We start from the raw sequence: 71,709 nt of genomic DNA on the forward strand, positions 1-71,709 counted from the left end.
TTAATTCCCTACCTTACTGGTGAATTTGACCTCATTTATGGAGGTGGTAGCACATTCCGCTGGCCTGATTGAACCTGTCAGGATGCACTACCCCTCTATCAGAGCAGCTTCATTCATTCAAAAAGATCAAGTACAACTGTTGCTTGCGCTAGTCAGATTTGGATTACGCTCTAAAGCTAAGCAGGCACAAGCCTGCTCTCTGCATGGATGGAAGACCCTTTGTGGAAAACTAGCTTACTGCTTTAGATACTTTTAGTCCAGCCAGCAGGGGTTGCTCATTCCCTGACATGTACTTTAGGTTCCAAAAGTCCAGATACACAAAAATGACTTCTGCGGTGTAAGGCTTTTGATGAAGCATTAAACCGCCCCATTTAACAAAGCAGATTCCGGGCCTTGAAAAGGAGCAATTGTTTTTATGAAACCTTAATCCGGCCCTTGTAAAAAGAAGCATCTTTCGGATGAGGCATTAAACTGGCCTCCTGACTTTCTGTGGTCATTAATTCCCTACCTTAATGGTGAATTTGACCTAATTTATGGAGGTGGTAGCGCATTCCGCCGACCTTATAGAGCCTGGCAGCATGCGCTACCTCTCTGAAAAACTAGTCTGGCCAGCAGGGGGGGCTCTTTCCCTGACATGTACCTATGGGATCAAACGTCCTAATACAACGAGGTGGATTCCAGGCCGTGAAAAGGAGCAAATGTTTTTATGAAACCTTAATCCGGCCCCTGTAAAAAGGAGTGTCCTTCGCATGAGGCATTAAACTGGCCTCCTGACCTTTAGTGGTCATTAATTCCCTACCTTAATGATGAATTTGACCTCATTTATGGAGGTGGTAGAGCATTCCGCCGACCTTATAGAGCTTGGCAGCATGCGCTACCTCTGTGAAGAACTAGTCTGGCCAGCAGGGGAGGCTCTTTCCCTGACATGTACCTATCTGATCAAACGTCCTAATACAATGAGGCGGATTCCAGGCCGTGAAAAGGAGCAAATGTTTTTATGAAACCTTAATCCGGCCCCTGTAAAAAGGAGTGTCCTTCGCATGAGGCAATAAACTGGCCTCCTGACCTTTAGTGGTCATTAATTCCCTACCTTAATGATGAATTTGACCTCATTTATGGAGGTGGTAGCGCATTCCGCTGACCTTATAGACCCTGGCAGCATATGCTACCTTTGTGAAAAATTAGTCTGGCCAGCAGGGGGGGCTCTTTCCCTGACATGTACCTATGGGATCAAATGTCCTAATACAACAAGGCAGATTCCAGGCCGTGAAAACGAGCAAATTTTTCTATGAAACCTTAATCCGGCCCCTGTAAAAAGGAGTGTCCTTCGCATGAGGCATTAAACTGGCCTCCTGACTTTCTGTGGTCATTAATTCCCTACCTTACTGGTGAATTTGACCTCATTTATGGAGGTGGTAGCACATTCCGCTGGCCTGTTTGAACCTGTCAGGATGCGCTACCCCTCTATCAGAGCAGCTTCATTCATCCAAAAAGCAAAATTTCAACTGTTGTTTGCAGTAGTCAGATTCTGGTTACTCTCTAAAGCTAAGCAGACCCAAGGCTGCTCTGTGCATGGATGGAAGACCCTTTGTGGAAAACTAGCTTACTGCTGGAGATATTTTAGTCCATCCAGCAGGAGTTGCTCATTCCCTGACATGTACTTTAGGATTCAAAAGTCCAGATAAACAAAAATGACTTCTGAGGTGTAAGGCTTTTGATGAAGCATTAAACCGCCCCATTTAACAAGGCAGATTCTGGGCCTTGAAAAGGAGCAAATGTTTTTATGAAACCTTAATCCCGCCCTTGTAAAAATAAGCATCTTTCGGATGAGGCAATAAACTGGCCTCCTGACCTTTAGTGGTCATTAATTCCCTACCTTAATGATGAATTTGACCTCATTTATGGAGGTGGTAGCGCATTCCGCCGACCTTATAGAGCCTGGCAGCATGCGCTACCTCTCTGAAAAACTAGTCTGGCCAGCAGGGGAGGCTCTTTCCCTGACATGTACCTATGGGATCAAACGTCCTAATACAACGAGGTGGATTCCAGGCCGTGAAAAGGAGCAAATGTTTTTATGAAACCTTAATCCCGCCCTTGTAAAAATAAGCATCTTTCGGATGAGGCAATAAACTGGCCTCCTGACCTTTAGTGGTCATTAATTCCCTACCTTAATGATGAATTTGACCTCATTTATGGAGGTGGTAGCGCATTCCGCCGACCTTATAGAGCCTGGCAGCATGCGCTACCTCTCTGAAAAATTAGTCTGGCCAGCAGGGGGGGCTCTTTCCCTGACATGTACCTATCTGATCAAACGTCCTAATACAATGAGGCGGATTCCAGGCTGTGAAAACGAGCAAATTTTTCTATGAAACCTTAATCCGGCCCCTGTAAAAAGGAGTGTCCTTCGCATGAGGCATTAAACTGGCCTCCTGACTTTCTGTGGTCATTAATTCCCTACCTTACTGGTGAATTTGACCTTTATGGAGGTGGTAGCACATTCCGCTGGCCTGATTGAACCTGTCAGGATGCACTACCCCTCTATCAGAGCAGCTTCATTCATTCAAAAAGATCAAGTACAACTGTTGCTTGCACTAGTCAGATTCGGATTACTCTCTAAAGCTAAGTAGGCACAAGCCTGCTCTGTGCATGGATGGAAGGCCCTTTGTGGAAAACTAGCTTACTGCTTTAGATAGTTTTAGTCCAGCCAGCAGGGGTTGCTCATTCCCTGACATGTACTTTAGGTTCCAAAAGTCCAGATACACAAAAATGACTTCTGCGGTGTAAGGCTTTTGATGAAGCATTAAACCGCCCCATTTAACAAAGCAGATTCCGGGCCTTGAAAAGGAGCAATTGTTTTTATGAAACCTTAATCCGGCCCTTGTAAAAAGAAGCATCTTTCGGATGAGGCAATAAACTGGCCTCCTGACCTTTAGTGGTCATTAATTCCCTACCTTAATGATGAATTTGACCTCATTTATGGAGGTGGTAGCGCATTCCGCTGACCTTATAGAGCCTGGCAGCATATGCTACCTTTGTGAAAAATTAGTCTGGCCAGCAGGGGGGGGGGCTCTTTCCCTGACATGTACTTATGGGATCAAACGTTCTAATACAACGAGGCGGATTCCAGGCCGTGAAAAGGAGCAAATGTTTTTATGAAACCTTAATCCGGCCCCTGTAAAAAGGAGTGTCCTTCGCATGAGGCATTAAATTGGCCTCCTGACTTTCTGTGGTCATTAATTCCCTACTTTAATGGTGAATTTACCCTAATTTATGGAGGTGGTAGCGCATTCCGCTGACCTTATAGAGCCTGGCAGCAAATGCTACCTTTGTGAAAAATTAGTCTGGCCAGCAGGGGGGGCTCTTTCCCTGACATGTACCTATCTGATCAAACGTCCTAATACAACGAGGCGGATTCCAGGCCGTGAAAACGAGCAAATTTTTCTATGAAACCTTTAGAAAAGTCGAAAGGCTCGGGCGGCCGTATGCTGAACGTAGCACTCGGTCCCGCTGCTCTTGACGCAGCAAACGCATTATCCCCGCTGTCCATTTCAGCTCGAGCTTTCTTCCCAGCTAGTCCGGGCTTTTGCAAGCTAACTTAAACTGCTGTCACGTTAAACTACAGCACTTCTGACACCATGTCGTGTCTTGTAAATAAAGACTCTGGATTCGAACTGTGTTTACGTGCTTTACTCAAAACTCCCAAAACCATATAACAGAACATGCATACCATTTGCTGGCCCATTCCTGTCGTTATCACTCCCTCTAGTGGCATCCTATAGCTAGAGCCAGCCTATAGTTACACAGCAATAACCCCACACTATCTTTCCCTGTGGTTGTATGAACTTATAAGTTCTGCAGTGATAATAAAATAAAATAAAGGCGACGGGTGCACAGAACACCCAATGGCATCACGACAACCCTACCTAGTACGTTGCCCTCCTTGTTTGCAATGTTTGCAATATCTGCACAAAGGAGACATCAATCAGCTGCTGGAAGATCACGTCTTTGGAGAAGACTTTTGATTTTACACTCGAAAGAATTAAGTATTACTTAGAAATTAAAGATGACCTCGGAATGCATTGCTAGACAACACCAACTCTTATGAACAATAATACTGATAAATGCTAACCACTAATTAATTATATTTTTAGTAAAATGAACTACATGCATTTTTTTAATACGCCATATGCATGACATATTCATGACTATGCAGTCAATGTGAATACATCTCAATTCTCAGTCAAGTAATGAATTAATGCTATATTTTATTAACTGACAACAAGAAACATGAATAAATTTGTAAAAGAATAAATAAAAGTAACCTTGATGTTAAATAAATACAAGTCAAAGACACATAAAACAAAGCTTTATTCAAAGTAATTGTTCTGACAATCATGTGTTCACAGCCTGTAAATAACAACTGCCATCAACAGCTGTGCCAATTCTGCAGCTTTATTCTGATGAAGCAGCTGACCACCGTGTCCACCTTCACCTGTCTCTGCCGTCCATCACGTCCTGTCCCTGTAACATCCAGAAAAGTTTCAAGTCACCGCTGTGATTCATGTGCTCAACACTGCATTTACACTCTCATTTGCGTTTATTTACATTCCATTCATATAAAGTAAACAGTGTTGACAACAGTGAATTCTACTGTAACAGCACACAACACTCAGATGTCTATTACGTGCTCATTTGCAATTCTTTTCGAACTTTTTCCTGTCACATATTAAATAGACATTTAATAATCATCTTTAAGATATATGTGGTTTATGTACATTCACTTTGGAGATATACGTGTTTACTGGATCTCCCCTGTTTGCTATACATATAAAACATGTTTTTACAGAACAATCACAAATATACTATACTGTTACACCTTAAGCGATTTAACAGTTTGTTCTACACGATTGTGACAAGGAACAGCGTAAGATTACTCACTTTTGAAAACACCCTTGTTGCTGTTCTCCATCACGTTCGATGATGACGTAGGCTATTGATCTCCCATGTGCTTTTGGGATAGAAAAGTAGAAAAGTATCCCTCTATCGGCACTTCGAAATCTGGGCGGGACGCAGTAGGCATCCGGGGATCTCTTGCTTACTCTTTTGTGGTTACTCTTCTCACGTACCCATTTCGCCTACTATATAGTAGGTAAGTAGGCATATTCGAACGATACTTAGGTATACGTACACCTGAATCTCGCGAGAAATGGTGCTTCATCCTGGTAAATCTCGCCTACTCTTTTGTGGTGTTTGAGATTTCATGCATACTTTTTCTTCGCCTACTGATTTTTGCCTACTAAATAGTATGGACGTATGCGATTTCGGATGCAGCCGTGGTTACAGTCCGGCCAGCAGGGGGTGAAATCCCCTTCCTCAATCATGAATTTGACCTAATTTATAGGGGTGGTAGCGCATTCTGCCGCCAGCATTGAGCCTGGCAGGATGTGCTACCCCTCTGTTAGATCAGATCAGCTTTCTTAAGGAATGCACAACAACTTCAACTGTTGCATGCAGTAGCCAGAGGCTGATTGCTTACTGAAAGTATGTGGATGGGAGACCCTTTGTGCATATATAGTTTGCTCCTGGAGGTGGTTTTAGTCCGGCCAGCAGGCAACGTTCATTCCCTGACATGTACTGTGTGGGTTCAAAATTTCCGACTGCAAAAAATTGTGATTTTTTTAATGAAGCCTTAAACTGGACCCTGTAAAAAGGAGCATCCTTTGGATCAGGCATTAACCTACCCTCCTGACCTGTATGGGTGCAAAATTGGAATGCGGAAAGAAGCAACTTTTTCATGAAGCCTTAAACCGACCCCTGTAAGCATCCTTCGGATGAGGCATTAAACTGGCCTCCTTACCTTATTTGGTCATTAATTCCTCACCTTAATTATGAATTAGTTACAACTGTCATTTCATTTTGTTTTAGAAGCCTCTTAAAATTACTGTAATAAAAGTATAGTACTAGTAATCAAAAAAGTTTCGGGAAAGTTACAGGAAAGTTTCTCATTTTTACAAGAAAGTCATTATTATAATGGTGGCAGACTGTTCTGCTTGAATTCATTTAACACAAAAGAAAAACAAAACACCACTGCATTTGCAAGTATCCTGTTTAATAAAGTAAAATTTTAATTATAATCTTATAATTCAAGATTTGTTTAAAAACAATTTAACTAGTGTACAGTGATTACTGGCTCTTGATCTTCAAAATATACAATTACAAAACAAAAACAACAAAAAAAAAAAAAAATATATATATATATATATTTGCACTTGTCTAGTTAGTGTTTCTGCTGATGTCAGAATTGTATAATTCTAAATTCAGTTAGCAGGGCAATGATAAGGAAAACAATGTAGAAGATCAGTAGAAAAATGCCATAGACTCGGTTCAGGTGAAAACACTGAACAGGAACCAGTATGAAGGAGAGGACGAGAGACAGACCCAGTGCTCCTGAGAGAACCCAGCACAGCATCCCTTCTGGTTCCAGCTGACCACACAACAGAACATACACAGCACACAGATTAGACTCCACTCATCTAAACTGGAATATTCAACTGACTGAAGCTTGCAACACATTCTCAAGTAAACATTTAAAAAAATGTACAGTATATAGCAGGGGTCACTAAAATCAGTGCTGGAGGGCTGGTGTCCTGCAGAGTTTAGCTCCAACTCAACACACTTGCCTGGAAGTTTCAAGTATCTACCTTTTTCTTAGTTATGAGGACACTGGTTTGTAGTGCAAACAGTTTTACTGTTTACTGCACACTGTTAATGCTGATAATGAATTAGAAGTCCATTATGGAAGTCACCCATAGGCTTACTTCCACACTTAAGAAAAAGGTGGATACCTAGTAAGACCTTGATAGCTTGTTCAGGTGTGTTTGATTAGGGTTGGAGCTAAACTCTACAGGACACCGGCCCTCCAAGTCCAAGACCAAGTTTGGTAAACCCCTGGTATATAGCATCAAGTTGTATATATGCTCTTTTCAAAGAAAGTTGAGACATTGTATATAATATATAGGGTGTGAGACATACCATCACAGCAGTTTGAGTCTGAAAGTATTGCAGCAGGCAGCCCAAACCCACACCAAACAGAATGTCTTAATGCAGTGTTAAAGGCATATGAACATCTCTATGTGGTTATGGTTTATGGTAATGTACCAGGATATTTACAATACTGTAAATAAATGGTATGCTTAAATCTGTTTATATATTTTTAAAGCACACACAAAAGAAGAAAAACTTTTTTAAAGCATATATTAAAAGATACTAAAGATAATGCCTCCGAAACAGGCAGAAATGGCCATCCGTGGATATCCCTGACGGGCTATAGTAATATCTGCGAAGAAATCTGTGAAAACACACAAATATTACACATGGTCTAAAACAGAACAGTGTATAATATCCCTCTGGTGTATGATTCTTTAAAATATTAAAAGCCATCTGGTGTTCAAAAACTAAAAAAGCTCTAATGCATTACATTAGTACTTAAAGGATTAGTTCACTTCCAGAATAAAAATTTCCTGATAATTTACTCACTGCAAGTCATTAAAAATGTTCATCTTCTTTCTTCAGTTGGAAAGAAAATGGGATTTTTGAGGAAAACATTCTAGGATTTTTCTCCATATAGTGGACTTCAATGGGGATCAACAGGTTGACAGTCCAAATTGCAGTTTTGATGCAGCTCTACACAATCCTAGCCAAAGATTAAGGGACTTATCTTTCTAAAAAAGTAATAATATAAATTTTAAGTCTTGCACTAGCTCGAACTTCACACATTAGTGAAATTAGTGACCCAGTGTTTACAAAGCAAATGTGCAAACAAAGTGAAACGCCCCTTACAAAATATGGTAAAACAATGATGTCAGACAATTTAGAAGGAGAAAATGAGATACCCTACATTTTTGAACTGAAGTACAGAGATAAAGAACTAACCGCACGTCTTTTTTCCAGCGTGATTATGTAATACGTGAAGACGCGCATGCACGTCGCATAGCTAGTGCAAGGCAAGCATTTGTGGTTAAAAACTATATACATTTTATTTTATTTATTTATTTATTTTTTTATTTTTTGCTAAATAAGAACCTTATTCCTCGGCTGGGATCGCGTAGAACCCTCTAAAGCTATAATGAAACACCACTGGCACCACTGAAGTCCAATATTTAGAGAAAAGTCCTTAAATGTTTTCCTTTCTTCAGTTGAAAAGAAATTGAGACATGAACATCTTGCATGACATGGGGTGAATAAATCATCAGGAATTTTTTATTCTGGAAGTGAACTAATCCTTATCCAGTGGCAACAAAAAAAAAAAAAAAAATACAATTTAGTAGTTGAATTTTTTTTTCCTTTCATTTCAAGTACTAGAATATTAGCTATGAGCAAAAATTAAAAAAATAATGGGAAGATAATGTGCTGTTTGTGTTTTTTAAGATTGTGAGTGAGTGTATACCTCCAATGCTGTTGCCCCAGGCTAACAAGGTGAGGCCCAGTACAGTGTTGCTGAGACTGAGAACAACCCCCAGCAGGTGCAGCACACTAACAATCTCAGAGGCCACAGTGCTGATCCACAGCGCACTGACCACAAAACCTAGCAGAGAATAGAGCTGCGAGCGGACAAACAAAGTGAAGAAAAAACAAAACAAAAAATAAAAATAATAAATTAACTGTTCCGCAAGGATGCACTGAATTGATTGAATTGATCACAAGAGACAGTAAAGGCATTTATAATGTCTACACAATTATTTCTATTTCAATTAAATTTGGTTCTTTTGAAAGTTCTACTCAAAAAAAATTCTTTAAAAAAAAAAGTAACTTTCTACAAAAAATATTAGGCAACAGTAATAATAATGGAGTAATGGCTGCTGACATCACAATAATACATTGAATTTTAAAATATATTAAAACAGAAAAACAGCTATTGGAGATTATAATATTTCACAATATGATTTTACTGTATTTAAGATCATCTAAAATTTAAAGAGACTTCTTTAGGAAACTGAAGATCCATACAAAGTGATATCTAGGAGGACGCTCATTTGTGGTAGTGAAGAACACTATGCCTGAGAGGAAGACTCCAATGCAGAGTATGAGCACCCACACTGGAAATTCTCCTCCAATGAGCATTAAGCCATCTTAATTGAAAGAGAAAGATAGTCTGTTTCAGTCACATGTATTTTACAGAACATAAAATGATTACACAATACCTGCATCAACAGCATTCATCTTTTCAAATACAAGAGGAATTTCAGTTCATCTGACAGATTGCAGCATGTTTATTAAAGCAACAAAACAATGTCAGAGATGACATAACTACTTTTTATGTGCAAGGGATTGCTGTTAAACAGGTTTGGTTTCATGGTTCAAATGATAATGCCAACTGACTTACACTTTCCTGACTGCAAGGTAAGCACACACACTAGAGGCCCAGTGATAATGTGCAAACAGTTCAGAGGGCGTTTCCAGTTATGATCCTCCTTATCTGTGTCCACCACAGGAACTGTCAACAATAAAAGCACTTCTACAGGCACCTAAGACAGTCAGACAGACCGACTTTTACACAGGCATTCATGTAAAGTTCAGAAAATTCACTAATTGGTCTATTTTAAACAACAGGTTACTTGAAGAATGAATACTCATTTATAACCAGGAAGTTATCATGCAAGTGAATTCATGCAAGAGTTTTCAACCTTGATCACTTTGAGAACTTTGGCACTCCAGTGCTGTCTCCTCCAGGTCCGGCTGTCCACTGGGTTAATAGCATTCAGGAAGATCTGAGCAGTGGATTGAGTGTAAGGCAGCAAAGGCTCATACTCTCCTTCATCTAAAACATACATTGATACAGATCAACACTTACAAATACCTACAGTGGTGGCCAAAATTATTAGAACACTAGTATTTTCACAAGCTAAAAAATGGTTTTAAGTTAGGCCTGTCACGATTATTAAATAACCATGTAATCACGATTATTTCATCTAACCGTGGTTAGAATGCACATAAAAATGTATGTCAAAGCCATAAAACAGACAATTAATCGCCATAATCGTCAATGCCCTAAACCAGACAATTAATCGTCATTTTTAAGTCGCTTATTTCTATTTTTTGCTTTGTTCATTTCGCCATTAATTGTAATAATCCAGTGAGATTTTTGTTTTTACAAGGAGTCTGACAACAGCCAGTGCTCCACACAGAGATCTGATCTCATCATCATCCACTCCGTCTGTCTGGAATGACATGAAGAAACAGAACAAACTGAGACAGACTAAATCCAGAAGAACTGTTTATTATTGTGTTATTTATGTTAATTAACTTCTATTAACTAAATTAAATCAACTTTTGGTGTGAGCATCCTTTGCGTTTAAAGCAGCTTTTGCCTTAGGTGCACTTGCACATAGTTTTTCAGGTAGCTTTAAATGTTTGGAAATGTAAACTGATATTTCCTTCTGACACACTACAGCAGAAGATAGAAATAACAGATTTTTTTAGCTGGTTAAAATACTAGGGTTCTAATTATTCTGGCCACCACTGTACATGTGAGAATTTAACGCAAACACAAGCCAGTAGTCTACACTGAGAAACTTCATTGAAAGGCAGTGAAGCACACAAACATAAAATATAACAACTTGGCACACAGCAATACAGTTACATCACATAGAACTTCCTTAAAGATGCACAACTCTCTCACTTTTACTGTTATCAATGCAGAGTGCAAAGTCCCATGATTATGAAAGTATGTGGTTTTGAAAACAAGCATACACACATAACCCATTAAAACTCCAGTGACTTACTTAGCCAACATAGATTTAAGTTAAGAGGAAGTGACCCACCGTGTGCTTGTATGCTGCCAGTGTCTCTATATGAATCAGACTGGAGAATCTCTTCTAAAAGTCAAAAACAGCAGTCATTAATCTCTGCCCAGTAATCAGACTAACAGTGCTGTTAGTCAAACAGCATTAGTTTTATTTCATAAACTTCAATAGCACTTTGTTTAAATAGAGAGAGCTTTGAGTTAGCATTTTTGTGAGCACTATATGTGAATGTGTGACAAAATGCCACTGTAACATAATTTCTTGAATATGTGGACATCAAAAATTGTAAACTCAAGGGTTTAAGCTTTTATTTTGATATTGTGATAAACAATTAGCATATTGAGAAAGATACTAATGTATTCTCCGGTGTTTGCGAAGGTTTATAAATGATTTCCTTACAAATCTCATAAAAAGGCGTTTCCAGATAAATGGCGTTACAATAAACCCAAACACACAACAATATGAGATGCCCCACACATTTAAATGATCAGTTTAAATGAAACAGTTTGTGCGGAGGAGCATTTACTGGAAAGACAGTGGCTCTGAGACATACATACGTAACCTACATGCATGTAAATAATTAAAGTGCATATATTAAACCTGCATCGCATATATTTATTTAATTGAATCATAGCGTTTGTCAATTTACAATAGCATTATGCTTTATTAAGACTTTTAAATGGGTTTAATATGTCATGCATGCTTTTTTTTAAATGGTCTAATAACAAGCCACTTCTGGTATTTTGTCGGTTACTTGATATGGGCAAAATGTAACAGAGGATTTTTTTAAATCGAGTACTCGAATTAAAATGGACAAATCGTGACAGCCCTATACACAAGCAAAACTCAGGCATCAAAGACAATAATTATGTGGGTTTACAAAATATTTAGACATGTTTACCATCAAAGAAAATATGTCACTCCATTCAGGAATTGTAATGTCGCAAAGATAGTAAAAAAGTGTGTAGTGTGTGATTTGTGAGTTCAGCACCAAGAAAGACCGCAGTCTCTTTACCTTGTTCTCTGCCTGAGGTAGGGGCCGATCTATTTAGTTGATGCTTCTGACGACTGTAAATATATGTACTAACAATCACAGTCACAACATATGCAATATACAGCCCCAGAAAACCTGTGGAGAACAGAAAATAATGATAAGAAGAATAAGATGATTTATCTCACAAATGAAAATGTGTGTATCCTTAAAGGATGAAAAGATGGTACAAACGTGATTAGGTGAATAACGGTTATCTTACCTATGGCTTCTCCAATGGAAATATGGCCTTTATATAGGATACTGAACGTCCAAAACACAGCCGCCATGTAGAAAATGACATCACGAAGGAATGGGCGGGAAGCCACAGTGAAAGGCTTAACCAGAGCAATGCTTCCAGCTACCACTGTTGTAACAAAGATTCCCGCCCCTAGGAAGAAAAAAAAGTTTTTTTTTTTTGTTTTTTTTTATATGATCAATGAATCTGTTCACAAGACTTAAAGGTAAAATGTGTAATTTCTGTGGCACCCAGTGGAGCTGATTCAAACATTCCCCCTATCTACTATTGTTCAGTTAAAACAAACAGTCCCAAGGTTATGGTCAAACCACTTGCATGATTCAAGCAACGGTTTACCTTAAAAACTCTAACACATGTCCTTGATGTGCATGTATGTGTGTAATAGAAGTTTGGTGAATGTTTAACATATCTCACCAAACAGTGCTCCAATGGCAAGACCAGCAGTCTGAGGGCGAGAAAAAGCAGCCATGGCACTGAACACATCTGGAGCCCCATTTCCAAGGGCCAGGAACGTTACTCCCTGATCCACCTCAGTCATGGAAAACAATGATGAAAAAACACATCCAACACAACATGGACCTTTTCCAGCAACCAAATTGCAAACTCATCACTAAAGATCACACTCAGTCACACATACAACACACCAACTCAGTCATGCATGTACTTTTGTGACACAAACACTTTAAAGACTCTTCTCACTCATGCACATAATCTTCAAGAACACAAACCGTGTTAGACTCCAAACAAACACTACAGAGAATAACAGTCTTGGTTTTTACCAGATCAGTCATTTGATATGTCTAGTTGTTTAGTATGTTGTGATATTCTCTTTACTCCTGTATTCATGCGTTTATCATTGCTGTGGTTGATAAGGACACAGAAGTTCACAGTGGGAGTAATCAACCTCATCAAGCTATGCAAAATGAGGACAAATTACAAAGATCAGCTGATGTGGACATAGCTGTTCTGTCACGTTTCAACCATTGAAAGGATACGGCCACATTATGAGTCAGTCTTAGTGTGGAAGAAATGGCTGAGAGATTTGGGCAGAAACTGCAAAAAAAAAATAAAAAATACATTATACAAATACATATCCATATGCATTTAAACTCAAATTTCTGTTCTTTATAGAACAAATTCATTCTAAATAAAATTTGCAACATAATGACGAGTTGACCCACCTTGACCCTTAAAAAGGAACTTTTTTAAAATAAAGAGACTCAATTCTAAATTTTCCACATAAATGAAAGACATTGTCTCTGTCACATGAGCAGATACAGAAGTGAAACCTAGGTCATGGCCAAAGACAGCTCTATTGATAGTGTTGTGAGATCACAAAGAAACATACATTCAAACCAAAATGTATTCAGACACCCTCCACATTTCTCACATTATCACAATTTATTCTCTGTAGTTTAGAAAATGGTAATAAAATATTACAAGAACCCATAGTTAAACTGTGTCAGAACAAATTCTTCTTGATAACGTGAGATAACTTTGATAGAAAGTTATGTAAGGGATTACAATCAACCAAAATGTCAGACAACTGTTAGTATGACAATATTTACACAACTATCAATACTTTGTTGACCAATTACCAAGCAATTGTCAAATAATGACAATAACGTGGTCAGATCAAAATGTCTGAATAATTTTTGGTCCCAAATATTTATCAATTTTACTGGTAGTCCACTGTATGAAGAATATTTGGACATATGTCACAGTTTACTTTATTTTGCTATTCTCCTGTACCCACTAGTAAAAAAAAAAAAAAAAAAATTATATATATATATCTGGTGTCCAAATAATTTTTGTTTGACCGTACATGTTTCTAAAATGCTCAAATTATTATTATATTTTTTTTTTTTATCAGTTACTAATATTACCTGCACAACAGTCCTAATGATCAATTTAACTGTGTAGTGCAAATGGAATACAATGGGAACCTACAAACACACCAAATCATACTCACTTTAAAAGTAAAGATTAAGGCCCGGTTTCACAGACAGGGCTTAGACTAAACCAGGATTAGCAGATAGTTCAATTAGAATATTTAAGTAATTTTTATAAACATGCTTAGAAAAAAACATTACTGGTGTGCATCTTGAGACAAAACAAAGACACCGATATATTTTAAGATCAGTCAGTGCAAGTTTCTTTCAGTTCAAACAGCTCAGACTTACATTTTAGTCTAGGACTAGTCTTAAGCCTTGTCTGTGAAACCGGGCCTATATGTTTTTACCGTTTAGATTACAACTAATTCAGTCAGACTCAGTTGTTACAATTTATTGATTATACAACAAGAATAGAGTTGATAATATGAGTAGACTGATGGATCATAAAAGAAGATATCTTGAAAAATGTCTCAGCATTTTGTTGTTGTTATCCATAAAATGAAAATCAATGATCACCAAAACTGTATGGTTATCAATTTTCTTCTTTTTTCTTCAATTTTTCTTTCTTTTGTATGTGTTAGGCACAAGAAAGTCAGTAATGCAGGTCTGAAACAACATGAGGTTGAGTAAATGATGACAGAATTTTTTCTTTTGGCATGAACTATGTCTTTAAGACAAAAGCAGAGCTGACCACCAAATAGCATGGTAAGCTGATTAATAACCCTCATAATTCTCTCAAATACACCACTTACAAGTCTGATGCAATCAACCCAAGAACAAGGAACAGAACAAACAGCCAGAGGACCTGACAAAAGACAGAAGGAAAGAGAAAACGTGAGAATGACTTTAACAACACACAAAACCAAAGAGTTAAAAAAATGTGCAACCAATATAAACTCACACTACACAGCCTGGATAATCCATTACTTCTAGTTTTAGTTGGATATGCAAACAGAATTGTTTGGCGCTTCACAAATACCCTTACACATCTCAATTTTCTGATATTCAAACAGTTTAAAAAGTAAACAATGACTTCAGTGATTAAGCCAAATGTGTCCTTACATAGAGTGTGATGGCTAGGGGCAGCAGATTAGGTGGGAACAGGCAAAAGGTGACCAAAGGGTATTTAATGAAGCCTTCATCTGAAGTACAGTCCGATGTATTCTTCACAAACTCACATCTCTGACTGGCAGAGAGGTTCATCACCACATCACACTGCAACAGATCAACAAATGCAGCTATGCAGGATTAATTGCCAATAGTCAATAGACAGACAGCACAACATAAATTTTATTTATGGCAAGGAAAAAGAGAGCAAAATGTATCTGTCACATTAATGACACATTATTGTGCACAGAGTGACATGAGTGTAGTGGTTTGATTTGAGTCATACGTGACCACGACTGACAGGTAATATAAACCAAAACAGCGTCTTTTTTTACGTATCATATATTTCAGAGAGGTTTTATCCAGCTCACCTCGTCTCCATTGCGGTTCGGTGTATTTTCTGAAGGTCTGTCTAAACGCCAGACATTCCTGTGAGGTACGAGGTGTGTGTTTGAGTCGTAAACAGATTGCTGGCAGATGACACGATCCCATTGCAGAGCAACGGTGCAAAACAACATTAAGACAAGAGCACGCATTTGTAGGCTGATGATACTGCTTCAACATTGCTTTCAATGTTCAACACTTGTAGTTGAATCGCGGTAGATCGACAGCGGCAACTTTCGAGGTTCCGTTGCGCTCTTTTCCCACGGTGTGATAAACTCCATGTATTTAGACGCTGTCAATCACAGTCTGTGGTTTGATCTTAAAATAACGTGGAATGACAGATTCCGTCACACGACAGAGTCTACTAAATAGGAAGTGTGCCTGTCAGCTCACTCCAATACTTCCTATACAAACAGCATGACGAGATTTCTTATCCGCCCTCTCTCCCTCTCTCTGTCCTGAGGTTAAAGAGACATTTCACTCTTTTCAACTTAAAGGGATAGTTCACCCAAAGTAGAACATTCCTACATACTCACTCTCATGTCGTTTTAAAACCAAAGTTAAAACCAAAGCGGTGTTTTTTGTTTGTTTTTTAGTTTTCTTGCAAAACTGTTGCATTCTTCTTAAAGGTCCCATATTGTCAAAATCGAAATTTCCTGGCTTTTTTCATGATAACTGAGGTCTAGGGGCTATGTAACTACCATATGAGTTTCAAAACAGTCAATCCACAGTAAACTGCACACAGCCTGCTTAAAGTAGCTGTTCATTTTCACGAGCCGCTGTGACTTCCGTAACGATGTGACGTCTGATCTACTCAGTCACCGCCTTCAGTCACCACCCCGAGCACCAATCACGTCCCACCAAGCGTGCCATAGGTGTCCTGAAAAGTGAAGCCAAAAGTTTTCGATCGCCCCCCGGTGGCTGGCTGCAGTATAGGTCATAAACCCCGCCCTCTCCATGTAATCTAATGGGACGTGAGCCAAACTAAATAATCGAATTACACGAATTAATTTTTTTCCAAAGGTGATTTCCATCGTGTGAGGTAGTTTTTATAATGCTGATTCATGCTCAGGTGTTCGTTTTTCTAATAAGTTTGCTTTTAAGTAGTTATTTGATGCTATAAAAACGGGGTGTGGTGTCATGATTGTGATCGTGCGATTGGGTCTGCGGGAGTTTGGGCGGGACTTTGACACCGCGGCTCCGCCTCACGACACTACTGCGCATGCTCTGGCTCCAAACGAACCTCTACTGCGCATGCTCTGGCTCCAAATGACGTAACTTCCCCCAAGATGGTAGCGGCCATATTGAGCTGTTTTGGCTTCACTTTTCTATAGTGGAAAGAAGCGGAAACGCGTTGTCCATCTTTTTTACAGTCTATGCGTCCCACCCTCCTTTTGTCAAACCCAGACAACATCACGTCCAAAACATTGCTAAGCAACAACAACACGGAAACTAATCTAGAAAACCCTGTTCAGTCTATAGATGTCGAAACTACATCATTGCACAATATAAGAGACCACTGGCACGTCAACTTCAGCCTCTTTCACACAGCCATTCCGGTAAATACACGGATAATGTTTCCCATGATTTGTTCCGGAATTGTTTAATTTGGTTCATTCACAGTTGTTTTCCGGAATCTGTGCGTGCTTTACACACAACCCATAAAGACATGTTACCTTTGGATGTGAGATGTAATGCGACGCTTACGTTTCACTAAACTGAAACTAACCTGAACAAACTGTGCTTCAGCGCTGATAGTGCGGAGCTGGCTCTGCCCGATCGCCGCTTCATTCCACTTTGCACGTATTTTTTTGTCGTGAAGAGTCGCAGGGTAACGTGCATCATTACTACAACACTGCCTTTATGGTTCTGGCTTTTGTTCACACAGCGCTCCTTCCTGTAATTTTCCAGAATCAGCGCGCATTGTGAAAGGGGCTTTACTAAAGCAACAGTTATGTAGCTTAATGCATTCGGTGTTTGAAAAAGAAAAAACATTAATGATCATTCTGAAATATCCTGTTGAGTATCAGCAGGCGAGGCTCTCTCTATGGCTCTGGGTTCGGCCAGAGCCATACAGAGAGAGAGTTGCGACAACGGAAGTCCAAAACGCTCGATAGTCACGTGATACACGCAGCCCTCAAATAGTTCCAGGAAGTTCATAGCGGGCCATTGGAATACATTGAGTTAGAGGGACAGAACAGCAATTTTTGGTATTTAGTTGACAAAAAATGATTTATTGACATTATTTATAAAATAATGTATACATGTATACGTAGTATATATATATGTAGTTGTAATAGTGTTGGTTTTAAAAGATAAAAACCGCTAATATTTGAGGATTGATGTGGTTAGCGATCCGTACCTGCCTTGTTAACATATTTAGGGCTGAAGTTACCATGGTAAAAGTCCGTGTTTGCTATATAAACAACATCGTGGTCTTTTACCAAGTAATTCAGCCTTTATATATAACGTTAAATACAATTATTTCTATATGTGCGTGTGTTCTTACAGCTTGTATGTTAATCAAGTGCAATCACATCTCAATGTTTATTGTCGTTTTACTAATCTCATTGTAAGTGTTAAGTTTGTTGTCTTTTTTAAATTAATTCCAAATAAGTAAAGATATTTTAAGATTAAGTGAAAATGAATCTTGATTAAGGTTTTTGATTCTTGTGCACCCCTCAATTATTAATATCTAAAAATGTATTTGTAGTATATTCAAATTGAAAAAAAAAAAACATTTTTACACATTAAATCATATATTTTATGTATGTTGAGTTTTGTTATGCACATATTTACAGAAATCAATTTAGACATTTATAATAAATTATAAACCAAGTTGTCCTTGAACAGTCTCCATTACAGTGGGAGTGCACCAGTTACATAAAGCAGAGTGAATGTATGGTTACTCTACTGATCTGGTGAGGAGAAAAAAAAATATGCATCAAGTTTTGTTCAATTTACATTTATTTGTATGGCACTTTTTAGTATACACATTGTTTCTAGCAGCTTTACAAATAAGAGCTCTGTTAACAGGCGTATCTGTTTTACTGTAATGTCCATATTGCAGAAATGTTCTGAAATTAAACTATACAAATCATGCAGTCAAGTAACGTCACGTAATCAGAAACAATGAACAGATTAAAGTATGATGTGATCATGTTGATTACAGTGCAAGGGCAATTTATCAGTTTTGTATGTTTATTTAGAGTCTGCTTTATCTGAAGTCCTCTCAAGTGTTGGCGTCATCTGTTCACAGGTGCTGGTCATCTGAAGTTTTCATAAAAAACTGGATATAGTCAGCAGGAGCAATCTATAGATTACATTGACAAAATGTTATGTAATCATACTTAGGAGCTGGCACTGTTTTACTTCAGGTGGTTCTTGTTCTGAAAGCAGGATAGAGAAGGAGAATAACAGGAGAAATGGTTTTGTGATGCTTCATCACAATTCAGTCCTGTGGCATCACTGATCCTTCACACAGTAGTTCTATAGTAGCTAAGACGTTTAAGTGTAAAAACAGTAATAACATACAGGTTTACAGTGATTACTGCTATAATACAGCAGTGGTATATATATATATATAGCCTATCATGATTCTGAAACGAAAATAGCTCGCCTATTTTAAAAATTTCATTCTCACTTAGGTCAATCAGCATTCATTGCAATAAATTCAGAACTATTAAGTAGCTCCCATCAGCAAAAATCCTGTTTACAAGCCTTAATTACACAATGATGGATGAAACTGCACGGACATAATGCATAACATCCCGTAAGTCTACTAATTAAGTGAGAAATAATGTAATAATAATCTGTTTTAATGCACAAGTTAAATTGATTAGCTGTGCTGATAGTATACAGTTTTGTTCTATAAATGTCTTACCGTTTAAAAGTTGATCACAGCGGTCTCTTCTGCTGCATCTCTACGGCGCTGATATTATTAGCGCGAACTTCCGGGAACTATTGAGCGTCTCCACGATCCGCCATTGCTGTAAAAAAATGGTCCATTGGCGTCAACGGAGTTGTCGCAACTCTCTCTCTGTATGGCTCTGGGTTCGGCTACACCGATACATGACCGTAGTTACTTGTGATTGGCCTGGCTGTGCGTCACTCAGAAAACAACAGGCCAATCAGAAGAGAGGCTCATGAATATTAATTAGATGGGCCAAAATCACCTGTTTTTGACAGAGTGTCATGATCTGGGCTGTGGGGTTTCCCTCAGCCACCTGAGGTCGCTGTTTTCCCTTCCCTGCACTGCACTCTGATTCATCACGTCTGTTTTGTCATTAACACTGATTCACACACAGCTGTTCACTATCTGGACTCTGTATAAGAACACTCACTCTTCATTCCGTTTTCAGGTCTGCATTGTCTTGTCTCTAGTTATGTGTATTTTATGTTCTTGGAAATCCCTGGCCTTTGAATTCTTGATTTTGTTTTGTAGTGTTTCAGTTTGTGCCGTGTTGGCCTTTTGGTTTATGTTTATTTTGTTTGTTTAATTAAAACCCTTACCCTGCATTTAGACCCAGATCTCCTTACTCCAACGTGACAGAATGCAGACCTCACTGATGGGTCCAGCGGGGAGATTTTTTTTTGAGGAGGTGGCGTCCACCTGTCTGGGGGCAGTGACCACCAGCTCTGTTCCCGACACGGCGGGGATGTCGTTTGAGGCGGCGTCGGCCAAGAGATTTGAATTCATCTACGCCTGCTTGGCGGCGATGGACATCCGCAGTCCTGACGCGGCGGTGACCGCTCTCGCTGTTCCTGACGCGGCGGTGACCGCTCTCGCTGTTCCTGACGCGGCGGTGACCGCTCTCGCTGTTCCGGACGCGGCGCTGACCGCTCTCTCTGTTCCGGACGCGGCGGTGACCGCTCTCTCTGTTCCGGACGCGACGGTGACCGTGCCCTCTGTTCCGGACGCGGCAGTGACCGCTCTCTCTGTTCCGGACGCGGCGGTGACCGTTATCTCTGTTCCGGACGCGGCGGTGACCGCTCTCTCTGTTCCGGACGCGGCGGTGACCGCGCTCTCTTTTCCGGACGCGGCGGTGACCGTTCTCTCTGTTCCTGACGCGGCGGTGACCGCTCTCTCTGTTCCGGACACGACGCTGACCGCTCTCCCTGTTCCGGACGCGGCGCTGACCGCTCTCCCTGTTCCGGACGCGGCGGTGACCGCTCTCTCTGTTCCGGACGCGGCGGTGACCGCGCTCTCTGTTCCGGACGCGGCGGTGACCGCTGTCTCTGTTCCGGACGCGGCGGTGACCGCTGTCTCTGTTCCGGACGCGGCGGTGACCGCTGTCTCTGTTCCGGACGCGGCGGTGACCGCTGTCTCTGTTCCGGACGCGGCGGTGACCGCGCTCTCTGTTCCGGACGCGGCGGTGACCGCTGTCTCTGTTCCGGACGCGGCGGTGACCGCTGTCTCTGTTCCGGACGCGGCGGTGACCGCTGTCTCTGTTCCGGACGCGGCGGTGACCGCTGTCTCTGTTCCGGACGCGGCGGTGACCGCTGTCTCTGTTCCGGACGCGGCGGTGACCGCTCTCTCTTTTCCGGACGCGGCGGTGACCGTGCCCTCTGTTCCGGACGCGGCGGTGACCGCTCTCTCTGTTCCGGACGCGGCGGTGACCGCTGTCTCTGTTCCGGACGCGGCGGTGACCGCTGTCTCTGTTCCGGACGCGGCGGTGACCGCTGTCTCTGTTCCGGACGCGGCGGTGACCGCTGTCTCTGTTCCGGACGCGGCGGTGACCGCTCTCTCTTTTCCGGACGCGGCGGTGACCGTGCCCTCTGTTCCGGACGCGGCGGTGACCGCTCTCTCTGTTCCGGACGCGGCGGTGACCGCTCTCTCTGTTCCGGACGCGGCGGTGACCGCTGTCTCTGTTCCGGACGCGGCGGTGACCGCTCTCCCTGTTCCGGACGCGGCGGTGACCGCTCTCTCTGTTCCGGACGCGGCGGTGACCGCTCTCTCTGTTCCTGACGCGCCGGTGACCGCGCTCTCTGTTCCTGTTCCCCTGGCTGCAGGGCCAGCTCGCATTCCTCTGGCTGCGGGGCCCGCGGACGTTCCACTGGCGGCGAGGTCAGCTCACGTTCCTCTGGCGGCAGTGTCCACCTACGTTCCTCCGCTGCACGGGCCTGGCCCGCCATCCCTCCCCCTGAGACACCTTCCACCGTTCCTCCTCCCTCCAGATTTTTTGTTTTTGTTTTGGGAACGTCTGGAAGCCGTTCCCTTGAGAGGGGGTAATGTCATGATCTGGGCTGTGGGGTTTCCCTCAGCCACCTGAGGTCGCTGTTTTCCCTTCCCTGCACTGCACTCTGATTCATCACGTCTGTTTTGTCATTAACACTGATTCACACACAGCTGTTCACTATCTGGACTCTGTATAAGAACACTCACTCTTCATTCCGTTTTCAGGTCTGCATTGTCTTGTCTCTAGTTATGTGTATTTTATGTTCTTGGAAATCCCTGGCCTTTGAATTCTTGATTTTGTTTTGTAGTGTTTCAGTTTGTGCCGTGTTGGCCTTTTGGTTTATGTTTATTTTGTTTAATTAAAAACCCTCTTCTGCACTTGGACCCAGACCTCATCATCTTTTACCGTGACACAGAGCTCCTAAAAAAGGAGCTGTAAAAATATATTGAGATGGATTTTGGCACTTATACCGCAAATATATATTCTTAAGGACATCAACAACTAAAATAAACCTCCAGAAATGTGTACAATATGGGACCTTTAACCGAGAAGTTTACGTTTACTGACCAAAAGAGGGAAGCACATCATCGTTAATTCAGTGGTAAGAAACGAATGTAATGTTATCATAGTTTAAGGCCCCAATCACACCGAACGCGTTTTTGCAGTTGGAGGCGCCTCTTTTGAATGGTTTTCTGTTGGCAGTGAGCGTTCTGTGCGCTGCTTATGCGCCCCAGGCGCCTCGCATTTTCGCCGCCTGCTGCGCCTTGCGTTTTTGCAGGATCGCTCTGAGCGCCTGGGCCCAGTTTTTCAAAAGTAATCCACTAGGATTTTGGATAACGGATTGGATCAAATCTTGAAAATGGGTTTTTCAAAAGAAAAAATGGATTACATAATCGGATTAGATCATGTAATCCAATCTTGGTTTTGATCCGGATCAAACCTTTAGTTTGGGTTTTTCAGAACTTTTTTGTAGGATTTGGATCACTTTGATCCAAAAAATCTGGATTAAACTGATCCCATCAGAAGGGTGGATTCAGCATGGATTTCATGCCCAAAATGTAATGAAAACTTTAAAAATGTATCAAATAATACTATATTTGGATCATGCAGTATCTTACAAGATATCCTATTTATTCATAAGGTTTTAATTTTATTTGTTCATCCGTCAGGCTACAGTGATTAGGTAGGCTTTAATGTATTCAGCCTTTCAGTATAGGCCTACAGCAAAGTAGAAAGAGTTTGGCCTCATAAAATAATCCCCCAAACAGCTGTCAAAATTGAACAAAAACAATAAATTTTATTCTGTCACTAATTGATATATATTTTCATCACAATCGAAAATATTTTTTGTTTTTAGAATATTTATTAGTGATGCATGCAATGATTACTAACCAAAAATATGCAAAGAATGGCAATCACTGATTTTTGAAATTATTATTTGACATTAAGTCTTTTTTTTTTATTCAATACATCTATATTTGAAACTTATAAATATCCTCACTGTACAGTGTTTGTGTTGTAGGTCTCAGATGAGCGGACTGCTGGAAGAGGATGGGGTGTTTTTTTTTTTTATTGTTTTTAGTTTTTTTTTTTAAATGTGTGTGTTTTCATTTCAAATAAAAATAAACTTATTTGACCCCACACTGGCTATTTTACTTGTTGCTCTTTACATATCTATAGTTCTACATTGTGATTTCCTATCCTGTTTGAGCACTTGTTATCCAGATTTGCTGATCCTGAAAAGTTCCTATCCGGATCAGATTGATCCAATCCGATGTTGCTTTGAAAAACTGGCTCAAAAGTAAGATGGATTACGTGATCACGGATCGCAAAAACAAGGATTACTAAATCCGGATCAATTTTATCCGGATTAAACCTTTTGAAAAACCGGGCCCTGAAGTTGAAAAAAAAAATCAACTCTGAGCGTTCTTTTCCATTGTCCAATCGAATGAATGGAGAGGCGTGCCTTCTGTTGTAGTGACGAAAGTTTACCGTTGCTTAAAAAGTCCGGAGACTGCAAGAAATGGAGGAGAAACCTTTGGTGTCTGTCGTGGGTAACCCGGAGCTGTATTTGTTAGGGTTTCTGCTAATATGACAGTTTACTTAACAGCAAAATACTAAGATTTTAGAGCGCTCACGCTATAATCCTTTGATTTGACTGACAGGACAGCTGTTTTGGTCGTTGCTTAGCAACATGAAAAAACCGCAGCACACTGCTCTTTTATTAAAAGTCACCAAAAAAGGCAGTGCTGTGCGCCTGGCATTTTTAAGAACTAAAAGACGCGTTCGGTGTGATCGGGGCCTTAGTCAAATAAAGGTTATTCGTTTTTAATGTCTGTAAAAATAAAATACACATTTTTAAAATCGAATATTTTGTTGAAGTCATGTTATTTGGTGCTTTAATAAACATAAAATCTGGGTTATTATATGGTTTGGTACTTCTACATCTTAGTATAGTATACGATAATTCAGTCTCATTTAATGCACCTTATGATGGTTAAATGTGTTCTGATTATCTGTAATGATTAATCAATAGTTTAAAACAAGACACGGCGTGTAGTAGTGATTATTGAGGTCCACATCCGTCTGCCCTTCGCTTACTCCGGAAAATGGACAGAACTAGTGCTGACGTACAGAAGCGTTATCGGAGTGAAGAGGTTAGGAGAACGTTCTGGGAACCTTCTAGGAACATAAATAGAACGCTCCTTACTGGTTAGCCAGTAAAGTTTTCTTTACGTAAATAGAACGTTCCCCTAACCTTCCGGGAACGTTCTCAGAACGTCAGGGGAACGTTCCCGGAACATTCTCTTTAGGTTAGGGGAACATTCCGGGAACGTTCCCGCAAACGTTCTGGGAACCAAAAGCTAATGTTCCCAGAAGGTTCTGGGAACCAAAGATTGTTAGCTGGGTAGCTGGTTTATGCTGGTCCTTTGCTGTTTCATGCTGGTCCAGCTGGTCATGTGCTGCTCAAGGACCAGCATAACCAGCAAAGGACCAGTTTAAACCAGCATCAAAACCTACCTAACCAGCACACGCAGTTTTTTTCAACAGGGATAGTTCACCCAAAAAATTAAAATTCTCTCATTACTCATACCCTCATGTCGTTCCAAACCAGACCTTCGTTTATCTTCGGAAAACAAATGAAGATATTTTTTTTATGAAATCCGAGAGCTCTCTGGCCCTCCATAGACGACAAGAGTCCTACCACGGTCACAGAAACGTAGTCGTTAAAATAGTCCATGTAACATCAGAGGTTCAATCTTACTTTTATAAAGCTACGAGAATACTTTTTGTGCGCAAAGAAAACAAAAGTAACTTTATTCAATGATTTCTTCTTTCTTCACAGTTCGGTACTCTCCCCGGTAGGTTTTGATGCTGGTTTAAGTTGGTCCTTTGCTGGTTAAAGCTAAGGACCAGCTTAAACCAACATCAAAACATACCCAGCATCCCAGCATCAAAACTACCCAGCATATGCTGTTTTTTCACCAGGGATTCCTTTATGTCGAGGGGTTAATAAATTTGATTGAACTGGTTGAATCGCTTCACAAAATTAGTCATAATTAAACAATAAACGATAAGTAAATGTTTATTCCTGTAGCTGTACTGATAACAACAGTGTGTATGCTTGTGAGTGTAAATGTAGTAATTGCTCCAGACCATCAGGTGGCAGTGTCGCATCAGCGCTCTTTCTAAGCCTGAGAACGCAGAGCCGTCCGCGGATGTTATTAAGTAGGCTGAGGGTTACCTAGCAGTGTAATTCAATCCACGTTTACCTGTATTTTACAATCAGGTAGAAATTACGCCAGCCTCAAAACCTAAGCCGCTATCGTTTTCGAAACATATATTTTCTTTGATCGAAACAAGCGATGTCAGGCAGCTGCGGGCGGAATCCTCCTCCTTTCCCTGATAATGAAGATCAGGAGGCTGAATTAGACAGTCGAGTGCTGGACAGCGACGAGGATGATGATGAAGGCGAGGACATATTCACCGGCGCGAGAGTGAGAAACCTGCAACAGAATAAATACATCGTTTTCAGTATCTGATTAAGTCATATGTGGGGAAATATTTAAGTTTCATTTGACAGAAGCTAGCTGATAGCTTATAGACACTGTCTGCAGCGGTTATAGTCTCATAATGTAATGGGTATCAGCTATTATTTTGCCATTGTGTTAATCTCTTTTTTGCAGAGTAAACCGATCACACCCACATCAGCTCCTGATGAAGGCGATATCTTCAGTGAGGAGGGCTCGTACATCAGGAGCGATGTCCATCACGCCACTAATGGCCTTCACTCTGATGAAGAGCTGGATCTGTTCACTGGTATTTCTCACCAGTCCCATTACTGCACCATTACTCATAATGAGCAATAAATACGTAATGACACTTGATTTGACATGCAGACCAGATGGCATGTTGGAGAACATAATGCATTCCGTCTTTGTTTTTAAAATAGTCTGGCAGACTGAAGCAATACAGTTAAAAAGGCCTTATCTAAGATGTATCAAATACTGAAAATTGTACTTAAGTTAAAGTATAATAACTGTCAAAATTGTGCTCAATAAAATGATGTAACTATCCAAAAAGTACTTAAGTGGAAGTAAAAAATGCATCCACATATAATTGAACTTGGGTATTTAAAACTAAAAGTAAAATTGGCTTTTGAAATTGACTTTTGAAAACAAGAGGCAGTAAAGATGTTACAATTTTAGTATTTATTATGCAAAAACTTTTTTAAAGAAAGTCAAATATATTATTTTCTCACTATTCTAACTATGTAATGATTTAGGTCCTGAAAGATGCTAAATGTTCTCAGCTACAATTATTAGCAGATGATTAAAAAACGGAATATATTGATTTTTAGTGGTTATTATAAAAACACTTTACTAGAGCATGAAGTACGTGACTTTAAGTGATAGTTTATATGTTTACATGATTGACTGGCTTGTTAGTCACATTTGGATATATATAATATTATATATAATTATAATATATATAATTGTAATGAAGAGGTTGTTATATTTATTTAAATTTACGTAAAGTTTTTGAACAGTAAGTTTTTTTGTTTTTTTAAAAAGTCTCTTCTGCTCAGCAAGCCTGTATTTATTTGGACCAAAGTACAGCAAAAACGTACAATTTTGAAATATTTTTACCAATTAAAATAACTGTTTTCTGTTTGAGTATATTTTAAAAAAGTAATTTATTCTTGTGATTTTAAAGATGAATTTTTAGCATCATTACTCCAGTCACATGATCCTTCAGAAATCATTAAAGGTCCACTGAAGTGCCTTGAAACATGCAGCGTTATTCTATGTGGTGACGTACTTTTAACTGAAACAAAAACATATTGCCCAGCCCCGCCCACTCAGTTTGAATAGGCAATAGCGTTCCATTAATATCTGCTCGGGCCAGAGCCGTTGAGCTCGGTAAAGCCGCATTTGTAAGCTTATGACAGCCACAGACTAATAAATTACCACACAGATTCAGTATGGAACTTGCTAAAACGAAATAGTGATCATAATCATGCTGAGGCTGTGTAATTTAATACATGCCGTCCATACATATGAGCGCATATGATCTGCTGTGTAGGGGGCGGGACATTACGGACTCTAGAGAGCATTTGATTGGACAGAACGTTTGATGAGAAACTGAAGTGCACGGTGATATCATCCAAATCCTTGATTCATATTGGCTGAAGTGACGAGACTGTAAGTTTTGAATGCCCATATCTTGTAAACGCGAATTTTGTCTTTGTTTTGCAGCACACTAGCTTATAGATAACCTTAAGGCTCATATATTCATACTAAAAGCCAAAAAACTTTAATTTTGATTTCAGGGGGACAATAAATATTCTGATTTGCTGCTCAAAAAACATGTTTTATTATAATGTTAAAAACAGATGAGTAGATTTTTTTCAGGTTTCTTTAATGCATAGAAAGTTCAGAAGAACACTTATCTGGAATAGAATTCTTTTGTAACATTACACTTGATCAGTTTTGCTAAATAAAAGTATTAATTAATTAATTAATTAAATTAATTTTCTGTAATCCCCAAAAATTAAACTGACTCCAAGCTTTTAAATGGTATAATGTGTATAATGTTACAAAAGCTTTTTATTTCAGATACATGCTGATCCTTGGATCTTTCTATTCATCAAAGTATCCTGAAAAAATGTGCTAAACTGTTTTAAATATTGATAATAATAATAACAATTTTTTTTGAAAAACAAATCAGCATATTAGAATGATTTCTGAAAGACCATGTGATACTGAAGACTGAACATTTAGCTTTGATTACAGGAATATATTACATTTTAAAGTATATTCAAATAGAAAGCAGTTATTTTAAATGGTAAAAATATTCCACCATATTACTGCTTTTGCTGTATTTTGGATCAAATAAATGCAGGCTTGGTGAGCAGAAGAGACTTTTATAAAAAAAAAAAACATTAAAAATCTTAAGTTAAAAAACTTATGACTGGTATTGTATATAAGTATAATGAAAAAGTGCTATTACTCGTATACTGCACACCTTTTTATTTTTATTTGTTCTCTCCGTTCAAACACCAGAGGCCACTGTAGAACTGACGCTCACCAACACCACTAGTCAAGGCAGGAGAGAGATTATTGGCCCGACTGCATCAGCTTGCAACACCACACATGTTCCTAATTCTATACTCAAACCCAGCATTGTCACCAAGACCATGGAGGAGGTACTGAAACAAGAATATTTACATGCCTTCACTTGCATTCATGTAATTTATATAGATTCTTAATTGTAACTGAATGCTGATGAACTTTATCAGTTGGAGGAGGAAGACAGTGGAGACCAGTTTGAGCTGAACGTCGCAGTCACTAATCCAGAGAAAATTGGTTTGTATTATGCAACTTATTTTTCAGCACAATAGTAGGCAAATAAGAGAATAAAAAATTAAACTGTATAATTCTTTGTGCTACAAACCGGTTGTAATTATGCTTATAATTATATAATAACCAGCTTATAATTGTGATTCTTTATTTGTAAGTCACTTTGGATAAAAAGTCTCTCAAATGATTAAGTGTAAATAATATAATGATAAATAACAGCTTGCAGCATCAAGCAGCATAATGAACTGATTTTGTACAGCTAAAATGACTAGAAGCGGCTGATAGCGAATGCCTTACACATTCATGTTATAAATGGCGTTGCCCACTATTACTTTAGAAATAAGGTGGATATACTTGCATCACATTTTTGTAGATAAGTGTTCTCAACCAGTTGCCCACTAGGGGAACTAAACATCCAAAGGAGCTTATTTTAAAGGGAGTTTTTTGTATTAGTTACTTTTATTCATTAAAATATGATAAATACAATTCTTGAGTTCTTAAAGATATAGTTTACCCAAAAATGAACATTCTGTCATTAATTACTCACCCTCATGTTGTTCCAAACCTGTAAGACCTTCTTCTTCAGAACACAAATTGAGATATTTTTGATGAAATCCAAGATCTCTCTGAACCCTCTATAGACAGCCACATTCAAGGTCCAAAAAGGTACAGAGAACATCAACAAAATACTCCATGTGACATCAGTGGTTCAACTGTAATTTTATGAAGCTACAAGAATTATTTTTTAACACACCTTGTTTACATGCAGATCAAAGCATGCACATGCATTGTGGTGCTCTGCAAAATGGCACAAAGGTGAGGAGAAGAACTATTGAATAAAGTAGTTATTTTAGTTTGCACAACAAAAAGTATTCTCATAGCTTCATAAAATGATAATTGAACCTCTGATGTCACATGGACCATTTTGTCGATGTTCTTGGTCCTTTCGGGACCTTGAATGTGGTAGGACCCTTGCTATCTATGGATGGTCAGAGAGAATTCGGATTTCATCAAAAATATCTTAATTTGTGTTCCAAAGAACACGGGTTTGGAACAACATGAGGGTGAGTAATTAATGACAGAATTTTTGGGTGAACTATTCCTTTAAAACTTCTGAAATCAAAAAATGAATAATAACTAATAATTATTCTGTTGACACTCATAGAAAAACAAGCAGGTTTGTTTTTATTACAGCTGTATTAATAGAGAAAGGATCTTAGTCTACATGTGTGGGCTTTAAAATTTTTCCTTGGAAGTTGAAGAGTGAAAATGTTGAGAACCACTGGTCTTGATTCAACCAATTGTTCTGAATGTTGAGAGCTATAGTGATGAGTTCTTTTATGTTACTGTATTACAGGAGATGGCATGAATGCCTACATGTCTTATAAAGTGTCAACTCAGGTATGCAAAATCTTATCCATATTATAATTTTTTGGATTGTTTAACCTACATATATCAGCATTATGGCCCTTTTCCATGTTTCTATGTCTCTCTCCAGACTACACTGCCCATGTTCCTTAATAAGACGTTCTCCGTGCGTCGACGTTTCAGTGATTTTCTGGGACTTTATGAGAAGATATCAGCCAAACACTCCCTGCTGGGGTGCATTATCCCACCTCCACCTCAGAAGAGTGTAGTGGGTAAAGAAACTACGCTCACTCTGGCTTCTTGTCTAGTCAAGTTATTCTAGTGAGCTCATCCAGACACTCACAATGGCCTGGATACATGAGAATGTTTACTCTGAGCTTACTGTTGACTCTTACTTGCATCATTTTACTCTGAGCATTTCATTGTTATTTGATGACTGAGCGTGTGGTTTGGTGTTGTCACAGGAATGACTAAAGTGAAGGTAGGAAAGGAGGATTCATCCTCAGCGGAGTTTGTGGAAAAGAGGCGAGCAGCACTGGAGAGGTGAACACATGCCTAATTAGACATACACATGAAATAGAGTTCGAAGATTTAGTTCACGCAAAAATTTAAATTCTGTCATTAACTACTCACCCACCATAAGTCCTTTGTTCATCTATAAAACACAAATTAAGATATTTTTGATGAAATCCAAGAGCTTATTGACTTATTGACTGCATAGACAGCAAAGCAATTGATGCATTTAAGGCCCAGCAATGTAGTAAGGACATTATTTAAACAGTCCATGTGACATCAGTGGTTCAACCTTTATTTTATTAAGCTCTTGGATTTCATTAAAAATATCTTAATTTGTGCTCTGAAGATCGAAGGTCTTGCGGGTTTGGATTGACATGCATATTCATATGCATATATAAAATATGCATTCACATGCTAATGCACACTCATTTTATTTTTTACTGGTTATATTAATTATATATATTATATATTTATTGACTGTGCATTTGTATTTTCTGTAGGTATCTACAGAGAGTAGTGGCTCATCCATCTCTGTTGCAGGACCCGGATGTTCGAGAATTTTTAGAGAGAGATGAGGTGGCTACCTTTATAATGTTCCTAGACACATCATACAGTAATTTTAATGACATATTTAACAATTAAACTATGTGTTTGTGTGTTTTTAGTTGCCCAGGGCAGTGAATACTCAGACTTTAAGTGGACCTGGCCTCCTAAAGATGATAAACAGAGCATCAGATGCAGTGAATAAGATGACTATTAAAATGAATGAATCAGATAATGTAAGTGGAGCTCAGTTCATGCAAGACATAAATTCTCTTAGGTCGTTGCATTTGACTAGCGATTGACACCTCTGTGTGTGTGTATCAGTGGTTTGAGAGTAAGCTGCAGGAAGTGGAGAATGAGGAACAGCTACTAAGGAGGCTTCATGCTGCTGTTGACTCATTAGTAAACCACAGGAAAGGTGAGAATGAAAACTACACTGTGAAGCCAATCTTTTGGATTCATACTGTTACAAAGCATCTCAAAGTCTTTCTCCTCCTGCAGAGTTGTGTAGTAACACAGCGGTGTTTAGTAAGAGTGTGGCCATGCTGGGCAGTGTGGAGGAGAACTCTGCATTGTCTCGTGCGCTGTCACAGCTGGCGGAAGTGGAGGATAAGATGGAGCAGCTGCATCAGCAACAGGCCTTCAGCGATTTCTTCATCCTCGCCGAGCTCCTGGCTGACTACGTCAGACTGTTGGGTGCAGTGAGGGTTAGAGAGCACAACCGCATAATGCAAAAACAGCAGTCAGAGCCCACTGCTTAAGTAATGATGATGATGTTTACTGTGTTCTTTGCTGCCCTCAGTGCTGTTTTGAGCAGAGGATGAAAGTGTGGCAGCGTCTACAGGAAGCTCAGAGCACACTGCAGAAGAAACGAGAGGCTGAGGCCAAACTGCTTTGGGCGAACAAACCAGAGAAGCTCCAGCAGGCTAAAGATGACATAAATGAGGTTAAACCATCAACAGTGATCGATTTAAGTACTGTACATTGAACCAAGCATAAAATCCTTATGGTGGAGTTCTGTAGAATTACAGTATGATATGATCACTAATTTGCTGTTAACACTGAGTTGTTTTCTGTGACTCTGCACAGTGGGAGTCTAAAGTCAGCCAGTATGAGAGAGATTTTGAAAGAGTCACCTGTACTGTGCGCAAAGAAGTGCTCAGATTTGAGGTAAGATATGTTGTGTATAGATGTATTTTGGTAGAAATCCGGCACAAAAGTGCAGCAAAACCGTATTCAACAAAACCTTAGCTTCTCAGTGATAAAATACATTCAGATTCAGATTCATTCATGTTGGAGGTGCTTTGTGATCCTTATGAACTGAGAAATGCACTCTAACATAGTCAGAAATCTCAAATCCCAAAGTCCACTCCAAAGGAGTTTTATTTAGTTTTTAAAAAATCGCTTTTCACGAACTACAACGAACGGCTCCTTTGGACTACAGCGTTTGTTTTCCGGATGCTTTGATGTTACAACGCAGCCCATTAGAATATCATTTAAATAAATCCCACCTACGGAAATTCGAATCACTGCCGGGTAGGGAGGGACAAGGTGGTGGATTCACCTAACTTTAGCGATGTAGCGTGGACAGCCACTTCTGGGATGCTTCAGCATTGTGAGCAAATGCGAGCATTGACTAAAGTGTCCAGAAACTGCTCCGATCGGCATTGACGTTTGATGTTTAGAGGGTCGAAACACATGCAGAGCCGTGGCTGATGTAAACACAAGCATTAACTAGAGTGACGATCATCGGTGGTCGCGTTGGAGCCGCGCCGTAGACGTGCAGTGTGTGGTAAGAGATTTATTCATTATACAATATAGATAGCTTCACTAGCCTTATGCTGAAGCTGGTTTTGGGCATGTAAATAATTAAATAAATTAGCACAATAATGATAATATAATGTATCAGTGATCTTGGAGGCTAACGATAGGACCAACACTACTGTAGCATATTATTTACTCACTCTCCATGCATCCAATCGCAACGCAGTGGGACTGCTAACCAATCAAAACACATTTAGTTTTTCGGAAGGCGGGCCTTCATCAAACCCGGAACTAATCAAGCCATTTGTGCCAGCCTGGGGAGAAAGCTATTGTAGTAATGTAAAGTATGTGAAAAATAATGCGTTTTTCGAACCACCAAGCATGAGAGCATGTTCTAGTGCACCCCCAAAACAAAATAAAGACTTTGTAAAAGAGCATAATAGGACCCCTTTAAAAATAGGAACACTGATAATGTTGTGGTTTTAAATGTCCTGCCTTTTTTTCTCTCAAAATGACCCTTTTATTTACATAGGGCTGATATTTGGTCAACAGCTAAAATTATTAGTTGTGCAAACCCTAATTTATATAAATAATAAGGCTGGGTAAAAAAAAAAAAAAGGAAGAAAATCTCGATTTTAATCGATAGTCATTTTTACAAAACAATAATAATTCTTAAATCTTAATAATCGATTAGTCTAGCCAGTTTTCAGTTAATGAACAGAAAATTGTAGCCTGCCCCCTATACAATCATTTGCAATAAGCTTTGTGCTTAGTTACTTTTGATATGAAACAAAGTCTCGGATTTCAAATTCTGTCCATTTGTGACCCTGGACCACAAAACCAGTCATAAGGTTAAATTTGACAAAACTGAGGTTTATACATCATATGAAAGCTCAATAAATAAGCTTTCTATTGATGTATGATTTGTTAGGATAGGACAATATTTGACCGAGATACAACTATTTGAAATCAGAAATCTGAGGATGCAAAAAAATCAAAAAGTCTGAGAAAATCACCTTTAAAGTTGTCCAAATTAGGTTCTTAACAATGCATATTACAAATCAAAAATTACATTTTGATATGTTTACAGTAGGAATTTTACAAAAAATCTTCATGGAACATGAACTTTACTTAATTTCTTAATGATTTTTGGCATAAAAGAAAAATCAAAAATTTTGACCCATGCAATGTATTTTTGGCTATTGCTACAAATATACCCCAGTGACTTAAGACTGGTTTTGTGGTCCAGGGTCACATTTTATTACAGTATTCAAATAGTAAATGCCGTTTTGGCGCTATTTAATGTGGAGTGACAAGTCACTGTAGTGCCTCGGTTTTAAAGAAGCATGTTAACTGATAATCTCCTTCACTTTAATACTAGTTACAGCACAAAATAAACATAAACATCCGAAAGTATGTAAATGTATCTAAATGTAAACTTCATGTAATTTAGTTACATAAAAATTTTCCACCTATTTAGATTGCATAGTTTTAACATGAACTTATGATTCTGCTAAGTGTTTATGTGTTTACAGATTGTTATGGTAGCATTGTAGCAGTGTTGGAGTTAAGGAGATAATTATGTGATAATTGACCATTAATGAATCACAGATGGAAAGAGAAACACAAGAACTACAACTGAATTCAGCCAGAGAAACAAATTAAAGAAGACATTAAATCTCTCAAGATGTGATTAAACGACTCCACAAACAGCTTTATCAGCTTCACTCATTACGAACCAGATTGGCTTTATTTCTGTCAGACTTTTTGAGAATGTCTCATCGAGAATTAACAGAGGTGTAGATGTTGACAGTCAACAAAATGCTTCATGTTGCAATGCATGCTGGGTACCAGTATGGTACAATATGTATCCCAGCATGCATTTCAGCATGTATAAACAATGCAGCTGAAGTGTCTGATTGTTTTCTTTTGCTCTTACTATTGGCTATTACGTTTACTTTTTGTTGTTGTTGTGACTTTTCAGTAGCTTGTTCTGTGATGTTTAGAGTTTTATCTGAATATTTTGTTGATTGTCACCGTTGTTGATTTCTGTGAGTTTGTTGTATGCTAATGCAGTAGATAAAAACTTTGCACAAAGCGTGCACAAAGTTCACATTATCTAATTGGCCAAGCGCTGCTGAATTTCATTTTATAGAATTACAGCAATACTAAAATGAATAATACAAGTTTAATAACAGAGAACAATCATATAATTAGGGTTTATGCTGAATAGCTATGTCACGCCACAATTACTATTTTCTCTGGGCTTTTCTGACCATACTAAGTGTGTTTTACAAACACACAGTCTAGGCATCCAAAGAAAAAACTAAAATGAAAACGTCAATTATAGGGATGCACCGAATTGAAAATTCTTGGCCGAAGAGTATATGCACCATATAACGTATGCATTATAATTTTCACTGTTCTGGAATATTTCAATATCTTTTTACATCCTAAAATAAAATATTAAAATAGAATTGTTTTTCTGTGGCAGAAAGAGAAAGTCAGAGATTTCAAACAGCACATAGTGAAATACCTGGAGTCCCTGCTTCACACACAGCATAGGGTAAGTGTATATGTGTGTTTGTTTTACATACAGCACCACTGAATCATCTTTAATGAATTGCTATTTATCTTAAACCAGCTGGTGAAGTGCTGGGAGGCCTTCCTGCCTGAGGCCAAAGCCATCGCCTGATCAGAGCCTTACCTCACACGCTCCTAACCTTTGACCTTGACAACAGACAATCAACATTTCTCTCTTCCTATTTCCTTTGCTCTCTGTGTGTCAAATAACATGTACATCTAAATACTCGTTTATCGATGAGCCGATTCCTAGATCGTGATGGTAAACCTGTGCAGTGACCCGTGTCACTGTTGACAACTGAATGTTGAGTGTAAAGGTTAAAGGTCAGAGCGGCATTTTAAAAAAAAACAGAACAGCTGTGTGTGGGGTGCAGCAAGAATATTTTTTTATGTGTGCACGTATGTAGGTGTGTTTAATGTTATCCTCTAAGGTTTTTAATGGTGCTTAGCCTGTGTAGTGTTTTAGTAGAGACATTAAACCGCCTTTAAGAGTGTCTCTCTGTGTCAAGGATATGCACAGGGGTGAGACTGAACATTTGAAGTTTGTAATCCATTCCAGATAATCGAGAAAAACACTTGAGATGTTCACGGGCCACTCAACCCAGCCTGATGTTGCACCACATATTTAACATTATAGCAAAGTTAGACTGATACAGAAAAAAAGACTGAATCACAGAATATGAAGGGAAAATGTTTGGTGTCTTTTGAATGAAGTCCCATATTTTGTGTTGACTGAATTTTTATGTTCTCAAACAGTTGCACTGATCTGGACTGGTCCAGATAAAACTCTACTTGCAGTATAGTTGTACAAACATTTCTATTAAAAATTCTAGATGAATTTGTTAAATCATAAATTACGTACATCAAAAGTTTTAATGTATTTAGGAGAATGTGTAAAAACATTTGTACTGTGGATGCTTTTAATTTTTAACATTTATGAACTGCTGGTGTATACATGATATCACAATACCTTGCAGAAACTGGGGCTTCATTTATAAAATGCATTTACGATCAGATTTCAACCTAAATTCCATATATTTCATCCTATGTCAAAAGTGAGGAACAAATCAGAATTCACAAAAGCATGTGTATTAACTTCCTGTGGTCGTATACCAGTAATTACACTCGATTAAGAACATATAAAGGCAAATAGGCAATTATCTTATAATATTTTACCTGCTTTGTGATCTCACTGTAATTTGTAAATTAATTATATATTAACATTTATCAATGATGGGTATTTGTGCATTTTATCACAAGATCATTCTATGTCTTTATAAATGAAGCCCCAGGACCTTAATTTAATTTTTTTTTTTTTCACCAGTTGTGAATTTTGGGTTATATTCTTGGTAAAAAAAAAAAAAACACTGATTTGAAGCTCTTTTCCTGACACTAAAGACTGTGCTGTTACACATGTATTATAAGCCTCCATTTTAACTATTAACAAGAAGTTAATGACCTGGGACAAGAAAGATGTGCATTTGTTTAAAACAGTTGTCCTGTCAAATATTATTTGTCTATTTGATGAAAATAAAATAAAATAAAAAGGGTTGTTGTCATCTTTTCAGATTAAGTACACTATTACAATTTCATCAGCTAAATCTAGCTGCAAGCAGGAATTAAAGGGCCAAGCACAACAGAGGCAAAATGAGGAGCTAAGCATGGCATTGAGCATCAGACTAACTGCACAAATGAGTAATTAAAGCTGTTTTAGGGTGATTTTAGTGGTGTTGTGATTATTTAGCGGTGTTATCAAATTGGTGTGGTGTGTTCTGTGTGAAGTGACAATGGAACACAAACAAACAAATTACAATTTTTTTTTTTTTTTCAAAAAAAAAAAAACAAAGTTTGGTGTCAATAGGTCATACAAGCTTTGCAGAGATACAGCCTCAGACATAATCTGCCTCAAATTAGTTGTGGTGCTATAAAAAATTTTGTTCATCAACAAGAAATCACATCTTTTTTTTGCCCAAAAGATGCTTAATTCTCATGAGGTGTGTACCCAGATTGATTATCTTGACGTGTGTACCCAGCTTTATCTGACACTCTTTATTCCTGTCTTGTGGTATAACTTCACGTGTAAGGTTCACAAAGTCCTGTAGGGGGCAGCGTTGGGAACAGTCCGGTAAAGACACAGGATACGGCTCAGAAACATTAGTGTCATTGCGATAAAACATCTCCACTGAAAACACCCTGAAAGAGCAAATAAATATTTTAGTTGACCATATGTAGAAACATGAGTTGAGGAAAAACACAGTCAATATGTTACCCGTTCTCTTCTTGGTGAAGTTCAATTAGATGACATGAGGCATAAAGTGGCTGCAGGCCATTAAAAACATTCAGAGCTTCTTGCAGGGCTACAATCGTTGTGTCATGCTAGTGAGAAAAGAGTTACATGTGAGAACATTATATGAACTGCTTTTTCTTTTCTTTTATTATGATTTGTACTTTTTTGATTTTCTTATTTGAAAATAAGAATATAAACAATCATGTATTTGACATGCAAACAAACCACTAAAACGAAGCACAAATCAACAAAAGCAACAAATGAAAAATTATAAAGCAAAATAATTAGTACAACGGTAATATAACAAATAAATATAAACTATATATCACTCAAGAGATATATAGATACCTGTCTCTCAACAAAGACAGGTAGGGAGCTTAAAACTAATTAATTTGGGGTATGGAGTAATACTAAATATATAATGCTCTTATCAGGCCAAAAAGTGACTCTGGACTGTCAGGTAAAGAGCCTCTGATTTAGACCATTGTACCCAGACAATTTTGAAAAATGATTAATCATGCTAAGTAGTGCTGGAAGTTAATTGATTGGATCAGTAACAAAAAGGAAGATGTCATAAGCATAAAGCATAAGTTTCTAAACTGAGCCCCCTACAACCACCCCAGGTTGTAGGTTGTTTTTTTCTCTTACTACTACCAAAACAAAAAAGTAAAGCCGAGTGTGGACAACCTTGCCTAGTACCTTGACCCAACCTGAAATATGGAGATATGACACCGTTAGTTGGGACAGCAGCCTCTGGGTGTTTATATAACAGCTTCACCCATTTTATAAATATCTGGCCAATTCCAAAAGCTTCTAATGTTGAGAACGAGTAAGGCCACTCAATACAGTCAAAGGCATTCTCGGCTTCATTCCTAACTGCCCACATTACACTGATGAAGTGTCTGATATTTTCAGAGGAGTGTCTATTTATAATAAAACCAACCTGAACAGGATGTATTATAGCCGAGATGAGTTTTTGTAAATGGTTAGCAAGAATTTTAGAAAGTATTTTTGTGTCTAGAGAAATCAAAAAATGGTCTGTAATTGGAACAATCAGTTGGGTTCCTCCCCTTCTTTAAAATGACTCAAATCACTGTCTGATATTAAGTTGGGGGTAATACCTCCCTTTCAAAAGCCTCCTTATTCATGTCTTTTAACATATACATTTAAACTGTAGGTTATTCAGCTTTGAATTTTCTCAGACATTTGTTTTAGTATATTAAAAATACTAGCGATATCCTCAGCAACTTTCCCCTTGCTCACGGAGGGTTTGTCAGTACCCGCTGGAGAAACATTTTAGGTTGCATCACTAACTCTCAGGGCCTTTTTAATGCTTCATTGTACAATTTTTTTGTTGTCAAGTTATCCGCTTAGGACCATCTATAATAGTGTTTCTCAACCCTGGTCCTGGGCTCCCCCCAACACTGCACATTTTGTACGTATGTCTTCCTTATCTGATACACCCATTTCAGGTCCTGGAGATGTTTTCTAATGAGCTGATGAGTGCAATCAGCTGTGCTTGATTAGGGAGACACACAAAATGTGCAGTGTTGGGGGGCGCCCAGGACCAGAGCTGAGAAACACTGATCTATAAGGATAAATAAACTGTGCTATCCACCTCGACCGAGTCACGTGACTCCATGAACTGCTTTTTCTAAAGAGGACCAGTTCTTTTTCTTTCTTTTCTTTTTCTTTTTTTTTTTTTTTTAAAAAGGAAGTTTTGGCATTTTGGTCTGCTCATGTTTTATTTACATTTGACATGACTTACCGCTGAGTATACGATCATCTTTACTTTCTGTTTAGAGTCTGCTGCATTTGTGAGATTCTTAATGATCTGATCTAACAGCAGGCCTGTGAATGGGAAAATAAGAGCCATTTTGGCACATTAAAAAGTTACAGGATCACAGTTCTGCGCTTGTTTATTCCAGTTTGCATGTAGAATATGGTTTCTTTACACTGCCATTTCCCTGTACTATAACTGCACACTGTTTTAGGTTGCAGCCTCTCCCTCTATTCCTACAACACTGATTTGCATATGTGTACATAAGAGTGTAGTGTATCACAGAGTGTTTAACTATAAAAATGCTTTGTCATCTTATGAAATATCAAAAACCTCAATGTTTAACTTCATATAATGTTTTACTCTGCTTTTGTTTTTGTTTTTTAGAGATTTTTCAGTCCCATTCCCGCAGAAATATGTTATTGCGTCTCGTTTTGTCCCGCTCCCATCCGCATAAAAGTAGCCTATATATATATATTTTTTTTACTATATCGATGAAATTTACATGAAATAGTTCTGTAACATCTCGTAAGTTCCACAAGATACCAGCATAAACGCTCCCAATAAAATATGTTATTTAGGCTAACCATCAACATTTACAAACCATTCCTATTCATCATCACATCGGCTGCTGCATGCATGCATGGCTGCAAATCATTTATTCTCCTGCATTCCACACACACGACTCTCTACCTGCTTGCACCTGCACTTGCCCATCAAATTTTGTCCTGCGCCACTGTTGTGTTGGGTCTCACGGTGCTCCCGCAGGAGTGCAGGTCTCTAATTATAAGCTGATTGTAATAAAAAAAAAAAAATCAACAAATAGAAAACTCTCACCTCCCTGAAGTCTGCACTTTTCCGTTCTGTTGTAGACTCCAAACATAATCTGTAAATCAAAGTTGTTTAACACCTCTAGTTTCTCCATCACGCTTGGAGTAACCCAGTCAGGTGGTCGCTTCCCATGTTTTGCCTGGGGAAGGAAAATAACAGTTTGAGAGTGTAGGGAGATTGACTATTATGTCATTTGCAGTGCTTCATATTCCATTGATTTACAACTTCTGCACGGTGTATGTAAACTGTACATTGGAACAGAGTATCTTCAACATTTAATTACTTCATAAAGATGATACTTTCAATAGTTTCTTAATACTAGATGCAGTCATGAGTGTATGATTGCACATAAATTCCAGGTGAAACTCACCTCACTGAACAATGTGTCATACACGCGCCAAACAGTGTCAATGCTGGCTTTCTTCAGTCCTGCTTTATTTCTTACCATCTCTACGAAGTCCTGCATAAAAACATAATGACATCACCATTAGTGTAGTAACCATTATTGCTGGGATGGTTTATCTACAGTTTTTTGTTTTCTTTTTGCACATTTACATCGCAAAATAGGGTACATAATAACATTCAGGGCTTGACATTAACACCTGTCAACCCGCCAAATGCGGGTGGATTTCAGTAGTGGCGGGTAACCCGGTCACTCTCACTAGTCTGATTAAAACATCTAATTAGGGAAGCACCGAATTTTGGCGATAATGATTCTGATTTTATTACATTTGGTGTAAACGGCAGTTGATAATGAATAATGCAGCCTGTTTGTGTGAGAGACAATCTTGTGGAGAAATCAACACAAAACACAACTGCACACAGAAGAAACAAATTGCAGTAAAAAGGTATTTTTTTAAATTTACAACATATACAGTGAGGGAAAAATGTATTTAATCCCCTGCTGATGCTCACTGACAAATTATCAGTCTATAATTTTAATGATGGGTTTATTTGTACAATGAGAGAGAGAATAACAACAAAAACATTTAAAAAAAGTTATAAATTAATTTGCATTTTAATAGTGCTGTGTCGTATGCCATAGCTGTGCACAAGGTGTTCGAGTCTCAGCTCAAGGTTTAGGCGTGTTTGTTCATTAATGACGTCATAAGGCTTAGTTTATCACTTAGCATTTATCACATAAATGTTGTCGTTCAACACTAAAACACAGCGAGTTGAGTTTATGACAAAGAGCTCAATTTTGGTCTCATCTGACCACAAAACTTTCACCCAGTCCTCCTCAGAATCATTCAGATGTTCATTGGCAAACTTCAGACGGGCCTGTACATGTGCTTTCTTGTGCAGGGGGACCTTTTGGGCACTGCAGGATTTCAGTCCTTCACGACATAGTGTGTTACCAATTGTTTTCTTGGTGACTATGGTCCCAGCTGGTCCCTGATCATTGACAAGATCCTCCCGTGTAGTTCTCCCATTCTCATTATCATTGAAACTCCATGAGGTGAGATCTTGCATGGAGCCCCAGACCGAGGGAGATTAACAATTATTTTGTGTTTCTTATTATTTGTTAATAATTGCACTAACTGTTGTCACCTTCTCACCAAGCTGCTTGGCGATGGTCTTGTAGGCCATTCCAGCCTTGTGTAGGTCTATAATCTTGTCCCTGACATCCTTGGACAGCTCTTTGGTCTTGGCCATGGTGGAGAATTTAATCTGATTAATTGATTGCTCCTGTGAACAGGTGTCTTTTATACAGGTAACAAGCTAAAATAAGGAGCACTCCCCTTAAGATAGTGCTTCTAATCTCAGCTCATTACCTGTATAAAAGACACCTGGGAGCCAGAAATCTTGCCGATTTATAGGGGATCAAATACTTATTTCACTCATTAAAATGCAAATCAATGTATAAGTTCAGACGAGTAGTTAATATACATTTTAGTACAATATTGTCAGTGTTAACTGTTTTTGCTCAATTTGGTTAACGAAGATAGTTCAAAACAAAGATCACGGCAAAACAGTCACGCATCTCTGAATAACATACAGCAGTGTTTAGTTACTGAATGATTCAGTGTTTCTGAATTAATCATTTGAGTCAATGATTCAGTGGTCCATTCATAAAGACAGGCCGTCTGAACGAATCGTTTAGATTTTATCAAAAATATCTTAATTTGTGTTCTGGAGATGAACAAAGGTCTTACAGGTTTGGAAAGACATGAGGGTGAGTAATTATTGACAGAATGAACTATCCCTTCAAGACATAGTCTGCTGCTTTAAAGGAGTTTTTGCAAGGTGTACTCACCTTGTAGGTTTCAGACATGTTAACAAAAATGTCTGTTTTTTCAGTCTCGTTCATTAACTGTGTGTAACGTGGACAGTCACCCAGAGGGAATGAGAGCAGCTGGAAAGAAAAAAAGGACATTAACACATTGTAGGCAGGTTGTGTAGCCATGGAAACAGATTTTAAACATAAAGGAGACATTTACTGATGCTGTTGCTGTGCAAATATGACTTCATCGCTAAAGAGAGGTCAGGGCCAAGTTTCAGTGTGCTGCAGAACTTCAGTGCAATGTCTTACCTTCTCTTCATCCATTGAGACAGTGTGAACAGGAATTGGTTGCCATTTCAAATCTGGATTAAACATGTTAGAACCACTGGGTGGGAACATGCCAGCCAGGTTTGCTTGTGCACTCATTAGAGTCCGGTCAACATCTGTACTTCTGATAAATATCTACAGAACAAAGACAGGATTACTTACTCTATTTAAACACATAAGTCTGACACATATATGTTTATTAAACATGTTTAAACAATTATTTAAAGAGACAGTAACCTCATGCCGATCATAGTCCTTACTCAGGAATCCTGCATAGCGTTTCTTTAAAAACTGACCCAGTTCGAAGTGTTGCTTCATTCCCTCCTGGAATGATCAGAAGATTGAGTTAAAGTAAAAAATGCTATACTTGCATGTCACATGTAATCAATTAAAACAAAGAGCATAAGGTATGTGTGTGTGTACCTGAGAGAGCTGTCCAAAACCCTGGGGCCAGTCACTCTCCTTATAGGGATCATTTGGATAGGCCTCAACTGGAGATCTGTCCCCATGACGATAAAGCTAAAGGGGAGAAAGTCAAATACCTCATAAGTAAGATTTATATGTGTGTGTGTGTGTGTGTGTGTGTGTGTACCTGGTATTCATCACGTTGTGGGGACCAAATGTCCCCACAAGGATAGGAATACCAGTAGATTTTGACCTTGTGGGGACATTTCTCAGGTCCCCATGAGGAAACAGGCTTATAAATCATGCACAATGAGTTTTTTTGATGAAGTAAAAGTATGCACAAGGGCTAGGTTTAGGTGTAGGTTAGGTGTAGGGCGATAGAAAATACGGTTTGACAGTATAAAAACCATTACGCCTATGGAATGTCCCCATAAAACATGTAATGTGTGTGTGTGTGTGTGTGTGTGTGTGTGTTCAGGAGGAAGAACTACACTGTGTAACTATGACTAGATCAGCAAATCCAACCAGTCATGTGCTCATCCTAATACCCGGATACAAGCCACACAGTTGTCTGTAAACTCATTCTAATTGGATAAGCAGCTTCGGCCATCAAACATGTTTAAATGTGTATCATGCATTAAGTCATAGGCGAAGTTTCACTTTTATGCATGGGGGGAACCCACTGGCAGACGAGCCAGCACCACTTTTTAATATGTTCTATATTTCATATATTTATGCAACATATATTCTACCAGGGCCGTGCAGAGACCTTTAAAGGGGCAGGTGCTCAAAGTATAAAAAGGGCACCTGGAACAAGGCATTTAAGAGCCCCTCGGGTCCATCACCTCATTGTAGGCATCCAGTTACTTACGTAATAAGTAACAATGTCATTAATAAGACAAATAATGCATTATTCAAAGTTTTAATTGCATTTATGTTTAGTTCAGGACTCAAACAATAGAATTCGTAATATTTTTATCACTATAAAAGGGGCTCCCTAAATAGGGCTGTGCTCAAAACATCAGTACAGCAATACTGTACTGTATATTGTGACACATTCCTTGCTGATATACGTATTATTACAGAGGCTTCTAGCAGCCAATGCTGTGAAGCAGTTCTGAGAAAGAAATGGAACATTAAAGACCATTTTAATGTTCAAAATATTTAAAAATATTTTCTTTGGACCTATCAATTTTGATTAGAAATTGTTGTGTATTAAATTGTCAAACCTAAAGATTTTCTTCTCTCTGTTAAACACAATAATAAAGAACAGCTGTTATATTAAACTCTGTGTGGTCACTATTGAAAATATATGTGGCCCCTAATGTATTGTAAGATTGAATATTAAGGTAGAATATTAATGCATAAAATGGCATGACTTATAATTCAGATACAGGTTCACACAAAAACAAAATATCTTATACAATGGAATTTCAGCCTTTATAACATTAAAAGGGATAAATCCAGTTTATAATTTTTTATATTGTATTTAAAAACTGCATAAAAACTAGGTCGATAATTGCAATAATTTGACCATAAACAGCTGAAAAAATGTGGAAATAAAAATACATTCTCTGTCACGAGGGGGCGCTTTAGGAGTGCTGAAATACTACGGTTTCCATAGGAACGGCTGAACACAAAGCAGCATTTACGCTGTTTTATCAGACGTGAAATGAAAATGCCAACGACATGTTTCTAAGGACAGTCGGTTCCCTTCAGATACATTCATATAAAGACATCAGTGCCGCGTTTTGACTTTGAAACGTGCAGCGTGCACATTTATTCAATGACATCATTGCCTTCTGAAGTTTAATCCAGCCCTATCGCGATTCTCGTCTTTCCGTCCTCAAATGTAAGACCTCCTAAATTATAATTAAGTCTTTTCTTATACTATTTAACATATATAAAACTTTTTATGGCCTTAAATTTGATACAACCTAATTGAGGAGTTTTTAAGGACCTGCAGGAGCCCTCTCCTTTACGATAGATTTACGATTTTGTTTACATGACATCATTAACATTATCGGCAGCTATTTCAGAGCAGACTGCACATTCACAAACTATAAAAAAAGTATAAATACTCGTACATAATCTCTTTTCTTCACGTCATTCTTATAATAATAAGTAACATTAAATCTGGTGAAAACACCACTTACCAGCAGCCACGAACGTGTCTATCCTTAGCGTTATCAAAGAACTTACTTTACTCTTATAACATACTCTTTGGCGTTATAAACATGATCGGATCGTCCTGAATTTCCGGGTGGGGTCGTCACGTGAAAGGTCATCACGAGGGTCATTCTATTTACAGCTAAAACACTATTAATTAATTTTACTAAAAGTTCGATTGGGCAGCCTGTCGCGAATTCGTTATTTTTATAAATATTTTATTTTTATATTATTACAAAAAATAAAAAAAATCTTAACAAAGGGGCACTTTGATCACTAGGAGCCAAAGGGGCAGGTGCTCAACCCCCCCCCCCCCCCCTGCACGTGCCTGTATTCTACATTAAAATACATTTAGAATTAACAATGACTGCTGTACAAAGAGTTAAAAAACTCATAACGTTACCTAATGCAGAGAATAGGCTTGCTGAGATAGTCGTGTTGACAGTGTTCTGCAACACTGGTTACTTCACTTGCTCCACCGCGACACCGACTCCCGCTTCGTTTAGATTTTTTTTAATAGTAGCCTAATAAAAAGTCATTTAGTTGCCGAACTACAGGCACATCACAGATCAGATTTCATTTATCCCGTGAGGAGAGTGATGAGCTGACCGTCAAGAAGAGTGAGATCAAGTAAGACAGACAAGATGATGGTGGAAGCCTGTTTGGCAATGTTTTTTTATTTTGAAAAGCCTGTTTGCCGTTTATCTATGGTGATTTTGGAAGTTTTTTTGAACATTCGTTTCTTATTCTTATTATTTGGTTCCACAGTGTTTACCATTTTCAGTTTTGTGTAGGCTATTTAAACTTTATGTTATTTGTTATTTTATATTATTCAAATAGCATTTAAGCTATATTAATTCATTTTGTTAATAAAAGTTCTATGAATAATTTATAGGCTAAGTGAGTTTAACATTGTATTTTGTTGACGCAGAATTGCCTAATTTGAAAGTGAAAGTAAAATGTGCAAGGCGCATTTACAAGCTAAAAGTGAAGAAAAGTGAGAAAAAGAGGGAAAACTCAGAACCCCTATAAAATTTAAATTAATTTAGCCTAAACTGTACTTATTCTATCCACTACTAAAATAATAAGATAATACAAATAAAACAAGAAAATCTGAATTCTTAAATTTTTCATAGCTCAGACAAAATCATGATTGGCTTTCATCTGGGGGCAGTGCCAGAGCTTGAGCAGACAGCAGCACAAAAATATCACAGCCTAATAATACAATAGTGTGTTCAGTACTGGGATTTAAAAAATACATTGTAATGATTTTGACTTTTAGGCATTTTAGAAAATGTGTTTTGATATATTTCTATGAAATATAGGTTTGGTAAATCATGGGTATTTAAATCATTTTAAGATAAATAACATTCTGTGATAACAAATTGCAATGAGGTGGTCCTTTTGCAACAAGGTGGACACAGTTCTAATCATAACAGTAGACCTGCTGGTGAAGAAGTGACAGATACAAGAGAAAAAGGAGAGATACCCTGCGTCCCAATGTTCATACTTATACTATGCCCTTAAAGTATGTACTCTTTTGGTGAAGAAAAAGTACACACATTTGAGTATGTAGTAGAAGAGTAGGCAAGCTTTGGGACATACTAACACGTCAGACAACTGCGTCTTTACCCTGTCACAGAAAACTGGCCTGTCAATCATCTTGTCACAGTTAACATCCTCCACATTTAATTTAATTTAACATCCTACCGTATTGGAGAGAAAAGTAGCACGTTGATCTGCCATTCGTGGGTTTTTCATGCCGGAAACTCTGCTCATATTTTCTGCATAATGATGCATTTAAAAGTTAACGACCAAACGAGTGTGTATAAAAGTTCACATTGCTGTTGCAGATGAAATATAACATGCAGATAACATTAAATAAATATTTTTTACCAGGTTAAATGTGGATTATTAGTAATTTAAAGCCCTGCCTAACCACCGGCCGTGCATATCCGCTATGCTTGTAGTTTTTGAACGCGTTTTATTCGTTTTTGTAGTTCTGGACCGAATCCTTTGCCAAAGCACAATGGATTGTGGGCAATATTAGCCATTAGAGTGTGCACGGATCCACACTTCAAAAATTGACCTGACTTTTGGCATACTCCTTCAGCATACTATGCTTTGGGACACACTTATTGCAATGTCACATACTATTTAGGGGGGATAATATGAACATTGGGTCACAGGGATAGAGATATTGGGGGAAATGAAGAAGAGGAAAAAGGATGTGAAGGTGTAGTTCAAGAGACTATCTTTAATTATTTTCCACGGCCTCAGACCAAGGATTTAGACCTTTTTATGTGATGGCCATTTAAATAATAGGGTTATCTGTGGTTGTAGAATTTGTAGTGGGTGTATAGCAGGAGTTTCCTAGAAGGCCGCAGCCTTGCAGAGGTTATGCCAGACAAACTTCTACCCGTGAAAGTGCACTGGAGCAGCAGTCAAACCCGTGATTTCCCACCCTTGAACTCGTATACAAAGGTATATATATATGAGCAATATCACACTCATAGACTTGAGATATGGCTGTTGTGATTCGCCATAGGTAATCACAGAGTGCCGATATACAGCCATATCTCAAGTCTAGAGTGTGATATTACGGAGTGTCTTTAAAAGCCTTCTTTTGTGCAAACTATTCCTTCCACCACGGATTCAGTTTGACGGTTGGTCAGCTGAGCATAAGCTTCGTTACTAATTCCAAAACGTCACTTTAGAACTAGTAACGAACGAATGTTGAGTTGCTTCATTGAAAACCTATTGTATTACTGTATTAAAACCTCACTGTATCATGTATGAGAGAGAGATGGACTGAGCGAGTGATTAACGTACCTGCATCTGATAGAGCATTCATTATTCATATTCATGATGATATGATATTAGTTTGAATGTTTACTGAAGAAAGCGTTAATATCCGTTCATCTATTAAAGGTCCCATTTTGTCAAAATCGAAATTTCCTGGCTTTTTTCATGATAACTGAGGTCTAGGGGTTATGTAACTACCATAAGTTTCAAAACAGTCAGTCCACAGCAAACTGCACACAGCCTGCTAAAAGTAGCTGTTCTTTTTCACGAGCCCGTGACTTCCGTAAAAATGTGACGTCCGATCTACTCAGTCACCGCCTTCAGTCACCACCCCGAGCACCAACCACCGTCCCACCCTCCTTTTGTCAAACCCGACAACTTCGCGTCCATGCCATTGCTAAGCAACAACACGAAAACAAGTGGAGAAAACCCTGTTCAGTCGATAGAACTGTCAGGAAACTACATCATTGCACAGGCTTCAGAACAACATTAATATAAGAGACCAGTGGCACGTCAACCTCAGCCTCTTTCACACAGCGATTCCATAAAATACACGGATAATGTGTCCCACGATTTGTTCCGGAATTGCTTAATTAAGTTCATTCACAGTTGTTTTCCGGAATCTGTGCATGCTTTACACACAACCCATAAAGACATGTGACGTTTGGATGTGAGATGTAATGCGACGCGTGCATTTCACTAAACTGAAACTAACCTGATTTTCAGCGCTGATAGTGAGGAGCTGGCTCTGCCTGATCGCTGCTTCATTCCACTTTGCACATATTTTTTCGTTGTGAAGAGTCGCATGATAATATGCATCATCACTACAACACTGCCTTTATGTCACACCCCTGGACTTTCTTGTTGGTTTCTCCCATTCTCCCCCGCTGTTCTGAGTGTTTTTGGTTTCGCCGTCATTGTCTGCACCTGTGGTTGTAATTAGTCTGTCTATTTAAGGTGTGTGTTTTCCCCTGTACTCTTGTCGGTCTTTGATGTTAAATGGATGTTTTCCCCTGGTGTTCCCGTGTCTACCTGTATTCCGTTGGATTTATTAAATACGTCTTTTTATTACGTCGTTGTTCGTGTGTTCCTGCCTAATCCGTGACAGAAAGACCGACCGAAACAGTTTTTTTTTTTTTTTTTTGCGTATTCCACCCCGTTTTGTTTATCGTTCAGTTTTTCAGTCTTTTTGTTTCCGTAGTGTTTTCCCCCATGGATTCCTTCCTCCGTCCTGAACTCATCCTCCTCCGGCTGAAGCAGGGGGATTTACCGCTCGAGGGATACACGTTGATGTTCCAGCTCGTAGCTAACACCACCAGCTACCCGGACGACGCGCTCTGTACGTTCTATGATGCTAGCCTCAATGCGTCGTGCAGAACGCCGTCGTCCGAGGATGGCCCTCGAGCGGATTTCGCCGCATTTGTGGAGTGGACACTGGCGAGAAACAGACCCGCGTTCCCCGCCTGTTCCAAGGAGCATCTCGCCAGTGCCACTCCGGACCCAGAGCCCAGCCAGCCACCCCGACCCGCGGATTATGAGCCCTTTATAGACGGAAAGCCCGAGCCCGGAGCGACAGCAGTATGGAGTGCCGACGGGGTCAAAACTGCTGATCAGGTGCGTGAGCCGGCCATTACATCCGCGACGGTGGAGTGCTTCGTGGAGCAAGAGAGGGCTGTAGAGAGCCCCGTCCACTGCACCGCCACTGGGGGTGAGCAAGAGCACAACTCTGGGGACTTAATTGACTGTCTCACGGAAATACCCATCTGCCTGGATTTCCCTCCCACCCTCCCTCTTCTGCCTAAGCCTGAATCTCCGCTGGTTCCGCCCAGCCGTCCAGAGTCACCGCTGGTTCCGCCCAGCCTTCATGAATCCCCGTTGTCTGCTGTCTGTCCCCTTGCTCACCCTCAGCCCACCATCTGTGCGGTGGGTTCGCCGCGGGTCTGCCAATCTCCATCGGTGTCATGGCTGGAGGATCCCTCACCATCGCCTCCAGCCTCAGAGTCCTGGACTCCGCCTCGGCCCTCCGACCCTGCGCCTCCACCCCGGCTCTCTGCTCCCTCGTCTCCGCCGTCGCCCGTCGGTCCACCAGCTCCACCGGGCTCCATCGTCCCTCCGGCTCCGCCCTGGTCAGTCGTCGCCCCACCTTCGCCTCTGGACTATACTCCTCCGGCTGTGCCTCGTCGCTCCGTCCCACCGGCTCGTTGGACCTCCTCCCTCCCGCGGGCACAGCCTCGGCCCTCTGTCGCTCCGGCTCCGCCGTGGACCTCCGGATCTCCATCTCCGCCTTGGTCGCCAGAGCCTTGGGTTCCGCCTTGGCCCTCCGGATCCGCGGTGTCACCCAAGATCTTCGGCTTTCCGTCGCCGCATCGGGCTCTCCCACCACCTGCTCCGCCTCCGTCGGTCGGACCCATGGAGTCGTCAGCCTCTCCTCCACCATGGCTCCTCCCTCCATCGGCTCCACCGTGGGATTACATCATGGCTGAGTTCTGGGTCCCACCTGGCTCCTCCTGCTCCAGCCCCTTCCTGTCACCTCCTTGGCTCCTCCCTCCGTCACCACCCTGGACTCCATCTTGTGCCCTCCTCCCGGGAGTCCGTCCTCCACCTAAGCCCCCTCCTAAGACTTTGTACTGTTTCCTTTTGTCTGTTTGTCGGCACGAGGACGTGCCTTCCGGGAGAGGGAGGTAATGTCACACCCCTGGACTTTCTTGTTGGTTTCTCCCATTCTCCCCCGCTGTTCTGAGTGTTTTTGGTTTCGACGTCATTGTCTGCACCTGTGGTTGTAATTAGTCTGTCTATTTAAGGTGTGTGTTTTCCCCTGTACTCTTGTCAGTCTTTGATGTTAAATGGATGTTTTCCCCTGGTGTTCCCGTGTCTACCTGTATTCCGTTGGATTTATTAAATTCGTCTTTTTATTACGTCGTTGTTCGTGTGTTCCTGCCTAATCCGTGACACTTTATGCATTTGGTTCTGGCTTTTGTTCACACAGCGCTCGTTCCCGTAATTTTCCGGAACCAGCGTGCATTGTGAAAGGGGCTTTACTAAAGCAACAGTTACATAGCTTACTGCATTCAGTGTTTGAAAAAGAAAAAAAACGTTAATGATCATTCTGAAATATCCGGTTGAGTATCACCAAGCCAACCTGTCTCTCTCTCTATGGCTCTGGGCTAGGCTACAGCATACATGACCGTAGTTACTTGTGGTTGGCTTAGCTGTGCTTCACTCAGAAAACAGCAGGCCAATCAGAAGAGAGGCTCATGAATATTAATTAGATGGGCCAAAATCGACCTGTTCTTGACAGAGCTCCTAAAAAAGGAGCTGTAAAAATATATTGAGATGGATTTTGGCACTTATACCGCAGATATATATTCTTAAGGACATCAACAACTAAAATAAACCTCCAGAAATGTGTACAATATGGGACCTTTAAGGGTGATTTTGCTGCTCAGTGCATTTATTCGCTGTGGCAAGCTGTTGTTGAAGCTAAAAATAACTTTAAAAGTCCCAAAGTCACTATTAACTGCCCACTCATAAACGGTCTCTTGTCGCCATCTAAAGGCCGAACACGCGCACGTTTCTCAATACTAAAATAACCGTCTTTTTTATCCATACGGTCAAATTTTGCGCTGCAAATATCAATCCTAGTTTTAACTTGTCTATAACTTGGCAAATGACCATGGAATAAGCGGGATAATCAATGGCTTGCCGTGCATTAAAGGATTTAAAATGCGCTACACGTCGGGCGGTTATTAGCCTCCACTTCAATGCACGGCAAACCGTTGATTATCCCTTACATAAACAACAACAACAAAAACATGCATCAAAAAGTTGTTAGGCAATTCAGTCAAGAGTAAAGGCAGCGTTCAGCACTGAATTTACATAAACTCTTTATGTAAATTCAATGCTGAAAGCTGCCTTTCAGGGCTGCCAACTCTCATGCATTCCGCGTGACACTCACGCAATCTACACTTTTCGCACGCTCTCACGCCACACAACCATTTTCTCACGCAGTCAAAAGCATCCTCAGTTGAAACTGTAATAATAAAATATTGCCTAAACAAATTTGGTAAAGGCTTTGGTATTTGTGGTTGTACTCTGCAAATCGCCAAAAGACAACGGCTGCGTCCGAAATCGCCTACTCAATGAGTAGGTACTTAATTTCAATAAGTACTTACTTAACGAGCGCTAAAAGAGTATCTACTCAACAGCCAAATCTCGTTGTGTATGAATGCGTTCCGCCATGTTGACGTTATCATGTGACCTATGACGTTATAACAAGCGCCACATGAAATGATATGAGCGACGGATTTAATTAATCTATCTGTAAACATTTTGATGTTGATGAAATTTGCTTATTTTGGATTGATTGAAGTTTTTATATTTTTAACGATACTAAAATGACTAAAACCCCCAAATTTGTTGTCTTGAATATGTGCAAAATTGTGCAAAACTAGCTTAGATCTCATTTGTTTTCCTTTTTCTTGCTGAATTTCTCTCTCCTTTCATCCCTGAAACTTAAAATAATAATAAATAAATAACAAAAACAACAAATGCAATTTTAATTCATTGCGATTTTATGAATATTCAAATATATTTAATATTTTTTTCTGTAGCCTATCTAATCTTGTACTATGTACGCAAACCTATTATAGTTATGTTTTCTGTCATGATTGTTCTTTGTTAAAGATACTCAAGTCTTTCCCTGAGTTTGTATGGAATTATAAATTCTGCAGTAATAATACAAAAATTTGAGCGACAGCGACACCTCATGGCCTCAGTAACACGACAACCCTACCTACCTACCTACTTTCCTCCATGTTTGCAACATCTGCACAAAGGAGACGTCGATCAGTTGCTCAAAGATCTTACCTTTGGAGAAGACTGTTGATTTTACACACGGAAAATGTAAGTATTACTACTTAGAAATTAAAATAACTTTAGACTGCATTGCTAGCCCACTCCAACACTTACCAACAGTAATTATAAATGCTGACTAATAATTAATGATATTTTTAGTTAAACAAGCATAATGTTGTTGTTTTTTCAATGAAGTAATGAATAAATGCATACACTTATGAAAATGTTATATTTTATTTACTGACAACATCAGGAAACATGAATAAATTAGTAAAATAATAAAAGTAACCATGAACATAAATAAATACACATGGAACAAAGCTTTATACCGTATTCACTTTACAGCCCTTAATCCCGTGTTTGTGGACAAATGTGGGCACAGAGGTCTCAGGTGTGATCAAAAAATTTGTGTTCAATAAATGTTATATCACTATCTTCGATAAAATAAAATCTATCAATTTATGGTGTTTTTTTTATTTTGGGGGTATTTTTGAATTTATTTACCTCTAAAAGTACCATATTTTTTTATGTAAATAATGCTTATTTTTATGTTATATTTAATATTTAATTATCTTAATTTAAAAAATCATTCCAGTAAGTTCAGAGAGTTAAAACCTAAAGATGAAGTGACTTTGGTGGCATCTGGTGTCTTATGTTAGTATAAAATTAACAAAAAAACAATAATATCAATAACCACTAGATGGCTGCAGTACTGAATTGCTGCATATAGGTTGAACTCTATGAACCACTGTTATGATGAATTTGACCTCTTAATTTTTTTTACTTTATCACAACTTAAAATTGTAATTTTAATAAATATATATCTGTGTTAGGTGAGACTATACAAAGATGCCAAAATATGCTTAGATATATATGACCATGCTATAAGGAAAAGACAAAGTAGTAAATCATTATTTATTTATTTGAAACAAAGAACATCAAATTTCAATAACTCAAACTAATTGGTGCCAATTCCTGGGTCTTTATGTTTGTATGTGTGAGTGAGTTTTTATAAAAAAAAGAAACAAAAAAAAATTCCAGCTCTGTTATAGGCTCATTGAATGTATTGTTTGTTTGTGTGTGTGTGTGTGTGTGTGTGTGTGTGTGTGTGAGAGTGTGAGTTGTTGCCATGTTGAGAAGGTTGTACAGGATCACCCCTTCATTTTTGTGTATGTAATATATGCATTGTATTGGATCTACTGATTTTTATTTGACAAAAATAAAAAAAAAATCTCTGAATTACAGTTTTTCCCATTCATTCCTATGGGTGCCCATTTTTGTCCACGAATACGGGATTAAGGAGTTTTTTTTTTTCACCCACTTAACATTGTAGAATCGAGTCTTTTTTTTTTTTTTGCGTGTTCAGGTGGCAAACTTAGGAAAAGTAACCAAGTCTTGTACCACTCAGATCAAGGGAAGTATTTTTAAAAAATTAATTAAAATTATTTTGCCCACATTTGTCCAGCTTACGGTATGAGGGTTAAACATATTGGTATTTTATTCTTTTTCTACTGAGGATGAAGAGACCGCAGCAACATCTGGTCCATATGAGGCAAAGAGCAGGTGGAGTGATGGAGAGTCTCATCGATGGCACTCGACCATTTCCAGGATGCTGCTGTGGATTTCTCCTTTCTTACCGCACACACCAGTCTGCAGACATTTCAGATCATACAAAGATGCACAAATATAATACAAAAGCTGTCATTTTAACAGCACAATGTCATTAGATCTCTGTATTGGAAGTTACAAAATGATCACTCTTTATATTAAGTTTTGGATTTTACTTTTCCCCACAAATGCTGCTTCCTTTCAGGTCCTGCTCCACCACAAAACATCTGCAACAAAGGCACATAAATCAAGAATCAGAAAAGTTCTGTTATTGCTCTGTTTGAAATTAGTTTGAAGTTCAGTTAGGCCTACTATATGTACATGTGTTTATTTACATTACTTACATTAATGTAAAGCAGTGACAGTGAATTCTCACATAACGTCCATCACTCAGATGTTTCGTGTTGTGATGTGCTCTAGAACATTTTCCTGTCATTTGTTAAATAGACATTTATTAAACGTCTTTAAAATGTATATGTTTTATGTAAATCCGCTTTTGAAGACGTGCGTGTGCTACCTGAAGTTTAATGTTCGCTATACGTCATAAAACATGTTTTAACAGCGAAATCACAAATATACTATAGCATACTGTATAACATCTTGGCACCTTATGCAAATCAACAGTTTACGATAAAGTAGCTCAACAAATATGATTTTTAAGACAGGGAACCATGTTTTGGTTGTAATACTCACATTTGTAAACACCCTCGTTGCGGTTCTCAATCACGTTCGATGATGACGTATTGGCCTCCTGTGGACTCCTGGGATTGAAAAGTATCCATTGAAAAACACTTCAGAATCTGGGCTGAAGCAGTAGGACATCCGGGGATTTCTCGCCTACTCTTTTACGAATACTGAGGTTTCGAACGTACTTCTTTCTTCACGTACCCTTTTTTTCCTACAATATAGTAGGTAAGTAGGCATATTCGGACGCACTTTAAGTAGACGTACGCCCGAATCTCGCGAGAAATTAGTGCATTCGCCTACTAATTATCGCCTACTCTTTTATAAATACTAAGGATTCGGACATACTTATTCGCTCGCCTACTGCTTTTCTCTACTATTTAGTAGAGAAGTAGGCGATTTCGGAGGCAGCCAACGTGTTTTCGTAGCGCTGAGCAATGTAGCCAATCACAGGCATATCTGTTGATCTTGAACACCTGTGATTGGCCATTACGTTCTGAATTCACTCACCACTAAATCCCAGATTCTTTCCCCTGCCAGTCCTTTCACTAAAGGGACTTTTGCGATTAACTGAAGTGACTCGTTTTTAGTGATTATCAAGGAAGGATTGCGCACTCTAGGCTACATATAATCCGTTCAGAATCTGAATAAAAGTTTTTTTTCTGTCCTACTAAAGGCCATATACCCTGTACAAGAAGCAGAGTTTTGGGAGTGATAAATCCCTCACGAATGAAGGATTTATTTTCGAATGGTAGAAAGAAATATAATTTCTCAGAACAGCAGACTAATAGATTAACAGAAAATAATTAAATTTTCATGTCAAAATATTTTATTAAATACGGTTGCAATTATTTATAAAAGTATAATGACTAAATCTTATCAAAATCAAAATCTAGCTATACCAGTAGTAGAATCTTATATATATATATATATATATATATATATATATATATATATATATATATATATATATATATATATATACGAGCAGAATATCTCACGGTTCTCAACCAATCAGAGAATTTGAGAACCAGAACAAACTGTTGTATAAAACCGTTTAGCATTCAAAGTTATATCAAAGTTGTTTCACCGTTGAAACAACAACTGACCTCATTTCAAACAAATTTCAACGTTGAATTTCGGTCATGTGTTGACTGGTCTTCAACCGTTTAGCATTCAATGTTATATCAAAGTTGTTTCACTGTTAAAACAACAACTGACCTTATTTCAACCAAATTTCAACGTTGAAGGTTGGTCGTGTGCCGGCTGGGTAAACATTCGGAACAAACATTAAAGCATAATCACATTTTTTTTAACGATGAACAAAAATACAGCTAATTTTTCATTTTTCCATTTCTTAAACAAAACGAAAAAGCAAAAACCGTTTCTCTTTATTTATTTTAAAGTAGAGAATCAAATGACCAAAAGATACACGGACCCCAGGTTACATAACAAGGAGTCAAAATGTGTGTCGTTTTATGAGCGGTTCAAAACGGACGGTTTTGTCAAACTTACTGCAGATAGATTAGAGATTTTACATAATATAGTACTCACCACAGTGACAAACTTGAGCGTCCTTTCTCCACTGGAAAGACTGAAAGCGAAGAGAAAAGCGAAGATCAGAAGACAGGAATCCATACTTGAGGAAGAGCAGCAGAAGCAGAGTTCAGTCAGCTCATTGAACGATCGTTGTCTGGTTGATCTGGCAAACAAGAGGAGCTGCAGCTTTATAAACACAAGTTGTATTGATTGGCTTCTTGGAAGGACTCGGAATTGTATCGACAACAATAGTTGCTTGATTTGCTAAGATTTATTTGTTGGGTTGTTTATAATTTATAATTATAAGTGAAATGCAAATGTCAGTCAAAATGAAAAACATCTCTTGTTATATTTTTATTTAATATTAGTTAATGTTTAACATGATATCCAAGTTTCAAATAAGGTGTATTGAATTTATTAACTAATTGTATTCACTCTTAATTTGCTATTTTGAACGGAAATGTATATTAATACTAGTATATGTGGACAATTATTTTATTTTGTATTGGCATATAGACATTTTAAAAATTACACTATCAGGTAAAAGTTTTTGAACAGTAAGATTTTTAATGTTTTAAAGAAATCTCTTCTGCTCTGCAAGCCTGCATTTATTTGATCCAAAATGCTGCAAAAGCAGTAATATTGTGAAATATTTTTACTGTTTAAAATAACTGCTTTCTATTTTAATATATTTTAAAATGTAATATGTTCTTGTTTTCAGAGCTAAATTTTCAGCATCATTACTCCAGTCTTTAGTGTCACATGATCCTTCAGAAATCATTCTAATATGCTGATTTGCTGTTTAAGAAACCATTGTGTAATTTTTTTCAGAATTCTTTGATGAATAGAAAAATCCAAATATCAGCATTTATCTGAAATAATAAACTTTTGTAACATTATACACTATACCATTCAAAAGCTTGGAGTCAGTATATGTATAATATCGGCACGCTGTGATTACCTGCGGCCTCGTGCCTATGGCCGAATCACAGCAGTGCCGATATACAGCCATATCTCATGTCTACGAGTGTGATATTTTGCGTTTATACCACAGTTGGTAACACTTTATAATAACTTGTATTAATAAATCATTAACAAACATTATGTAATGCTTAACAGATCATTAGTTTCATGTAAATTAAAATGCTTACAAATATCATTCACTTCTAATTCATATGATCATGCACATCTTGAAAATCTACAAATTTACAATGTTCTACAATGATTAAAAGCTTTTGTTAATGCACAACATTTCTGCTGTTATTGAGGGGTGATACAGGTATAGGGTTAGGGACAGGTTTGGTGGTATGGGTAGGTTTAAGGGTTGGGTAAGGGGTCAGTAGTGTACAGGGCCAATTTGATTACTTCAAGGCAACATGATTCAATCTGTTTATATTGCATTATTTTGATGAATGAAAAAGGAAGTACTTTCTTGAAAATCTGTTTTTTTCCTCTCCTGTTGATGTATGATTCAAGGAATATTCTGTTTAATGGTACAAAATAGTATACTTATAAGTGTTGAGGTAATAAACTGAACTAACCACCTTTTACATAAACGTTGTTACAGTAGCTAAAAGTCCAGTCCAATAAAGATACTAAAAAAAAAAAAAAATCTGTAAATGTTTACAAACATTTACAAATGATGAATAGTCTCAACTTTCAATTGGGTATGAGTAATGAATATATTAACATGAATAACTTGTGAAGAGCTTAAAATGACAAATTAAGCTACATTTTCACAACATTTGTAAATGTAAAAATGAGCATTAGCTAATATGTATCTAAACTAAAGTTTAATGACATTTGTAAGCAATCAAAAAATACTTTAACAAATAAACTTGTAATCATTTTATAATTTCTGTTAAAATCATTTGTAGATTTTTAAAACGCATTGAAAGTTTATTGACATTTGTAAACATTAACTATAATGATTCATTAAGCATTATATAATGTTTGTTAATGATTCATTAACAAAGCTTTTAATCATTGTAAACCATGTCAAAATCTTTTAAATATGCATGATCATAGGAATTGAAATTTTGATGTAATTTGTAAGCATTTCAATTTACATTAAAATAATGATCTGTTAATCATTTGGTAATGTTTATTAGTTAACATTAACAAGCACATTATCTCATATATCTAGATATGTGAATATAAGCAATGGTTAGTTAAGCATTATACCATGTTTGTTAATGATTTATTAATGAAAGTTATATAAAGTGTTACCCAACAGTTTGATGGCACAAGTGTGTAAATACATAAGAAACAACAACAGAGTGTCTTTAAAAAAAACCTTTTGGGTAGAACTACTTTCTTCTGCCACGGATTCAAATCTCAGTTTGACAGTTGAACAGCTGAGCCCAATTTTATATATAACTTTGATTGGTTATACTTTTATATCCCCTGTCTAGCTTTAATAGCGGAAGATAACAGCTGAAGCCAAACATGTTAAAATGTATACAAAGTTGTAGTCAAGTTATAATGTGTCATATTTGTGAAGATATATTTATATATTTTCATATGTGTCAAGATATATTTAGAAACTTTGATGGCCCATTTTATGAAGTTTTATGATGACTCATTGATCTCTTTTTCTCTCCCCCAGAATGATGTAGCAGTGGTGGTCTAGTTGTGTGTGAGCCTGTGGACGACTCTGGGTCTGTGTAAAAGGGTCGGAGCAACGAAGTGTTTGTGGAGATGAAGGTGGGACAGAAGAACTTAGTATGTATCCTGTCCAGTTGAGAGCGAGGAGCACGAGGCCTTGCCTCACACAGAATCCTTCAGCAGCTTTTAGAGGAGAAGACACAGCAATACGGCTACCCATTGCTATGGGTGTGTGCTCACAGTGTGTGAGTTTGTTCACTACTCACTCTGTGCGTGTGCACTTGGATGGGTGAAATGCAGGGCACAAATTCTGAGTGTGGGTCACCATACTTGGCCACACGTCACACCATTCCTTTCCTTTCCTGGTGTGAACATGCCTTAATACTGTGGTTTGGATGTAAATGAGGTAAAGTCATTGCTCTTTTGATTTTCTTTCGATGTCACAGAAAGTGGAGTTTCCAGACAGCCCCCGCTCAACCTTTCGTTTGGCCTTCAGTCCAGATAAGTAAGACCACTCTGACTACTTTTTCATTGTCTTTAGAACGGATCTGCTAAAAAAAACTAACTAGCTTATCTCAGGACTTTTCAGTTATGCCCTATCATCAACAAGCTAATCAGAAAGTTGTTTTTGCTATTTGTCTCGTCACAGGTCTTTAATGGCCTCAACCCTTTCACTCTAGCATCCCTGGGCTTATTGCTTCTGGCTGTCTGGATGGAGACATCCGAATCTGGGACCTGCATGTAAGTCTTGACCAATAATTGTTTTGTCAACTTGTAATCAATCTACTCTACTTTTCTCTAGATTTGTTTATATTGTTAATATTGCTCAAAAGTAAAAGTATTGTGTGGTTTTGTTTCAGGGAGGCAATGAGAGCTGGCTCACAGAAAGTAACTCCATGATCGCTTTCCTTGCTTTCTATCCTACTGCTTAGCTGCTGCTTATTGCCACCAACAATGAGCTGCATCTATGGGACTGGAGTTGGAAGGAGCCCTTTCCTGTGGTGAAGAATGCTAGTGAGACAGAGTCAGGTTTGATATGCATAAATTTGATAAATTTAAAGGAATAGTTAACACAAATGAAAATTACGTGAACAACTCAAATCCAAATCCTTTTTAGTTCGACAACCCATAAGAACCATAAAACACTCATAAACATATTTTAATGAAGCAGCAGTCTTGTTTGAATGCTTAAAGGGATAGTTCAATCAAAAATCAATTAAAAATGAAAAATAAAAAATTCTGTCATTTATTACTCACCCTCATGTTGTTCCAAACACGTAAGACCTTCATTCATCTTCAGAACACAAATTAAGATATTTTTTGGTAGGTTTTGATAGGTTTCATTGTATCATGAAAACATTCCAAGTTTCATCACTAGTCCAAAAAGATTATTTATTAAAAATAAGCTGCACTAATGACTCATTTTGCAACAGTCCACACTGCAATGTGCCCCTAAACTGCTATTAGAGTAAAATGAACAGGAACCTTGTTTGGGCTTCAAAGAAAAATGTCTGACAAAGAAATCAGCTTGATCTGACCTTGTGCCCATCTTTGTGCACTCTATTAGCCTGTGTGCCATCCAAAGCTGGTCCTAGTATTAATGAGCTGCTTATCTGCATATCAACACTGTCACTTCCCCACAGCACAGATGAATAAGAAGTGAGTGAGATGACAAACAAAGTGTATTTTTGGATTTTGCTACATAAATTATAAATCTCACCAGAAAGAAATTGCACAGAGAGAAGCCAGCACTTTTGAAATGGTCTGCGTTCATTTCGAGCCCTCACATGCAAGTCAAACTTTCACTCTGAACTGCTTTAAGACCCCTATAACAAATGAAAGTATCTGCAAGATACTGACAGAAACTGTAAGTAAAAGGAATGTGTTTGTGGTATTTATGCTGTTAGCAACACAAGCAGAATGAATCTGTCTTTCAAGATTTGTGAGCTTTCATTTCTCACCCTTGCAATCTTAGCTGTAAGGAATATCAGGTCCTTGAAGTGCTGACAGTTTTTGACTTTAGTTGAGTTTAATTTAAATACTGTAATATCTGGAATAAACTGCATCTTCTATTGAAAAGTAATTTAAAAGTGCTTTCAATGAACGTGTACAGTCGTGGCCAAACGTTTTGAGAATTACATAAATATTGGAAATTAGAAAAGTTGCTGCTTAAGTTTTTATAATAGCAATTTGCATATACTCCAGAATGTTATGAAGAGTGATCAGATGAATTGCATAGTCCTTCTTTGCTATGAAAATTAACTTAATCCCGAAAAAAACTTTCCACTGCATTGTTAAGAAGGCTTCAGGGCGTCCAAGAAAGTCCAGCAAGCGCCAGGATCGTCTCCTAAAGAGGATTCAGCTGCGGGATCGGAGTGCCAGAGTGCCAGTGCAGAGCTTGCTCAGGAATGGCAGCAGGCAGGTGTGAGCGCATCTGCACACACAGTGAGGCCAAGACTTTTGGAAGATGGCCTGGTGTCAAGAAGAGCAGCAAAGAAGCCACTTCTCTCCAAAAAAAAAACATCAGGGACAGATTGATCTTCTGCAAAAAGTATGGCGAATGGACTGCTGAGGACTGGGGCAAAGTCATATTCTCCGATGAAGCCTCTTTCTGATTGTTTGGGGCATGTGGAAAAAGGCTTGTCCGGAGAAAAAAAGGTGAGCGCTACCATCAGTCCTGTGTCATGCCAACAGTAAAGCATCCTGAGACCATTCATGTGTGGGGTTGCATCTCATCCAAGGGAGTGGGCTCACTCACAATTTTGCCCAAAAACACAGCCATGAATAAAGAATGGTACCAAAACACCCTCCAACAGCAACTTCTTCCAACAATCCAACAACAGTTTGGTGAAGAACATTGCATTTTCCAGCACGATGGAGCATCGTGCCATAAGGCAAAAGTGATAACTAAGTGGCTCGGGGACCACAACATTGAAATTTTGGGTCCATGGCCTGGAAACTCCCCAGATCTTAATCCCATTGAGAACTTGTGGTCAATCCTCAAGAGGCGGGTGGACAAACAAAAACCCACTAATTCTGACAAACTCCAAGAAGTGATTATGAAAGAATGGGTTGCTATCAGTCAGGATTTGGCCCAGAAGTTGATTGAGAGCATGTCCAGTCGAATTGCAGAGGTCCTGAAAAAGAATGGCCAACACTGCAAATACTGACTCTTTGCATAAATGTCATGTAATTGTTGATAAAAGCCTTTGAAATGTATGAAGTGCTTGTAATTATATTTTAGTACATCACAGAAACAACTGAAACAAAGATCTAAAAGCAGTTGAGCAGCAAACTTTGTGAAAACTAATATTTGTGTCATTCTCAAAACTTTTGGCAAAACTCTTATGACAAAATTGAGAATAGCCGATGCCCAAAATGGCTGATATGGGAAAATTTTGTATGGTTTGACTTGACATGGTGCACCGAATTTTAGTCAAACCATTCATAATTCAAAACAGAAATAAATACATTTTTCATATGTCCTGACCACTAGGTCAGCAGGTTATAGTTAATATAACACACGCCAAGTTTGGTGTTAATACGGCAAACTGTTGCGTGCTCTTCGTTGCATTTGTTCACACGTTATTCAAGAACGTTTTGACTAATTAACTTGTATTCCATAATTTTTTGCCAGCATGGTGTGAAGATGATCTGAGCCAAATTTGGTAAAAATCAGATAAACTGTCTAGGTATGTTTTTGGGACTATTAAAAATAGCGAAAAAACTTGACCTTACGAATTCTGTAGTCCATTTGACTCAGCACAAGTCAAGGATTCAGAGGAAAGGGGTATTTTCTTTCTATACTTTATGGTGCAAAAGTTATTAGCATAAACATGAGTGAAATTTTGACAAGTGGTGGCGCTAGAGAGTTTGAGTTAGAGACTCCAGAGCAGAAGAAGGATAATAATAAGAACGCCAATGGATACAATAGGTGCTTAGCCCATAATCAATACAGCATTTGTTTTTAGCCAAGCCGAAATGTGCACTGAGACAGTAAAAAGACAATCATTCAAAACATTAAAGATCAGAACAATTTGGCTATTTTTATTTTTTAAATTCTTACTGGGCATGTTTATCAGTCAATTTTGTATTAAATATGATGCACCTGGAACTGGATTTTTTACTGTGCATCTTTCTAATATATAAACTGAATATAAAATTTTGTATTCATGTGATCAATGTGGAATGATAAAACATTAAGGGAACCGCACAAGATTAAAACAATAATGCCACTAAAAGCTCATCTGAGTTCAACCTGAGAAGACTCTTCATATCAGCATGTTGTCATTCTGAAATGTACTAATCAAAACTCTTCTGTGGCTGTAAATCAAGAGTGAAAACACATGAAGGTAAAGTTCCATGAGTGCATTATAAGGCCTCAATGTGTATTCAGTAGTATTTCGATGCCCCTTCTGAATCTTTAGGTGCTCAAAAGTAAAGTAGAATTAATGGCCTGGGAGCACAAACAGTAGGACGCCAACAATCCTCGTGTTTCAGACAGGACTCAGGCCTCTGGAAGAACTTCAGTCTAGTCCCGATCTCAGACTCAGAGACAATTTAAGTTCAAGTTTTAGCTCTCCCTTTGCAATAAAATCCCAGAGCTGAAGACGTACATAAAGTCACAGTTGCTCAGTTGCGGGTCTGTGCACTAAGCAGAGCGTTATATTAATGCTATTGATGCCATCCCAACTCTTGATTCCCTTTTTAAACACTTCAGGTTAAAAATGTAATAAGTAATAGAACATTACCAAGTCTTCCACAATATAAAAATGTGTGGCGAAAAAAAGAAGTTTTAACTGTCTTATCCTTTGCCTTAAAGGAGCTTCTCAACAACTTGGCGCTGTTTTCTTATAGGTCCTCTTCACTGTCCCACAGTTCCTCTTTGCGGAGGAGTCGATATGATTGTCAGGAGTCACTCTCGTTTACGACATGACTGTAGCTAGCCGTTGGCTGTTTTAGACGGCATAGCATTACAAACAGCAGTAGTACCAGGAGGAAGAGCAGACATCCACACACAGCCAGCCCGATGATGACCTCTACACACATATATGAGAGAGAACTATTAAATCTAAAGTAACTCTTTTTGTCATAGGGAAGTGATTTAAATATTAAATTGCAGTGTAAATGTCAGTAATTAATTAAAAATATGTACAGTTTATGTGAGCACAAAAAAGAGAGTATGCTGCTTACAGCATTTACTAATGTAAATGACTGTGATTACCAATGTCTGTGGTTTCCTTCTTTATCTGACACTCTTTATTCCTGTCTTGGGGTATGACTTCACGTGTGAGGTTCACAAAGTCCTGTAGGGCGCAGCGTTGGGAACAACCCGGTAAAGACACAGGGTACGGCTCAGACACATTAGTGTCATTGCGATAAAACATCTCCACTGAAAACGCCCTGAAAGAGCAAAGGAAAGGAATATTTTAGTTGACCAAAGAATGTAGAAACATGAGTTTAGGAAAAACAGTCAATATGTTACCCGTTCTCTTCCTGGTAAAGTTCAATTAGATGACATGAGGCATAAGGTGGCTGCAGGCCATTAAAGACATTCAGAGCTTCCTGCAGGGCTACAACCGTTGTGTCATGCTAGGGAAAAAAAAAAAGAAAGAAAGAGTTGCATGAGAGAACATTACATGAACTGCTTTCTCTTAAGAGGACCAGTTTGTTTTTCTTTCTTTTTTTAAAAAAAGGGAAGCTTTGACATTTTGATCTGCTGATGTTTTATTTACATTTGACACATGACTTACCGCCGAGTATACGATCATCTTTACTTTCTGTTTAGAGTCTAGTGCTGCAGCATTTGAGAGATTCTTAATGATCTGATCTAACAGCAGGCCTGTAAATGAGAGCATAAGAACTGTTTTAGCGCATTAAAGTGTCACAGGATCACTGTACTACACTTGTAAATTACAGTTTGAATGCAGAATGGTCCATCCATTGTTTCTTTACAGTGCTATTTCCCTGTTCTATAACTGCACACGCTTTCAGGTAGCAGCCTCTCCCTCTATTCCTACAAAAATGATTTGCATATGTGTGCATAGAAGTGTCAGAGTGTTTAACTATGAAAATGCTCTGTCAAGAATCCTTTGACTTCTTATGAAATGTCAAAGGCTACTGTGTGTTTAACCTTTTTAATTTTTGCTGTTTTTCTTAATTTCTAGGTATAATTTTAGGTTGATTTGTCATTAAATAAAAGGGAAAAAGAAAATGTTCTCACCTCCCTGAAGTCTGCACTTCTCTTTTCTCTTGTAGACTCCAAACATAATCTGAAAACCAAAGTTCTTTAACACCTTTAGTGTCTCCATTACACTTGGAGTAACCCAGTCAGGTGGTCGCTTCCCATGTTTTCCCTGGGGAAAGAAAATAAACAAAAGAGATGGAAAGAGAAGATTATGTGATTTGACAGTTCATAGTGTCTGTCTAAGCATTTGGATTTTATTGATTCTGAGCATCAAGTGATCAGTCTGGAATAAAATGAAGGAACAGTGGTTCAGATTGTAGTAAGGACATTTTGCATGACATTTACCACAAAGAATAGGGAACGGTTTTACTCACAAGCCAACAAAACTTGTAAACAACTGTCATGACTCCCTGTCTATTTAATAAATAAGAGCTTCCTCTGATATTGTAAAATAACAATCAAATTAAAAAGAGGAGAAATATAAAACTATTAATTTAAATGTGTTTATTATGTGAATGTATGTATGTGTATATATTTATACAAATATTTAAACAGTTTGAGAATGTAGGAAAATTGACTATTATGTCATTTGCAGTGCTTCATATTCCATTGATTTACAACTTTGTAGCTCATAGTAGGTGTCTTTAAAGGGGCTCCAGAAGGAAAAATTATGCATTAAGAGCCAGGGGTGTACATTTTTGAACAGAATGAAGATATGTACTTTTTTCTTATTTTGCCTAAATTGTATTTTTCCCCATTTAGTACAGCCCTTCAGAAGCTACTTACATGTTTCCCAGAAGACAAAATAAGTTAAATTTACCCTGATCTTCAAATTCAAAAAGTTTTCACCCCCCGGCTCTTAATGCATCGTGTTTACTACTGAAGCATCAGTGAGCATTTTAACCTTCTGTAATAGTTGTAAATGAGTCCCTCAGTTGTCCTCAGTGTGGATGATCTCAAAATCGTACAGTCATTGTTGGAAAAGGATTCGAATACACAGAAATGCTGAAAACCAAATAATTTGTGGGATCCGAGGGACTTTTTCTGAAGAACAGCAGGCGGTTTAACTGTTCAGCACAAACAGGAGACTCATGAACAACTATCACTAAACAAAAAAACCACAGCTGTGGATCATGAAATGGGTCATTTTTATAAATCTAACTTATTAATTTCTCTTGTGGACTATATGTAAATGTCTTTTATGTGAAATATCTTTTTCAGGGCAGTACTAAATAAAAAACATGTGTTTTGCTCCCCTTTTAATTTGATAAAATAATTTACATTACACAAATTCTGCAAGGTGTATGTAAACTTTTTACCTCAACTTTACATTGGAACACAGTGTCTTAAATATTTAATTAATTCATAAAGACAATACTTTCAATAGTTTCTTAATGTTAGATGCAATCAAGAGTGTATGTTTGCGCACAAATGCGAGGTGAAACTCACCTCGCAGAACAAGGTGTCATATACACCCCAAATAGTCTCAATGTTGGCTTTCTCCAGTCCTGTTTTATTTCTCACCATCTCTATGAAGGTCTGCATAAAAACAGTGACATTACCATTAGTATAGTAACCATTACTGCTGAGATGGATTATCTACCGTTTTTATTTCCTTTTTGCACATTTACATCACAAAATAGGGTAAGTTACATACTAACATGAAAAAATAGAGAGCAAGATTTAAAATGCAATAGACTCATGAACAAAACTGTAAATCATGATAGCACTAAAACTGTAAATACTAAACCTGTAACACATTTGTTCATCTTCGGGACACAAATGAAGATATTTTTGATGAAATCCGAGAGCTTTCTGACTCTGAAGAGTACCGGCAGTAAGGTAGTAAGGACATTGTTAAAATAGTCCATGTGACATCAACGGTTCAAATGTAATTTTATGAAGCTACGAGTATAATTTTTGTGCTCAATTTTGTGCTATTTGAACAATATACTTACTACGTTTCTGTGCCTTGACCGTGGTAGTACCATTGCTGTCCATGGATGGTCAGAAAGCTCTTGGATTTCATCAAACATATCTTAATTTGTGTTCCGAAGATGAACGAAGGTCTTGGAACAACTATTCCAAGTCCATAGGCATATAATCTGCTGCTATAAAGGAGTTTTTGCAAGGTGGACTCACCTTGTAGGTTTCAGTCATGTTAACAAAAATGTCTGTTTTTTCAGTCTCGTTCATTAACTGTGCGTAACGTGGACAGTCATCCAGAGGGAATGAGAGCAGCTGGAAAGAAAGAAAAAAAAAAGCAGATAAACACACTGTAGGCAGGTTGTGTAGCCATGGAAACAGATTTTAAACATAAAGGAGACATTTACTGATGCTGTTGCTGTGCAAATATGACTTCATCGCTAAAGAGAGGTCAGGGCCAAAGTTTCAGTGTGCTGCAAAATTGTGAGAGCAGAACTTCAGTGTGTTGTCTTACCTTCTCTTCATCCGCTGGGACAGTGTGAACAGGTATTGGTTGCCATTTCAAATCGGGATTAAACACCTCAGAACCATTGGGTGGGAACATGCCAGCCAGGTTTGCTTCTGCACTCATTAGAGTCCGGTCAACATCTGTACTTCTGATGAATATCTACAAAACAAAGACAGGATTACTTAAACACACCTGTCTGACAACTCTGTGTTTAAGTTTATTAAACATGTGTAAACAACAATTTAAAGAGACAGTAACCTCATGCCGCTCATAGTCCTCATTCAGGAATCCTGTGTAGCGTTTCTTTAAAAACTGACCCAGTTCAAAGTGCTGCTTCATTCCATCCTGGAATGATCAGAAGAATTAGTTAAAGTAATAAATGCTTCTTACATGACGCATGTAACCAATTAAAACAAAGAGCATAAAGTATGTGTGTGTGTGTGTGTGTATACTGTACCTGAGAGAGCTGTCCAAAACCTTGGGGCCAGTCACTCTCCTTATAGGGATCAGTTGGATAGGCCTTGATTGGAGATCTGTCCCCATGACGATATAGCTAAAGAAGAGGAATCAAATACCTCATAAGTATTGAGGATGTATTTATGTGTATGTGTGTGTGTGTGTGTGTGTGTGTGTGTTCAGAAGGAAGAACTACACTGTGCAGCTGTGACTAGATCAGCAAATTCAACCAGTCATGTGCTCATCCTAACACCCGGATACAAGCCACACAGTTGTCTGTAAACACATTCTAATTGGTTAAGCAGCTTCCGTCTATCTCCTTATCTTTATCTCTGTTTTTCACGGAAATCAAACATGTTTAAATGTGTATCATGCATTAAGTTTTCAGTTCTGGCTTGTGACCTTCTCTAATTTACACTAAGGTCTATAGGATTTACCTGTATCACTTTACAAACATTACAATAAGTAGGTGTTCTAGGAATGCATTCAATTATAGCCATGTTACACAATCATGCTTAAAATGACTCAACACTCTGGTTTGAACTTCCTCATCTGCAGCACTTACCACAAAATACTTATTTTCACTTATTTCAACCAGGTGTCAGTATCAAATAAGACTACCCACAACAGGGTTTTGAGGTTTTTTGATGTGACACAGAGGTTAAACAAAACCAAAGTTTAAGTCGAGAACAAGTTGCAGGGCTGAAAACAAAGTTGGTAGCAAACAAACAATGGTTACTGAGTCAGCTGATATTGCCACTCACACGTCGTTGCTTTTGAGTATCGTTACAAACTACACTTACATCGACAGAAGCCCACTATCGATTAATATAATCAATGCAAAGCACTGAGAGCGAAACAATTTAAAAGGAGACACGAACTTAGTTCAAATTTGCACTAAAACACATGCATTAACATATGACACATAACAAGTCAGAATGTGAATGAACTAAGACGAACGGTTTTATCAAACATACTGCAGACAGATTATGTATTATACAGTACTCACCACAGTGACAAACTTGAGCGTCCTTTCTCCATTGGAAAGACTGAAAGCGAAGAGAAAAGCGAAGATCAGAAAGCAGGAATCCATACTTTAGGAAGAGCAGCAGAAGCACAGCTCAGTCAGCTCACTGTTGTCTGGTTGATCTGGCAAACAAGAGGAGCTGCAAGGTTTTCCGGGAGCGCTCCCATTGGTCGACGCATTCTGCAGCTTTAAAAACACGTACATTGATTGGCTTCTTGGAGGACTCGGGAAATAAAGCGACAATAATAGTTAAGTTGCTTGATTTGCTAAGATTTCATTGTTGGGTTGTTTATAATGAGTGTCTTGTAAGTGAAATGCAAATGTATATTTATCAAAGAACCTCAAAACTCTACTCAGCTGTTTTCAACATAATAATAATAATAATAATAATAATAATAATAAATATTTTTGAACAGCAAATCAGAATATTGAAATGATTTCTGAAAGTCATGTGAGTGGAGTAATGATGCTAAATATTCAGCTTTGAAATCACAGGAAGGAATTACATTTGAAAAGATATTAAAATAGAAAGCAGTTATTTTAAATAGTAAAAATATTTTATAATGTTACTGTTTTTCGCTGTACTTTGGATCAAATAAATGCAGGCTTGGTGAGCAAAAGAGACTTCTTAAAAAAAACATTAAAAATCTGACTGTTCAAATATTTTTGACTGGTAGTGTATGTTCATTTCCATAATTATAGAAAGAAAGTATATAGCAAGATGTTATTTATGCAATTCGTTTAATCATTATCGTGTAAATCAGTCAAGTGACAGATCAGCTGATGTTAGGTTCTCGCGTGAACGATGTTTTCGGTAATCGGTTATGAAGGGATCTGTGCTCTACTGGCTTTGTCTGTATGCATTTTGGCAGGAGGTGTTGAACACAGCAACAAATCTAAAGTACATTCTACCCTCTTTTCGAGAATAAACCAAGATGTTCCTCATTGTATTTGTATAAACCCGAAAATAAAATTAGTCCTGGATATTTAAGCAAAGTTTTCTGCTGCTTAAATGTCCCAGCGTACTTGTTTTACTTGATATCTACGATTTCAAGGAGTATATTCGGACAAAAATATGAGAAAAAGGTAGGCCAAATCTGAGACCCCGTTTGGTTGTCTTAAATATATTTTGAGTTTAAAAAAAAAACACTCATAATTTAAACACCATGTAACAGTGTGGATTAATACATCACCCGTAAGTGTAGCCTGCTAACTGCTAAATGAGAAAGCTGTTAGCGACATTTCATCATTCATAAACAAACATTGTAAATTATATATAACTCTGACTGGTTCTTTTATTCGGTGACCATAAAGTTGATTTACTAAGCGTAGTAAATATAGCACTTTTATATCCCCTGTCTAGCTTTAAAAACGGAAGATAACAAGTCAAACGTGTAGCCTGTCAGATGGAGGATAGCTCAAGTTAGAGAGTCACAACAGACATGTAAAGCTGATTCAAGTTTTTATTTTCAACCTGTTAGCTTCATGCATAATTTATTTCCAAATGTAAATTAAATTTTTATAATTAGTGTCTTTCTACCAGCTAGACTGTGCGGTATTTTTTACCCATATAATACAGATATTATAAGTTCATAATATTGCATTTGCTACTATTTAATTATTTATAAAGGCAATTTTTTCCATTATTTTCTGTATGTCGTATATGTTACCTTATTTCCCCCCAGTGTTGTTTTAGTATCATAATATTATAGTTTTTTTTATTAATATTTAGTATGTAGTTTCTATATTTTTTTTAAAATATATTTAGTATGTAATTTCAGGCTTGGTGAAAAAATTTAAATTTCTCATTCATTTTTATTTTATTTTTAATTATTTTAGTACATCACGATAAACTAAATAAAAATGTTAAATGTTGGCAACTATCTGAAATAAAATAAGTTTTAAGTTTTTTTTATTATTATTCTTATAGTGTCATTCTGCCATTGCATATGTGTATTTTTAATCTTCTGTAACAATCCTTGATTGTTTTCGCACTGCTCTTCCAAGCCCTGCCTAGTCATGTGACACGGCCAGGATATGCTATCATTTGGCTCTGTAGTGTTGATTTGATATGCTTTAACATGTATTTTACACCTTGTAATCTCCTTTGACACCTGTGCTGATTGTGCAGAGATACGTGGTGATATGTGGTGAGATACAATGCTGGACTCCTCCTTACCTAAAATTATGGG

General features: G+C 38.2%; 5 protein-coding genes across 5 annotated transcripts in view; 2 read left to right on the plus strand and 3 right to left on the minus strand.

Annotated features, from left to right (window-relative positions):
- Positions 1-6,088: 6,088 nt before the first annotated feature.
- slc8b1 (solute carrier family 8 member B1) lies at positions 6,089-15,918 on the minus strand. Its single transcript, XM_073837008.1, has 15 exons — positions 15,465-15,918; positions 15,049-15,201; positions 14,739-14,791; positions 13,087-13,144; positions 12,506-12,611; positions 12,056-12,223; positions 11,818-11,931; positions 10,821-10,874; positions 9,684-9,817; positions 9,383-9,524; positions 9,007-9,128; positions 8,447-8,600; positions 7,268-7,348; positions 7,033-7,097; positions 6,089-6,484 (listed from the first exon to the last, which is right to left on the minus strand). The coding sequence occupies exons 1-15, from the start codon at positions 15,627-15,629 to the stop codon at positions 6,296-6,298; spliced, it is 1,758 nt and encodes a 585-aa protein (XP_073693109.1). The 5' UTR covers positions 15,630-15,918; the 3' UTR covers positions 6,089-6,295.
- Positions 15,919-25,341: 9,423 nt separating this feature from the next.
- Positions 25,342-37,115, plus strand: snx1b (sorting nexin 1b). The gene is made up of 15 exons (XM_073836009.1): positions 25,342-25,654; positions 25,844-25,976; positions 28,223-28,365; positions 28,459-28,525; positions 29,877-29,920; positions 30,018-30,159; positions 30,352-30,430; positions 30,904-30,979; positions 31,069-31,182; positions 31,271-31,364; positions 31,448-31,653; positions 31,749-31,892; positions 32,036-32,116; positions 35,205-35,276; positions 35,355-37,115. Exons 1-15 carry the CDS (start codon positions 25,523-25,525, stop codon positions 35,403-35,405), a joined length of 1,578 nt encoding a protein of 525 aa, XP_073692110.1. The 5' UTR covers positions 25,342-25,522; the 3' UTR covers positions 35,406-37,115.
- On the minus strand, positions 36,148-56,966 carry LOC141331114 (lysosomal acid phosphatase-like). Its single transcript, XM_073836011.1, has 10 exons — positions 56,822-56,966; positions 43,166-43,261; positions 42,980-43,066; positions 42,725-42,877; positions 42,449-42,547; positions 40,562-40,651; positions 40,198-40,330; positions 39,349-39,431; positions 37,563-37,669; positions 36,148-37,486 (listed from the first exon to the last, which is right to left on the minus strand). Exons 1-10 carry the CDS (start codon positions 56,903-56,905, stop codon positions 37,246-37,248), a joined length of 1,173 nt encoding a protein of 390 aa, XP_073692112.1. The 5' UTR covers positions 56,906-56,966; the 3' UTR covers positions 36,148-37,245.
- Positions 56,967-63,433: 6,467 nt separating this feature from the next.
- On the minus strand, positions 63,434-69,640 carry LOC141331113 (lysosomal acid phosphatase-like). Its single transcript, XM_073836010.1, has 11 exons — positions 69,500-69,640; positions 68,492-68,587; positions 68,293-68,379; positions 68,041-68,193; positions 67,743-67,841; positions 67,050-67,139; positions 65,637-65,769; positions 65,167-65,255; positions 64,899-65,005; positions 64,638-64,816; positions 63,434-64,452 (listed from the first exon to the last, which is right to left on the minus strand). Exons 1-11 carry the CDS (start codon positions 69,581-69,583, stop codon positions 64,322-64,324), a joined length of 1,248 nt encoding a protein of 415 aa, XP_073692111.1. The 5' UTR covers positions 69,584-69,640; the 3' UTR covers positions 63,434-64,321.
- A 770-nt stretch (positions 69,641-70,410) lies between these two features.
- The window catches only part of ambra1a (autophagy/beclin-1 regulator 1a), a 109,463-nt gene continuing 108,164 nt past the window's right edge, over positions 70,411-71,709 (plus strand). Inside the window, exon 1 of the mRNA XM_073836008.1 lies at positions 70,411-70,603. The gene's annotated coding sequence lies outside the window, so the exon portion shown is untranslated. The remainder of the gene's footprint in view (positions 70,604-71,709) is intronic.

The sequence above is a fragment of the Garra rufa genome, chromosome 3 (assembly GCF_049309525.1).
Source record: "Garra rufa chromosome 3, GarRuf1.0, whole genome shotgun sequence".
Classification (NCBI taxonomy): domain Eukaryota; kingdom Metazoa; phylum Chordata; class Actinopteri; order Cypriniformes; family Cyprinidae; genus Garra; species Garra rufa.

Excerpts from the sequence above, each read along its gene's own strand:
- LOC141331113 (XM_073836010.1), bottom strand. The coding sequence starts at position 69,583 with ATGGATTCCTGCTTTCTGATCTTCGCTTTTCTCTTCGCTTTCAGTCTT. Across the intron at positions 65,256-65,636 it reads GAAGTGCAGACTTCAGGGAG|GCCTGCTGTTAGATCAGATC; the intron begins GTGAGAACATTT and ends TCTCATTTACAG. Across the intron at positions 64,817-64,898 it reads CTTTACCAGGAAGAGAACGG|GGCGTTTTCAGTGGAGATGT; the intron begins GTAACATATTGA and ends TTGCTCTTTCAG.
- slc8b1 (XM_073837008.1), bottom strand. The coding sequence starts at position 15,629 with ATGCGTGCTCTTGTCTTAATGTTGTTTTGCACCGTTGCTCTGCAATGG. Across the intron at positions 12,224-12,505 it reads TGCCATTGGAGCACTGTTTG|GGGCGGGAATCTTTGTTACA; the intron begins GTGAGATATGTT and ends TTTTCTTCCTAG. Across the intron at positions 9,818-10,820 it reads TGGCAGCATACAAGCACACG|ATGAAGGAGAGTATGAGCCT; the intron begins GTGGGTCACTTC and ends TGTATGTTTTAG.
- LOC141331114 (XM_073836011.1), bottom strand. The coding sequence starts at position 56,905 with ATGGATTCCTGTCTTCTGATCTTCGCTTTTCTCTTCGCTTTCAGTCTT. Across the intron at positions 43,262-56,821 it reads CGCTCAAGTTTGTCACTGTG|CTTTATCGTCATGGGGACAG; the intron begins GTGAGTACTATA and ends TCTCCCCTTTAG. Across the intron at positions 42,548-42,724 it reads TCTCAATGGATGAAGAGAAG|CTGCTCTCATTCCCTCTGGG; the intron begins GTAAGACATTGC and ends TTTTCTTTCCAG.
- snx1b (XM_073836009.1), top strand. The coding sequence starts at position 25,523 with ATGTCAGGCAGCTGCGGGCGGAATCCTCCTCCTTTCCCTGATAATGAA. Across the intron at positions 31,183-31,270 it reads AAATGAATGAATCAGATAAT|TGGTTTGAGAGTAAGCTGCA; the intron begins GTAAGTGGAGCT and ends TGTGTGTATCAG. Across the intron at positions 31,365-31,447 it reads ATTAGTAAACCACAGGAAAG|AGTTGTGTAGTAACACAGCG; the intron begins GTGAGAATGAAA and ends CTCCTCCTGCAG.